Below are 72089 nucleotides of genomic sequence, written 5' to 3'. Positions count from 1 at the left end.
GGGCCGAATGGCCTACTTCTGCTCCTTTGTCTTATGGTCTTATTCCAATGTACATGCTAATTTTATCCTACTTACTAGTTGAGATTCTAGGTTTGGGAGTTGTTGTCAGAGTAGTGTAGCAGGGCAACTGAAGAATATTTTGTCAATGGTATACATTGCACCTATAGTGAAGGAAATAAATGTTTAGAGTGATGAAGATTGCCTTGTTAGATCGACGTTCATCCTATCAGAGTGTTTTCCTTCACCCTCTTGTCTGCTGCCTTGTAGATGGATAATCTTTGTTTTGTCAGGAGGTGAGTCACTCACCACAGGATACACAGCCTCTGACCTGTTCTTGTTTGTATAATTTTATGTGGCTGGTCTAGCTGCTCTGTGATGTTTCTCAGGATGGTGAAGGCGAGGAACCTGGGGATAGAAAGAGCTCTGAATGATAAAGATTGATTGTTTGATCATATCTTACCTGAGATGGCCATTTCCTTGCTTATTTATGGTACATTTGTTCCTTGCCAATTACCAATCCAAACCTGAATGTGTCTGGCTCTTGCAACCGACAGGCATGGGTTGTTTCATTTGCTGAGTAGTCATGAATGGAATTGGGCTTTGTGTGATCCTCTGTGAGCTTATGATGGAAGGAAGGTCATAGATGAGGTAGCTGAATGTAATGAGGCCTTGGAGTTCCCCCCAGAGATTGCCAACCATGATATCGTGTAGCTAGCATAACTGACCTCCAACAATCTGACCACCCTTCTCTGTGAAAAATACATCTCTAACCATGGTGCTTTGATACCCATTGACTTTAACAGTACCAGAGTTCCTTGACATCATATATTACGTGCTATCTTGATGCACAAATCAGTCACTCTCCTCATATTTCTCAAATTTAACTCTTTGACCAATGTTCTTTTATGGTTACTTAGTTTTAGTCTGATAGAGGAGATAGTGTGTGTTTGTTATTGAACAATGTTCATAGAATTCACTGCATCAATGTGTGGATAACATTAATGTTAATATTTTGCAGACTACTGCTTATACTCTGAGCACTTGATCTGAGGTAACAGGATTTTTTTTTTATTCATTTACGGGATTAGATGTTATTAGAGCAAAAACAAAATTGCCAGAAGAAGTCAATGAGTCAAACAGTATCTGTGGAGGTAAAAGGATGGTTGACATTTTGGGTTAAGACTCTACATTATGCTCCAGTTTCCTGCATCAACAGCCTCTTTCGTCTCCATGAAATATCACTGAAAATACTGGCATTTGTTGATGATCGCTAATTGGTCCTGAACTGAAGAGGCATTTATCAAGGACTGGAGTAGAGTCATGTGTGGGCCAAACCATTGTTGTGTTTGCTATTGACAGAGAGAGCAGAGAGCACACCAGCGTGGCTGAAAGCAGTTATTCAACTGTCCTTTATTGATACTCTGCTTGTACAATAAATGAACCCCTCCCATGTGGGAGCAGCTAACTAAATGGCATAGGAATAACCTATTAACGACCACAACATCTTCCCTTCTTGGAAAAAAAAGAAAAGCTAGTTATGTACTTCTTGTCCATAGAATTGCGTTGAAATTTTAATCACTGAAATTGAGCGACTTAGTTCATCTTACCCATAGCATGTAATTGATGCTCCTTAAATAAACATAAAAAGTGCCAAAATTATAACTGTCTTTCTCTTTGTTTTTAATGATCTCCCACTCTCTCTGTATAAAAAAAGAATTGCCAACATTATTGCTGTCTTTCTCTTTGTTCTCCTTTTTTCACCAATTCCTTTTTTTTCAAGAACGGTCTCATGCTCTGCGTCCGAGTTCATGCATGCTCATTGTTTTCTCACACTGTGGTGTCTCAATATTTCTTACTTTGTCTAAGTCCAGTAGGTGAGGTTGGAGAAGGGAAGGAAGAATGGGTAGGCTTGTTCTCATTCTTCAGCCCATTGACAGCTCTGATGGACTGTAGCTATTCGCAAGAGGTGTGGAGCAATAAGCTAGCACTGCTTCGTAGGGGTCTTTTGCCTTCAGTAGGAGAATTTTATTAGTTTGCACTGCTGTTTCCACTTTTCCATTTACCTCTGGGTACTGTAGACTGCTTGTCTGGTGCTTGAATTTATAGTCCCTAGCAAAGGCTCTGAATTCTGAGCAGCTGAATTGAGGACAATTGTCTACAAGTGTCTCTAGTATTCCATAGTGAGTGAATACACCTTTCAGCTGCTGTATAACTACTGCAGAGAGTGTAGAGGACAGCTTGGACACCTCAATATTCATAAGTAGAATCCACAGTGAGAAGATATTTATCTCTTTGCAACTCAAAATATCTGTGCCTGCAATTTGCCGTAGAAAGTCTGGGAAATTCTGTGGGACAAAAAGGTTCAGCATGATTATGGTGCAGGTTTCTGCATGCTTCACAATGGCTTACATAATCTTACGTCCATGTGTTCAGACCAGGCCACCATGCAGAATGCTTTGCTCTTTAGCAACATCTTTTCAATGCCTTGATGTCCTTGGTGGATTTGACTGATGGTTTTGGCATGCATAGAAGCAGGAATGATGAGTCTGGAGCCCTTTAGCAGTGAAACATCAAGGATGATGAATGTGTCTCTTTCAAGCCAATGAGGTCTGACATTGTGAGCTCCTTTTGGAACAAATGTCCATCGATGTTCACAGTATTGCATAACCTTGCTGCAGATTTGATCCTTTTTCAACTCAGCATGAATTCCGTCCAGTTTACTCTGTGATGCAGGAATGTTTCACATACCTGAGCTATGTAGATGTTGGTATCTTCCAAGAGGGAAGATTCAGCATCCATCCACTCACTTTTGCATGGATCCTCAATACAGTATCTGCTGTTGTGCAAGATTTGCGGGGAACATGTTCAGTATTATAACAGTTTCTCATAAGCCTCTGTGTGGGGTCTTTCTTTTTTTGTTAAATTTAAAATGGCTTCTTTGTTATGTTATATTGGGGAATGCTGAGAAAGTCTCTAACTAGACAGTTGCTTGAGTTATTACAGATAGCAGGGTGCCATCAGCCAATGGGTGGTCATGTATCGTTTTGTTTTCGGATACAATACTGTATCATATGACTGTGGACAGGGTTTTGGTGGAGAGTCGGAGGAGAGACGAGGAGGACAGCAGACGTGCGGAGAGGCTCCAGTCAATCACTTCGGGTGGTCCCGAGCCGTGAGTCGACAGGATTCGGGTGGTCGTCAGGAATTGATTGAGCTCCAACGGTTGCGTGCGAAGAACTTGGACTTTAATAAGGGTTGGCGCCTTTTTTTTTCATTACTTTCCTTTCTGTATCAAATTTATATTAATGTCATAGAATTAGTAATATCTATAAAGTGTACTGGTTAAAATTTACTGGGTGTGCTGGCTGATGATTGATGTTTGGGCTTGATTCGGGTGGCAACTGACCCTGTGGGGAGTGTTGAGGCAGGTGTTGTGTGGGATTTCCCCTAGACATACACGAGCCAATATAACTGAACGTTACAAGTGGGGGCTACCGTCCGGATCTGGATTTTCGGTAAAGCTGTATAGTTGTCACGTTAAGTAGTGCGAAGATGGATCAACATAAGATTGTGAGTTGGTGTGAATTAGAGGATGTACCGGTGAATCATGCGTGCGTGCTAAGTGGGGTCAATTTTCGCATTTCGGTAGATGTACTAGTGCGAGGGTTGAGTTTGATTAAAGGTATCGGGCAGGTAGAACCTATAGCTAGAAGGTATGGAAAAGAACTGGAGTCCAGCTGGATGTTGGTGCGGACGAGTGCCGTTGTCATGACGTTGGAACTACCAGTGACAGTCCACGTCCAGGGGAATGTGGGGCCGTGGGGTCTCCTTACCCTCCCGGAGGACGAAAGTGAGGAGTTGCCAGAGGAGGAGCTAGATGAGACCTCAGGGGAGGTGCCAGTAGCCAGGGGTGGAGGTGTGGAGTGGGAAGGCTTGGCCAGGCCCCGTCCCCCAGTTAGGGCTGAGACCTCCGAGTTAGCGGCTGCCATCATCTCAAGGTTTGAGGGGCCCCGCCGGAAGCTAAGGGTTTTCTCGGGAGCCAGTCCCACCTCGGAAGGGGAGGACGAATATGAGACCTGGGTTGAGGATACGTCCCAGTTGTTAGAGGTGTTGCCAGTTTCAGATGAGGAAAAGAGACAGCGATTGGTGGAAAGCTTAAGGGGCAGGGCGGCCTGGGTGGTCCGCGAGTTGAGAGCAGAATGCCCTTCGGCTTCCCTGTCGGAGTGTTTGGACGCTTTGGCGGAAGTGCTTGGACTGTCAGGAGATCCCTGGCAACATTTAGCGGAGTTTCAAGAGATGGGGCAGAGAAGAGGGGAAAAGCTCTCAGAATACATTTTCCGGCTGGAAGGGAAGCTTACGGGGCTGTGGCACTGCGGTTAGTGTGATCCATTGGATCCACCTGTGGGGAGGAAGAAGAAGGGAGACTGAGGGCCTGAGGTAGAAGGATACTTGAACCCAGGGGAGCCTTTTGGATCGAGGTGGGATGCTCAATGAGAGGAGGCGTTCCAATCTCTAAAAGGGGCGTTGACTTAGGCCCCAGTGTTGGCTTTTGCTGATCCCCGGAAGCCGTATGTTCTACACACTGATGTCAGTCACGAGGGTCTGGGGGCTGTCCTGTACCAGGAACAGGGACGGATTGAGGCCAGTGGCATTTGTCAGTCAGAGCTTGTTGCCATCTGAGAGAAACTACCCCACTCACAAGCTGGAGTTCTTGGCGTTGAAATGGGCGGTGATGGACAAATTGAGTGACTACCTATATGGGGACCAGTTTGAGGTGAGAACCGACAACAACCCCCTCACTTATATCCTGACCTCGGCGAAGCTGGACGTTACTGGGCACCGGTGGTTAGCGGCCTTGCCTGCCTATGAGTTCAGCCTGAAGTACCGCCTGGGGAGTGGGAACATCGATGTATATACTCTATCTCGTCGGGCGCACGACGAGTCGGGCACAGCTGAGGAGTGGAAGAGTGTCCCTGCCCAGGGAGTAAGGCCATGTGTCAAGTTGGGAGTGACGGGGAAGTAGGAGCACAGATGGGAACAGATCGGGCAGTAGATCAACTGGGGGCTGACGATGTCGCGCTGCCCACTGTTTACTGTAATGTGACTGCTCTGAGGAACAGGCAGCTGCCGGAGTTGAGTCCCCAGGAAGTAGAGGCGGCTCAGCGTGATGGCCCGAGCATTGGCACTATCTGGTACGCGGTTAGCCGGGGTGATATGGGGCAGGTGGAGAAGGCGAAGCATGCCTCCGTTCCTCTACTACTGAAGGAGTGGCCCCGGTTGAAGCTGAAGAACCACGTCCTGTACCGGGTCACGTCGCCTCCGGACCACCCCCGGCGCTGGCCGCTGGTTATGCCTGAGAAGTATCGGAAGACTGTGCTCCAGGCTCTACATGATGATTCTGGGCACTTAGGGGTAGAGAAGACATATGGATTACTCAAGGACCAGTTTTACTGGCCCCGGATGAGAGGGGAGGTGGAAGACTACTGTAAGACCTGTAGCCGTTGCGTCAGGAGGAAGATCTTGCCTGCGCAGGCAGCCCCGTTATCCCACTTGCAGAGTGCGGGACCCATGGACCTGGTGTGTATGGATTTCCTGTCTATTGAGCCAGACACCAGCAACACCGCGAATGTCTTGGTCCTCACGGATCACTACACTAGATATGCGCAGGCTTTTCCTGCTAAGGATCAGAAAGCGACTACAGTGGCGAAGGTGTTATGGGAGAAGTACTTTGTTCATTATGGCCTTCCCCGGCGGATCCATAGTGATCAGGGATGGGACTTCGAGAGCAGGCTTATCCATGAATTACTGGGTATGCTTGGGGTGGAGAAATCCAGAACCACCCCCTATCACCCGTAGGGTGATCCTCAGCCCGAGAAGTTTAACCGGACCCTGCTGGACATGCTCAGCACCTTGGAGATTGGACAGAAGAGTAGGTGGAGTCAGCACATTGCCCATTTGGTTCACTGTTACAATTGTACTCGCAATGATGCTACGGGGTACTCGCCCTATTATCTGATGTTCGGACGGGAAGCGAGATTGCCCATTGATTTGTGTTTTGGGACTGAAACGGGTGAGATATCTTCGAAGCCATGTCTGAAGTACGTGTCCGATATGAGGAGAGAGTTGAAAAGGGCGTACGAGTTGGCTGAGGCGGCGGCCACCAAGCAGAATCAGTGGAATAAAAGGAGGTATGATCAGAAGGTAAAGTTCGTCCAGCTATTGCCGGGAGACCGAGTCCTTATCCGGAATTTAGGACTACTTGGTAAGCACAAGTCGGCGGACCGTTGGGCAGCCACCCCCTATGTGGTGGAGAATCAGATGCCGAATCTCCCTGTTTACCGGGTGAGACCCGAGGACGGGCAGGGGCCTGTCAAGGTACTCCATCGGAACCACCTGTTCCCTCTGGGTCGAGAGGTGAAGGTAGACCCGGAGCCCGAATGAGAGTTTACGGCTAGTATGAGGAATCTACGAGGGCGCGGGGTGAGGGAAGAGCCCGCTGTGAAGGAGACGGGGCCGATCTCCACCTTGAGAAGGGATATGTCATCGGAAGACGATGATTCGGACGTGTGGTACCTGTTTCCGTTTGCTGATTCCCCGGTGCCGGGAGAAGAGGCTCCTGGCCCTTCCATCACTGAGTTAGGGTATCCGAGGGAAGGTGTTGCAGAGCCACCTGTATTAAGGCCGGAATTTGGGGCGGGGGGAGAGTGTGGAACCAGAACCTGAACCAGAGGGCTCACAGGGGCTGAGGGGTCCCGGTGAGGGGGAGGGTCCGACAGATAGGCCCAGGGGGTTACCTGGGGTGTCTGAACAGGGAGAGTCCGCAAAGGAAGTACAGAGGCCTCAGAGGAGTAAGCATTCCCCGGAGAGACTGACTTATACAGCGCCGGGAGAGCAGGGTGTGATCTCTACTGCCCTGGAAAGTTATGTCACTGCTTTATGCACCTGGGTTGGATTTTGTGTTTTACAAGGAGCACTGGTGAACTCTGTTAACGTCATGAGGGCATGACTTTTATTGGTGGGGGGAGAGTGTACGGGGTCTTTCTTTGTTTGTTAAATTTAAAATGGCTTCTTTGTTATGTTATACTGGGGAATGCTGAGAAAGTCTCTAACTAGACAGTTGCTTGGGTTATTAGAGATAGCAGGGTGCTATTAACCAATGGGTGGTCATGTATCGTTTTGTTTTCGGATACAATACTGTATCATATGACTGTGGATGGGGTTTTTGGCGGGGAGTCGGAGGAGAGACGAGGAGGACGGCGGACGTGCGGGGGTTTTTGACGGGGAGTTGGAGGAGAGATAGAGAGGATGGCGGACGTTCGGAAAGGCTCCGGTCGATCACTTCGGGTGGTCCCGAGCCGTGAGTTGACAGGATCCGGGTGTTCATCCGGAATCGATTGAGCTCCAACGGTTGCGTGCGAAGAACTTAGACTTTGATAAGTGTTGGCGCCTTTTTTTTCATTACTTCCCCTTCTGTATCGAATTTATATTAATGTCATAGAATTAGTAATATCTATAAAGTGTACTTGTTAAAGTTTACTGAGTGTGCTGGCTGATGATTGATGTTTGGGCTTGATTCGGGTGGCAACCAACCCCGTGGGAAGCGTTGAGGCGGGTGCTGGGTGGCATTTCCCCTAGACATACACGAGCCAATATAACTGAACGTTACACCTCATTCTGAATATTTGCAGATGTGGAAGTAAGTCATCCTAGTGCTTTGAGCTGAGGGGGCTGACCAGTGGTTTGTGATCTGTTTCAAGTAAGAATTTAGTGTATACCAGCTGAAACAATCAAGAACCTACACAAGAGCTAATATCTCCTTTTTGATTTGTGCATAATGCTTTTCAGTAGGAGTCAGTGCTCTTGATGCACATGCGATTAGTTTCCATACACCACTGCAGTATTGCATGAGCACTCCCCCAGGCCAAAGGAAGAGTCATCTGCAGAGACCTTGGTTGCTTTGTTTGGGTCAAAGAACACCAATGATGACAGAGGGGTAAGCTCTCCTTTAAGTGGTGAGAACGACTTCTTTTTTGGTGTGTCCCTGGTCTAAGTGTTTCTCTGAGAGTGGAGGTCATGTAATGGATTTGTTTCCTCTGCCAACTAGGAATGAACTTTCCCATCCTGGTTTACCATGCAAAAGAAACTGCGGATCTCTGATACTTTTATAGGTTATTCCATGTTCTGAACTCCTGCCAGTTTGTCTGAATCTGGTTGCACTCCATCTGAGGACGGTTGGTGGCCTGAGAACTTCACCCCCGACTTTGAAAATTCACATTTCCTTCTGTTCAGGGTGATTGCAGCCTGTTTCAGTTTCTCCAAGGCAGCTTCCGCTCTTTTGTCACGTTGCTCATTTGAGCCTCGGAAGATGAGTATAGTGTCCATGCGGCAGACTACTCCTTCCCGACCTTCCAAAATTTGGTTCATCCTCATCTGAAAGAGTTCAACGGTTGATGAGATGCCAAAAGGGAGTATCTTGAAGGCAAAGCATCCATATGGTGAGATAGAAGTTGTGAGCTTCTGTGAGTCAAAAGCCAAACGGATCTGCCAGAACTCTGAGTTTGCATCAAGTTTGGTGAAGAACTTTGCTCCAACCAGCATACCCAATGTATGCCCAACAAGGGGCAGAATAAATTTCTCGTGCCTCACCACATTATTCAATTTCGTTAGGTCAACACAGATCCCTTAATTGCCTTCTGGCTTGGGAACAGAAACAATATTGGCATACCAGCTAGTAGGTCCATTCACTCTAGTTATGATGTCAAGCACCTCCATTCCCTTAAGTTCAGCTTTGACTTTGTTCATCAATGGGACAGGTATATGTCTCACTCTCCTGCCATTGGACATTATTTAGTGAATCCGATCTTGCAAAGAGGTTCAACTTTTTGATGACATGTCATCCCAGAAGTGGTGGGAAGAGATTCTGAACAACATCAACATTCTCTTTTTAACTGTTTCTTTTTTTAATGGATAAAAGTTGTAAATATTCCTTTCACACTGAGATTATTTTTACTTGGCCCTATATGAGTACTTTCTTTGTTGGGTTGCAGGTTTACTGCAATCCTGTTTTCTTCACCAGTTTTGTGAACACATATGTGGGAATGGCTGAGGTATCAGCCTCAGTGTCCATTCTGAGTGTTACTGCTTCATTTTTCAGCTGAACTATAATATACCAGCCTTGTCTATTTGAATCTAGAGGCCCAAGGAATGCTCTTTAATCATTTGAATCATGGTGGTCTTCTGAAGAAAAGATTTTGAGTGACACTGGCTTGTATAATGGCCAACTCTATTGCATTGGTGATATTCACTTTTTTGTTGGACAGCGCTCTTGGACGTGGAATTTAGACTTGCCCCATTGCCTGTAGTTGGACACTTTAGCTGCTTTTTGTTTCACTTGTCTGTTTTGTTTGAGCTGAGCTCTATTGCCACTCTTTCTGTAGTCTTTCTGACTGCACCTTGTCTATATCCTTCTTTTTGTATAGCTTCTAGTTTTACCGCTACATAATTTTCGTGTCTGAGTACTGTCTGTACTGATGAACATTCTCATTCTGACTGATAGTTGTAGCAGCTTTCTCTAGTGAAAATTTGGTGCAACTGAAATCTCTCTGACCATTTAGTGTCTAGTAGGCTGACAACAATCCTGTCTCTAATGAGCTCATCTCTCAGATTTCTATATGCTCAGTTATCTGACAGTGCCTACAATGCTGTAATTAAGTAACTTGCACCTTCATCTGGCTCCTGTTCTTTGGAGTTAAACTTTACCCTCCCATATATCACCTTTGTCTTTCCTGTGAAATAATCTTTGAATGCATCCTGCACTTTTGTATTCCTTTTACTGAGTATATGTCAGTCCTAATCCAACCATTATGTCACCTGCTTTGTCAGCCATGCAGTATATCAGTGTGCTTACTTGATGCTCTTCTGAAGCCTGCATGAGATTGCTTGGAACTCTAAATCTCTCAAAGTGTCTGAGCCATCTCTCAAGGTCCCCTGGTTTAGGGAGTCAGTAGGTCAGTAGATGTAGGTACTGCAGGTTTTTACATCATTTTTCTCTGTTTATTATTCTATTTACTTGGACTACAAAAATCCCTCTCCCTAAGAGTTAGACTGACCTCTCTGCTGTGTCTGCATCTCTGTGCACTTCCTCAGGCTAATGGTCTACAGATTATTATAATATATCCACTTTAGGTGTAGCTTGAAGGCATTGCCTAGCAAGCCTGTCCGGATCTCAGCTCTGCCTCGTAGAGCCTACAATTAGCAACTATCATAGGGAGTCCAGGGTGACAAGTCCCTCGACCCCTCCCACAAAATATATGCAAATAAGAACAGACTCACTGCAAATTCTTTCTTGTGAGGGGTCTCACGTGGTCAACGATGATCAACCACTTCTGATACCATGTTGTGTTCGATATTGAGAGAGACACCTGGAGCCCAGCATGCAGGATATTCAACTGACCTGTTGATACTCGCTTTGTACAATATGTGAACCCCCACCCCCCATGTCAGAGTGGCTAACTGAGTGCCATAGGATCTATTAACTACCACAACAAACGTGAAGGCAGATTTCCCTCTCGAAACACATTAGTGAGTAGATAAGTTTTTAATGACATTCATGTTTACAATAATTAAAATGCACTTTAATTCCAGAATCATTGAGTTAGTCAAATTTAAATTCCTTGGTTACAATGGATAAACTGAAGCTTATGTCGCTGGAACATCACTCCAGAAAGCAGGCAACCTCACCCCTGTGCTAACATATCAATATATCTACCCGTTATCCAACATTACCTCAATTGGCCAATAAATCTATGTTTTTACATTATTAACTTGTGATTAGAAAATAAAATATGACATGATCTTGCTGAGAAGTGCCAATAATTTCATGTCATTTATTCACCCCACCATGTCAATGATAAAAAGTTTCAAAGACCACACCTGTAGACACCAGAGTCTTGAATTTTCTGGACAAGCCCCATCAGACATTTTCCAACTCTTCTCCAACATTTTACATCTCAGGTGAACACTGGGGCAAGAGCCCGTTCTGAAGTTATGTTGAGGATTGCCTGTTGAAGATTCTTCAGGTTAGACACTCTCTCTGGAACAGGCTTAGTCATTTAAGTGAGAGGAATTGTTGTAGATTTGTATAATTTCTCAGCAAATTGCTTCAATGATCTTTAAGCGATTTCATTCTCATTTTAAAATGTGTAATTATTCAGATATCTGAAAAAAAATAATTGATTTGTAGCTACCTTTGAATGTCTCAGTGCCAAGGACCTGCTCTGGAGTTTGCAGTCTCTTCTGGTGTACAGGATATCATCCATTTCCATTGGGATGATACTTAAAGCAAGTCATCCTTCAGGGATTCATGGTTGTACCATTCACGAGCGCTGTTAACCCTCACCTCTTCCCACAGATAGCAAGCATTGGCCCATAATGCTTTTATTCTTATCCATCAGGTCATCAATGAAAGTAAGAAAAACAGATGAATCATGCAGATGAGGGAGAAGGTGCTGAAAAAGCTGAAAACCTAGGACTACATATGAGGGGTGATTGATAAGTTTGTACCCTAAGGTAGAAGGAGTCAATTTTAGAAAACCTAGCACATTTATTTTTCAACATAGTCCCCTCCTACATTTGCACACTTAGTCCAGCGGTTGTGGAGCATATGGATCTTGGACCTCTAGAAAGGTCCACAGCATGGGTGATTGATAAGTTTGTGGCCTAAGGTAGAAGGAGATGAGTTATTAACTTCAACATTTTTGCATTTTCACTCAGAGTTGAACTGCACGTGCATGTAATGAGAGCTGTATAACTCATCTCCTTCTACCTTAGGCCACAAACTTATCAATCACCCTTCATAAGTCCCTGGACCAAATGAACTGCACCCCAAGGTTCTGAATGAGGTAGGGGTAGAGATTGTGGGGGCATTAGTAATGATATTTTAAAAATCTTTGGACTCTGGCATGGTGCCAGAGGACTGGAAAATGTCACTCCATTCTTTAAGAAAGTAAGAAGACAGCAGAAAGGAAATTGAAAACCAGTTAACCTGACCTCAGTGGTTGAGAGAGTGTTGGAGTCTATTGTTAAGGATGAGGTTCTGAAGTACTTAGTGACACAGGACAAGATAGGGCAAAGTCATCTTAGTTTCCTTAAGGAAAAATTTTGCCTGATAAACCTGTTGGAAATCATTGAAGAGATTACAGATAGGATATACAAAGGGAATGTGGTGGATGCTGTATATTTAGACTTTCAGAAGGCCTTTGACAAGGTGCCACATATGAGGCTGCTTACCAAGTTAAGAGCCCATGGCATTATGGGAAAGTTGTTGGCATAGTTAGAGCATTGGCTGATTGGTAGGAGGCAGTGAGTGGGAATAAAAAGGATCCTTTTTGGTTGGCTGCTAGTGACTAGTGATGTTCAACAGGGGTGTGTGTTGAGACCACGTCTTTTTATGCTGTATATCAATGATTTAGATGATGGAATAGATGGATTTGTTACCAAGTTTGCAGATGATATGCAGACTGATGGAGGGGAAGGTAGTGTTGAGGAAACAGGTAGGCTGCAAAATGACTTAGATTAGGAGAATGGGCAAGAAAGTGACAAATGAAAAACAATGTTGGAAAATGCAAGGTCACGCACATTGGTAGTAGAAATAATTGTGCAGACTATTTTCTAAATGGGGAGAAAATCCAAAAATCTGAGATGCAAAGGGACTTGGGAGTCCTTGTGCAGAACACCCTAAATATTAACTTGCAGGTTGAGTCGGTGGTGAGGAAGGCAAATGCCATGTTAGCATTCATTTCAAGAGGTCTAGTATACAAGAGCAAGGATGTGATGCTGAGGCTTTATTAAGGCACCAGTGAGGCATCATGTTGAGCATTGTGAACACTTTTGGGCTGAGCATCTAAGAAAAGAAGTGCTGTCCTTGGAGAGGGTTCAGAGGAGGACAGGAGGATGATTACCAGAATGAGATGATTATCATACGAGGAACGTTTGATGGCTCTGGGTCTGTAATCGCTGGAATTAAGAAGGATGAGGGGAGATCTTATTGAAAGCTTTTGAATGTTGAAAGGCCTAGGCAAAGTAGATGTGGAAAAGATAGTTTCCATGATGGGAGAGTCTAGGACATGAGGGCACTGCCTCAGGATAGAGGGTCATCCATTTAAAACAGATGCAGAGACATTTCTTTAGCCGGAGGGTGGTGAATTTGTGGAATTTGATACAACAGGCAGCTATGGAAGTCAGGTCATTTTCTATATTTAAGGCAGAGCTTGCTAGATTCTTGATTGGACATGGCATCTGAAGAACCTTCAATAACTCCAAACGACTGAGATTTGGTAAAATACTGAAAGGCTTTTATTCACTGTACAATACGACCTCCACGGTGAGGGTCTGCCCCCGGACTGAGGGGGAGTGGCGAGGCGAAACACCTTTATACAGGACTTTGTGGGAGGAGTCACAGGGGCAGTCAGCAGAGGGGCGTGTCCAGACAGGTAACCCAGTTACAACATATATATATGGTTTACCACATTCACTCCTTTTTTAAAAAAATAAGAGACCCGCGGGGTGAAGTGACTGACAATATTTACAACAAGTATATTTACAGGTCAAGCCTATTAGGCGGTCAAGTCCGTCGCTGTGGTCTACGTAGCACCAGTGTTGATTGCATCGGCGACGGTGGTTGTGCTGGCTCCGGCCTGACTTCAGGTGCCAGCATGTTAGGTGTTGGTAATCCCTCGTGCGTGTGTGTCGTGCCCGGTATGGGAGAGTTGTGTGGTGTCTGGGTAGGGCTTGGAGTGCGCGGTGTCTCATGGGTACATACGTCGGTGCGTACAGGGTCAATAGTCACCACGGAGTGTTCAGGGTAGGGGCCCGGTGCTCCTGCAGGCGCCAGGTCGCGGATGGAGATCATGTCCTCCGGCTCATCAGGTAAAACCACGTAGGCATACTGGGGGTTCGCATGAAGTAAGTGAACCCTCTCGACCATCGGGGAGTATTTATTGCTCCTCGCATGTTTCCGGAGCAGCACTGGCCCCGGGGACGTCAGCCAAGTTGGTAGGGTGGTCCCAGTGGTCGACTTTCTGGGAAAAGAACAGAGCTGCTCATGAGGGGTGGCATTGGTGGCTGTGCATAACAGGGAGCGGATGGAGTGGAGTGCCTCGGGAAGGACCTCCTGCCAGCAGGAGACTGACAGTCCCTTTGACCTGAGAGCTAAGAGTGTGGCTTTCCACACTGTGCCATTCTCCTTCTCCACCTGTCCATTCCCCCGGGGATTATAGCTCATGGTCCTACTGGTTGCAATTCCCCTAGCCAGTAGATATTGGCGCAGCTCGTCACTCAAAAACGAGGACCCTTTGTCACTGTGGATATAGCATGGGTATCCGAACAGAGTGAAGAGCTTGCGCAGGGCTTTTATAACTGACGTGGTAGTGGTGTTGGGGCAGGGGATAGCGAAGGGGAACTGTGAGTACTCGTCGATAACGTTAAGAAAGTATACATTAGGCGGTCGAGTCCGTCGCTGTGATCTAGGTAGCACCAGTGGTGATTGCATCGGCGACGGCGGTTATGCTGGCTCCAGCCTGACTTGAGGTGCCAGCACTTTAGGCGTTGTTAATCCCTCGTGCGTGTGCGTCGTGCCCGGTATGGAAGTGTCATGTGGCCCTTAAAGTCAACACTCAGTCGCTCAAAAGGGCGGGTGGCCTTGATGAGTTGTGCCTTTTCAGGTCGGTAGAAGTGCGGTTTGCACTCTGCGCAGTCTTGGCAGTTCCTGATCTCCTCAAGGGAGTAAGGCAGGTTCCGGGCTTTCACAAAGTGGAAAAGCCGGGTGACCCCCAGGTGGCAAAGGTCTACATGTAGGGCATATAGCCGGTCGATCTGCGCGCTGGCGCACGTTCCCTGGGATAGGGCATCGGAGGGCTCATCGAGCTTCCCAGGCCTGTACATGATGTCACAGTTGTAGGCGGAGAGTTTGATTCTCCACCTCAGAATTTTATCATTTTTGATTTTGCTCCGCTGTTGATTATTAAACATGAATGCGACTGAGTGCTGGTCAGTTAGCAGGGTGAACCTTTTGCTGGCAAGATAGTGCCTCCAGTGCCTAATAGCTTCCACTATGGCCTGAGCCCCTTTCTCTACCGCGGAGTGCCGAATTTCAGGGCCTTGAAGGGTACGGGAGAAGAACGCCACTGGTCTTCCCGCCTGGTTGAGGGTAGCAGCCAGCGCAAAGTCGGAGGCGTCACTCTCTACTTGGAAGGGAATGGCCTCATCCACCCCATGCATTGCTGCTTTGGCAATGTCCCCTTTTATGCGGTTGAAGGCCGCACGGGCCTCGGCAGAGAGGGGGAATGTGGTGGACTTGACCAGGGGGCGGGCCTTGTCTGCATAGTTAGAGACCCATTGGGTGTAATATGAAAAGAAGACCAGTCACCTTTTGAGGGCTCTGAGGGTATTGGGAAGAGGGAGTTCCAACAGGGGGCACATATGGTTGGGGTCAGGGCCAATGACTCCATTCTCCACGACACACCCAAGGATAGCAAGTCAGGTGGTCCCAAATACACACTTGTCCTTGTTATAGGTGAGATTGAAAGCTTTGGCTGCTTGGAGAAATTTTTGGAGGTTGTTGTCGTGATCCTGCCGGTTGTGACCGCAGATGGTGATGTTATCCAGATATGGGAATGTGGCCTTCAGTTGGCACTGGTCCACCATCCAGTCCATTGTCCTTTGGAAGACAGATACACCATTCGTGACACCGAAGGGGACGTCCAGGAATTGATAAAGCCTGCCGTCCACCTCGAAGGCGGTGTAAGGGCGGTCCTCCCGGCGGATGGGGAGCTGATGGTAAGTGGATTTTAGGTCTATGGTCGAGTACACCTTGTACTGTGCTATCTGATTGACCATATCCGCGATGCGGGGTAGAGAGTACGCGTCGAGTTGCGTGAACCTATTGATGGTCTGGCTATAGTCCACGACCATCCTATTCTTCTCCCCATTCCGAACAACCACCACCTGCGCCCTCCACGGTCTTGTGCTTGCCTCAGTGACCCCCTCCTTGAGCAGCCGCTGCACCTCCGACTTAATGAAAGCTCTGTCCCCCGCGCTGTACCTCCTGCTTTTAGTTGCCACAGGTTTACAGTCGGGGGTCAGGTTGGCGAACAGCGGTGGGTGAGGGATCCTGAGGGTGGAGAGGCCGCAAGTGGCGTCGGTAGTGCGGCATTTGGCATGGTATTGGGTGGGATGCGCGGGTCGGTGTGTGTGTGTGGTCAGTAGCGGGGGTATGTGACATATCTCTACAAAACTGGGGATTTACGATAATGATTGGTGGGAGGGGCCCATCATACTTCATTGTCACGCTTTTCAGGTGGCTCTGGAAGTCGAGCCCCAATAGCACAGGGGCACACAGTTGAGGCATGACCAGTAACGTAAAGTCTCGATATTCTGTGCCCTGCACCACTAGTGTCGTTACACAACCCCCCCGGATGTCTGTTGTGTGCGACCCAGAAGCCATCGTGACCCTCTGACTTACCGGCCGTATCATGAGTCCACAATGCTGCACCGTGGCCGGGTGGATAAAACTCTCCGTGCTGCCTGTGTCAAACAGGCAGCTTGTCCTGCACCCCTCCATCAGGATGTCCATCATTGACCTTGTGACCTGGTGGGGAGCGTTTTGGTCGATGGTCACGGAAGCCAGGGTGGGGTCGCTGTCGTGGTCCGGCGCTGTGGGGTGCCCCGTGGGCACCCTTTGGTCGTAGGCGGTGGGAGGTGGGGCCGACCAAGATGGCCGCCCCCATGTCTCGCACGGGGTGGCGGTGTGCAGGAAAGATGGTGGCAGGCAAAATGGCGACCCCCACGTCTCGCATGCTGCGCTGCTCGATCCCGCTCGCGGTTTGGACTTATAGACCTTGGCAAAGTGGCCCTTCTTTCCGTAGCTGGAGCAGGTAGCTTGTCGGGCCGGGCAGCGTTTCCGAGGGTGCTCCTCCAGTCCGCAGAAGTAGCACTTCGCGGACTCACGACTTGCAGCAGCGGAGGTCGATTCGCCGGCGGGTTGCGGGGACTTACGACTGGCAGCAGACGAGGTCGATTCGCCGGTGGGTTGCAGGGTCTGTGGCACCCACGAGGCCATCGGGGGATCGCGTGCCTGGAGAGCCTCAGAGTTGTGCAGAGCAGCCTCCAGCGTATCGGCCAGCTCGATTGCCGAACTTAAGGTAAGATCGGCTTTTTCCAACAGCCGCTGGTGCACATACACTGACCTGGTCCCTGTGACGAAGGTGTCTCTCACTAGGAGTTCTGCACGCTGCGCCGCCATTAGCTCCTGCCAATTGCAGGCTCGAACGAGCGTCCGTAGGGCCTGGATGAACTCAGCACTTGATTCCCCGGGGCGTTGTTGCCGAGTCGCTAAGCGGTGTCGAACATAGACACTGATTATTGGCTGCAGTATTGTCCTTTGAAGGCGCTCATCGTGCCGTCGTAGCTCAGCTGGTCTCTGATCAGCGAATAGACCCGTGGACTGTCCCTGGAGAGTAGAACTCTGCACTTCGCTAGGGGGTCAGTCGCTTTAATCTCCTCTAGGTACGCTTCGAAGCAGGCCAGCCAGAGTTCAAAAGTGTTTCCAGCTTCAGGTGTTTGCGGATCGAGGTCTAATTTGTCTGGTCTCAGTACATGTTCCATGCTTTAAAATGTACAGGGAATTAAACTGAAGCACCTTCAATAGCTCCAAAAGACTGAGGTTTGGTAAATTACTGAAAGGCTTTTATTCGCTGTACAATACTACCTCCACGGTGAGTGTCTGCCCCTGGACTGAGGGGGAGGGGCAAGGCGAAACACATTTATACAGGACTCTGTTTGACGAGCCAGAGGGGCAATCAACAGAGGGGTGTGTCCAGACAGTTAACCCAGTTACAACATATATATATATATATATCTGGTTTACCACAGCATCAAAGGTTAGGGAAGAAGGCCAGGCAGTGGGACTCAGGAGGGAAAAAAAGGATCAGCCATGATTGAATGGCAGAGCAGACTCAATGTGCCAAATGTCCTAACTCTGCTCCTGTGTCCTGTGGTCTTATGGTCTTATTGCAGACATGATTCTGTGACGATGCACAACAGCATCAAGCTTGAGGACAAAGTTATTCAAGCCTCTACTGAAAACATCTTTCTCAGCTCCAATGTTGGTTCCTCATCAGGTCTTCCAAGAAGTGTGGCTATCTCATGGTACAGTTAATGAATGCTACACTTTAATTTCATTTTCTAATTATAAATAATTAAGATGATGCATATCTCTACTTTATGTAGATGCTCATTATTCAGGATTTAAAATTAGTATGACAATACAGTATGCTATATTTAAAATGATAGTGTATGAAAAATAATCATAATGTTTGAATGATTATAGTCCTGTTAAAGGACAGAGCTATTAGTTAGATCAAAGATGTTACTGTTTACATTGATTAAGGCACCACCTTCATGGATCATGTTGTAAAAAAAATTGAGATGTTGTACATGTGTGTATATTGCACACATCAAAATACAAACAGAACTAGTCATTTATTACATTTGAAATTGTCATAGACTCTTCAAGATTTTTCATCAGAACTTAGTGGTCACAAACCCGAGTCAGGTAACATCCATCATTTGACCATTACATGATCCAACTTGATTCCCATGGGGCAAACAAAGCATGCCTATATATTCTAGCAGTACAAGTCATTCTTGTAACCCTATAGTGAAGGGAGTTCGAATTGTAGTCCTAATCCCCACTAAAAATACCAGTTAGAACGATCCTTCCTTCACAATAGGTGATACACTGGTCCGTGATTGTACAGATTGTGGTTGAATATAATAAGCAACATGGACTTAACAGTCGTGCTGCCAAACTTGAGTTTGCACTGGTTAAAACCATATGTTTGTCTCCACTGCAGAAACAATTTATAAAGGATACCTAAATAATTTTGATGCAAATGTAAAAATCATTTCAAAGATTTAAAGATTTTAAATTTGTCACATGTACAGTACGTTGAAACATACAGTGTAAATGTCTCATTTGCTTTGATGACCAACATTGTCTGAGGATGTGCTGGGGGCAATCTGCAAGTGCCTCCAGCGGCATCTTGGCATGCCCACAACTTACTAACCCATGGATCTCTGGAATATGCAAGAAAGCCAGAGCACCTGGAGGAATCTACACACAGAGCCAGCCAGAACGTACAAACTCCTTATAGAGAGTTGCAGGAACTGAACCCTAATTTCTAGCCCTGTAGATTGTTAGGCAAACCACTTCACTACCATGCATATGGTACTAAAATAAGTGGTATTGTGGACAATGTAGGATGTAAAAGTTATAGGTGATCTTGATTGGCAAAAGCCTTCCTATTGAGATAAGTGCAAGATATTGCATCTGGGGAGGCCAAATCAAGGTAGGACTTGCACAGTGGAATGGCTGGACCCTGTACAGTGTATTAGAATGGAGAGATCTAGGAGTGCAAGGGCTTAGTTCACTTAAAGTAGTGTTTCAGGTAGATCGGGTGGTGAAGAAGTCATTTGGCACACAGGAATTCATTGGTTGGGGTATTGAATGTGGAGCTAGGAAGGCATTTTGCAGTTATACAAGACATGGGTGAAGTTTAACTTGGAGTATTTTGCAGTTTTCTTCACCCTGCTATAGGAAAGATTTTAGTGAACTAAAATGAGTACAGAAAAGATATACCACGATGTTGCCTAGACTTGGGGGTCTGAGTTACAATGAAAGGCATGTAAACTAGGACTTTTCATTTAAGGAACATAGGAAAATGCTGGGTGACCTGATAGAAATCATTGAGTGATAGAAAAGTACGTTACAGAAATAGGCCCTTCAGCCCATCTACTCTGTGGTGAACCATTTAAACCGCCTACTCCCATCAACCTGCACCAGGACTTTAGGCCACCATACCCTTAACTATCCATGTACCTGTCCAAGGTATATATGATGATGGAGAGGAATAATAGAGTGAAAGCATAGTCCTCTTTCCAAGGGAAGACCTAAGAACAAGACAGCATTAGATTATAGATTATGAGGACACACAGTCCTCTTTTATTGTCATTTAGTAATGCATGCATTAAGAAATGATACAATATTCCTCTGGTGTGATATCACAGAAACACAGGACAGACCAAGACTGAAAATCTAACAAAAAACACATAATTATAACATATAGTCACAACAGTGGAACAATACCATAACTTGATGAAGAACAGGCCATGGCACAGTAAAAAAGTTCAAAGTCTCTCGAATGTCCCACATCTCACACAGACGGAGAAGGAAGAGAAAAAACTCTCCCTGCCATACCCGACCACAGTCCAACTCTGAGTCGTCAGAAAAATTCGAGCCTCCGATCAGCCCTCCAACACCGAGTACCAGCACCATCTCTATCTGAACGCTTCGACCTCAGCCTCGGTCGCCAGCAGCAGGCAAAGCTGGGGATTTTGGGGCCTTCCTTCTGGAAGATTCTCGATTGCACAGGAACAGCAGCAGTGAAAACAGCATTTCAGAAATTTCTCCAGATGTTCCTCTGTGCTTTCACGTCTGTCTCCATCAAATCAGAATTGTCCACGGCCCCTATTTAACAGATACGATATCATTTCACTGGAGAGCTGCACGCGCTGCGTCGCGCTGCCATCTTCTCCTCCCGCATAGGTTTATATCAGAGGTGAGAAACTTTAACAAGGTCCATAATGGCATCATCTTTGTGCAAAGGATGTTATGTATTTGCAATGAGCTATCAGAAATAATGATTGTGTATACATTACCAAGGTAAGTACATGAATAGAAGAGGTTTCAAGGGTCAAAGGTGGGCAGATGGTTTTAGCTTACTGAGGGACAGAATTGGTGTGAATGAGTTTGCCTGATGGACCTGTTTCCATGTTGTATGAAATCATGACTCCAAAACATATACAATGGCAAAAAAATTGCCTCTCCTAGGCTACTAGTTACATTATTTAATGAGGTATTGAACTGCATGGAGTTTAATTGCTCATTGGTTTCCATGGCCTTCTGCTTCAATTCAGCTGGTGTCTGCTTCTTCTAAATGAGCATTCACCATTATTATCCCCTCAAAACTCATCACTGAGCTCCAAGACCTGGACCTTGGTATTCATCTGCACAACTGGATCCTCAATTTTCTTGCTGGCAGACCACAGTTAGTATGGAGCAGCAACAACATCTCCTCCACACTCAGCATCAGCACAGGTGCACCACAAGATTGCATGCTTAGCCTCCTGCTCTACTCCTTTTATACTTATGATTGTGTGGCCAAATATGCCCCATTGCTATATGTCACTTTGCTGATGACACCATTGCTGGCAGCTGAATCAAAGGTGGTAACGAATTGGCATATAGGAGGGAGATTGAAAATCTGGCTGAGTGGTGCATCAACAACAATCTCTCTCTTAACATTGGCAAAGCCAAAGACCTGATTATGAATTACAGAAAGGAAAAGACAGAGTTCCATGAACCAATCCTCCTGAGCCGAATGGAGGTGGAGAGGACCTCTCCTGGAACCAGCACACCTCAATTCACCACTACGCTGACCTGAGGCAATGACCTGTCATTATCGTCGTCATCAGGTGCCGTGCCCAGTTTGAGCTTTGACTGCCATGGCCCACACACTCCTGTTTCGGGTCAAGTGGATCAATTCATTGGTATTCATTTCCAGTTCTCTGACTGCTGTCTCCATCATCATTTGTCTTTGTCTTCCTCTTGCTTTCTTTCGTTCAATCTTTCCCATAATATTCATCCATGATATTCTTTGCATCCTCCTCAAAAACCACATCTCTGCTGCTTCAATTTGTTTCCTCATGTTACTAGATACTGTCCAACATTCTGAGCCGTATAACATAACTGGATAAACGTAACATTTCAGCACTCGGAGGTGGGTTGTCTTGCCTAGTGTAGTATTGGTCAGTATAGTTTTCATTCTCGTGAAGGTGTCTTTAGCCATCCCTATTCTTCTTTTGATGTCCATGTCACACCTACCATCTGATGTCACCCCTACCATCTGATGTCACCCAGCTTCCTAAGTAGTAAAAGTTCTGTAATTGTTTTATATCTTCCCCGTTTATTCTCAGCCTGCAGATAGGATTCTCCTTTACGGATATCACCATAGATTGTCTTTTTGAAATTGATAAACCCATTTTTGCACTTTCTTCAATGACCTATGACTTTAAATGACTCTTTACAACTCGTGTTCTTAGAATTATTTTTTATGTGCATAGTTTCTCTTCTTCACACATCGGTGTTTGTCTTTGTCTGTTAATGAAAAACTTTTCATAAAATTCTATGGTATTTCTTTTCTCTTGTAAATCCCTGCTATAAAATGCATCTCAAGGTAGTATATGGTAACGCTCAGCATATGTACTTCGATAATAACTTCACTTTGAACTTTGACTGTTAGTGGCACAGTAAAGCAGCAGGTAGTGCTACTACCTTACATCTCTAGTGGCCTGAGTTAAACTTTGCCCTCAGTGCTGTCTTTGTGGAGTTTATACATTCTCCTTGTGACTGAGTGTGCTTTCCTCATGAGTGCTCTGGTTTTCTCCCATATCTCAATATCCTACTGGTTGGTTGGCTAATTGGCCATTGTAATTTATCAACCTAGTGTGGGCAAGTGGGAGGAAAATGAAGAAGTTAATGGAATGTGCACTTGAGAAAGAATAGATCACAGGGAGATAAAAAGGGCCAGAGAATTCAAAAGAATAGACTCAATGAGCTAGGTAGCCTCTCTCTTTACCAAATGGAAATATGAGTAATGAAGTTCCTGACAGATATGAAAGCCTACAGAAGTATTATGCCAAGTGATAGATGAGTTACCTTGCCCCTTTGTTGAGGTCCATTGACATTGCTGTATTCACTGCTCTAAACATCTCTTGAAATGGCACAGAGAACTGAATTGGTTAAAGCCTTCCTTCTGTTGTCGTGGAATCACCAGCAGCTGGATGAATTGATCACTAACTTTTAGCTGAAAAATGGCAGAAGTACTACAGCTTTGCTTTTTCTTAATTTACATGTGTTTCATGTTATTTGCGATTATTTGGAGCTAGCTGTGCAGAAAGATTATAGGGATTTGATCTGATCTGCTGGTTGTGGGATTCGTAAATTTTGTCCATGTGTTCTGCTTCTGCTGCTCGGCCTTAGCAGACCGATACCTCATTTTGGCTATACCTTTCCCAACCTGCTTATCTACGCTCATTGCACTGCGGTTCAGCCCCTGGTTTGCTGCAGAGGATAGAATAAGGAATATACTGCCCCATGATGTTACATATTGTGGTTCCATGTTGCTTTACTGCTGATGGCCAGATGTTAAAATTTAAATGAGTTCTGAATCTATGACTCTTATCATAAATAATGGTGGATACTATGTTCAGTACAAAGACTGCCGTCACAGTAATCTATTCTGTATCCATGGTGATCATTTCTGTCACCACAGTCACTAACAGATTCATCTGTGACAGGTATTGGTATTGGTTTATTACTTTTACATGTACCAAGTCACAGTGAAAACCTTATCTTGCATACTGTTTATACAGAACCAAGCAGTTCACAGTGTTTTGAGCTAGAATAAGTTTAATAATGCAGAATAGAGTGTAAAAGCTACCAAAAAAGTGTAGTACAGGTTAATGATCAAGTGTAAGACCATAAGGACGTAGATTATGAGGCCAAGAGTCATCTTATTATCCACGAGGTCCAGAAAGAGTCAGATAACAGTGGGCTAGAAGCTGCTCTTGAACCTGGTGGTATATGCTTTCAGGCTTTTGTATCTTCTGCTCATTGAGGGAAAGGAGAAGACAGAGTGGCTGGGGTGGGTGGTGTGAAAAATGTTCTCCCTCAAATTAGAACAGAAATACTGGTCAAACTGCATCTGAAGTGAGAGGAAAAAAAGTTAATACTTTAGCTATATGAGCATTCATCAGAAAGCAGAAAACAGTAGATTATAGAAAACTGAAATAAAAGTAAGAGTGCATCCAAAATTTGTTGACTCATAGGTTAAGAGCTGCACAGCAGAGAAACAGGTCTTCATCCTATGGCATCTATGGTAATCTTTATGCATTTCCGTACTGATCACACCTGACTACATTCATTTTAAGTCTCTCTATGCCCTGCTCATTCAAGTTCCTGTGCCAATGTTACTTTTCCTGTGTCTAAAACCTTTAAACTTCCTGCTTCTTCCTTAAACCTATGCCTGCTAGTTTTAGATATAAATAGGAAATAGACACTGGCTGTCTATCCTATCTATGCCACACTTAATTTTAAATGTCTCTATCATGTCACTTCTAAGCTATAGAGTGTTTAGTATTTCAGTAGTATTTTATTAATATTATAAATATACTGTTAGATTAAGTATTCTTATTTGAATAATTCATTATGGGTTATATGTAAAAGGACATGAATACTTCTTCACACCACCATGACATACATGCACGATTCACTTGAAATAAAAATGAAACTAAGACATGCATTCCAGACTCTCCACATTTGTCTTGTAATTAATTCAATGTTTTGAAGTTACAAAACATAACAGTGGTAATTAGGAAATTTTAAATGAACCCGAGATGACTACCAATCTGCTGAAATGAAGCAAGATGTTCAAGTTTAAAAAAAAGCTCAGCAAGAAACAATTGAGCCAAAAAACAGCATAGAATGTGTCTCTACGGAAGGGGGAGAGAGAAATGGTGGAGGTTAAGCAAAAAGGCAGATTCATAAATAGTACCAGTTGATAATAATCATAATTTTTTTTATAAGCGCAGAAATGGCTGGCTACATCAGAAAGATAGACACATGCTGCTGCACAAGAAATAACTAGACATTGTACACTGAGTAAATTGAGCAGTATTTTAAAGCAAATGGAATAGCCAGTGAGAAGCAGCTGCCAGTTTTGCTGAGTGCATTGGGTGGAAGAGTATACAGTTTGAGTAGAAGATTGACTGCTTCAATCAAACCATATGAAATGACTTTGCTGATATCATGAAAGTAATACAGGAACATTTAAATCTGAAACCATTGTTTATTGCAGAAAGCTTTAGGTTTCATTAGTGCAATCAAAAGGAAGAGGAGTCTGTTTCAGCTTATACGGCTGAATTGAAGAAATTGTCTGAGCATTGCCAGTTCAGTAATGGGCTTAATGATGCATTGATGAATCATTTAGTTTGTGAAATCTTACAAGAAATAAGTCAAAAACAGCTCATTAAAATTGAAGCATAACTTATATTTAAAAGTGCAGTTAAAATAGATGTATCAATGGAAACTAAAGACAAAGATTCATTTCAGTTGCAATCAGGAATGAAAGCGTGTATGAATAAAATTATAGCATTTAAAAACAGAAACCAAACAAATTGTATTACCATTGTACAGGGATTCACAGACACCAGACCAATGCAGGTTTAAAGGCAGAAATTGCAGAAAATGCCACAAAGTAGGGCACATACAAAGATCATGTTAAGCAGACAAAAATAAATGAACTACACAAAGAAGAGAAAAAGATAAAAAGTCAATTTGTATTTTTTTAAAAAAGCACTAATCTGCATGCTGTTGATGAAAAAACTGACAGATAATGACACAGGACTGAGTAGCCTTGAGATTTACCATTTGTAAATAACCACAAGGCAAGCAATATAGCTTACACCAGCAGTGAACGGCAAATTAATTAAAATAGAATTGGGCACTAGGTCGGCTGCTTCAGTCATTCCACAAAAAGAGTTTTATCAGCATTTTAAATATACTGAATTGAAGCCTGCTGATATCCAACTAAGAACTTAGATTGGTGAAAAGATAACTCCTGTGGGAATGACATTCATAACAGTGAAATACATAACCAACAAATCACATTGGGTTTGTATGTGGTAAAATCAGGAGGGTCATCATTATGGGGTCATGAGGGTCTGAGACAAAAATTCAAAGTAAAATGTATTATCAGAGTACATATATGTCACCACATACAACCCTGAGATTCTTTTCTGCAGGCATACTTAGCAAATCTATAGAACAGTAACTGTAAATATGATCAATAGACAACAAACTAGGTAAATGCAAATATAAATAAATTGCAATAAATAACGAGCATGTAATAACAAGACAAAAGAGTCCTTAAATGAATGTATTTATCTCCTTTGTTCAAGTGCATGATGATTGAGGGGTAGTAACTGTTCTTGAACCTGGTGGTGCGAGTCCTGACACATTTGTACCTTCTGCCTGATGGCAGCTGCAAGAAAAGAGCATAGCTTGGGTAGTGAGGATCTTTGATAATGGATACTGCTTTTCTACAGCAATGCTTCAATGGTTGGGATGAAATTACCTGTGATGCTGTGGACTGTATCCATTAGCTTTTGTAGGATTTCCCGCTCAAAGGCATTAGTGTTCCCATTCCGGCCATAATGCAGCCAGTCAGCCACACATTTACAGAAGTTTTTGATGATGTGCCGAATTTCCACAGACTCCTGAGGAAGTATAGGTGCTGTCGTGCTTTCTTCAAAATTATATTTGTATGATGGGTCTAGGACTGTCCCTCTGAAATAGTGACACCCAGGAATTTAAAGTTCCTGACCATCTCCACCTCAATCATCTGATGATTACTGGCTCATGTACCTCTGGTTTCCCTCTCCTGAAGTCTACAGTCAGTTCCTTCGTCTTGTAGACACTGAGTGAGAGATTGTTGTTATTACACCACTCAGCCAAATTTTCAACCTCCCTCCTGTATGCTGGTTCATCACCACCTTTGATACAGCCCATATCAGTAGTGTCATCGATAAGGTTGTATCTGAACTTGTATCTGGTGTTGGAGCTGTACTGAGCCATGCAGTCATAGGTGTAAAGTGAGTAGAGTAGGGGGCTAAGTACACATCCCTGCAGTGCTCCTGTGGAGGAGGTGTTTTTACCAATCCAAACTGATTAGGGTCTACAAGCGAGGAAATCTAGAATCCAATTACACAAGGGGTAATTGATGCCCAGGTTTTAGCATTTACTGATTAGTTTTGAGGGGATACTGGTGATAAATGCTGAGCTGTAATCAATTAAAGAGCATCTTGATGTCTGCATTTTTACTGTCCAGATGATCCGGGGTTGAGTGAAGTGCCAACAAGGTAGCATCCACTGTAGACCTGTTGCTTCAGCAGGGGAACTGGAGTGGATCCAAGTTACCACAGACAGGAGCTGATGTGCTTCAACACCAGCCTCTCAAAATGCAACTACAACGTGACTGGAGATTCACCCACCATTTGCATGCCACATCCGCTGCAATAGAGTCAACTGAAAGCGAATTAAGAAAGGTGCTGGATAATGCCACAGCAGTGTTCAAGAATGGCACTGAAAAACTCAAAATTATCAAGGATAAAATAGTGTTAAATGGAAGTGGCATAACCAAGTTTCAAAACGTCCATCCGGTTCCCTATGCCAGCTGTGATAACGTAGCCAGTCAGTTAGATTGCATGGAGGCTGAAAGAATTCTTTCCAAGGTTGAGTGGAGTCTAAGGGCAACACCACTGGTCCCAGTAGCCAAGAATGGGTCTGTCATGATCTATAGTAACTTTAAGCTCACCATCAACCCAGTATTAAAAATAGATTAATACCCTCCGTTCAGTGTATTTGCAAACCTTTCTGGAAGGAAACGCTTCAGCAAAGTGGGATTACCTAAGGCCTACCTGTAGGTGGAGATAAATAAGAGACAAAATATTTCTCATCATAAACTCACAATGAATTTTATCACCATAATAGGCGTATTTTTGGAGTAGCATTTGCACCTGCACTCTGGCCAAAAGTTATGGACCAGGTGCCGTGAGGCTGCCCAGGATGTCAATAATGCCTAGATGACATAATTAATACCGGTAAGCATCACAATGAACATCTCCAAAATATCAACACGATAAAAAGATTAGAAAATTAGGGGCTCAGAGCTCAATGCAACAAGTGTAAATTCTTTAAACCATGCATCATTTACTTTGGTCACACCATTAACACACAAGTATGTGCTCAAGTCTGCTGACAAAGTTCAAGAAGTGGTGGATGTCCCATGGCTAAAGAAAATGTCACAGTTGTGATCCTGTTTAGGATTTGTCAATTACTGTAACAGGTTCCTGCCAAACCTGACTACTTTGTTTCACCCCTTGAACTCATTACTGCAGATCAGAAAGAAATGATAATGGTCAAAGTAGTGTGAGGCAGCTTCCCAAAAGGTAAAGGAAATGGTGATGTCAGACACTGTCCTCACATATTATGATCCACATCATCCAGTGAAGGTTGACTGTGATGCCTCTGCTTTTGGTATAGGTGCAGACCTGTCACCTGTTATAAGCCACGGTAGTGAATGACCATAGCCTTTGCATCACATTCCGTTATCGATGCAGAGAAAAGTTACGCACAGATTGACAGAGGGGCCATAAGTCTTGTTTGGAGTGTAAAACTTTTCACCCCATACTTGTATGAGAGAGAATCTGCCCTTATTACTGATCATGAACTACTAGTGTCCATACTCAATCCACAGAAAAGTATTCCACTAAAAGCAGCAGCACAAATGCAGAGAATGACTTTGTTTCTTGGAGGACACAATTACAAGCTCAAATTGAGAAAGATGACTAATCATGGAAATGTTGATGGAATGTCCTATTTACCCTTGGAAGAGAAAATACCTTAATTTACAAAAGATGACACTCCTCTTGATGTATTCTTCCTGAAGCAAATTGAATGTATCGCTGTTATGACAGAGATGATCCAAAGAGAAACCAGAAAAGACCCTGCACTGTCGCAGGTCTACATGGCAGCAGAAACTCCAGTTTACACCTCCTCCCCGCAACCAATTTTACCAGCACTGGATGAACCTGCCCTTAACGAAGGTTGCCTTATGTGGGGATTGCGAATTGTTGTACTAACCTGAGCGATAAAGTGTTGGAGGTGCTACGTGCCAGTCATCTAGGCATGGTCAAAATGAAAGCTCCAGCTCAGAGCTTTTACCAGTGGACTGGATCAAGCGGATTAAGTAGCTTGCCATCCACTGTTTGAGAAGGTAGAACATCCAGAGGAAAGATATTCAAAGCTGTCAGAACCATTTCCTGCACTCCCAGAGTCACCTCCTTCAACGACTATGGAGGCGGCCCCAGAACCTAAGATTGTTTCACAGCCTCAAGTTTTACCTGTCAAGCACAGTGACCTCCCTGGTGTGTGTGTGTATATATATATATACACACACGAGAAAGTTGGACTTTATAGCTAAGCAGGGCAGAGTATTGTGTATTTAATATTTTACTAATATGTATTATAAATATATTGATTATGCATTATTGTTTATTTAAATAATTAATTATGGGTTATATGTAAACATACATGAATGGAATATGTCAACATGGCACCACATCATATGTGTGCACCTTCCTTAAAGTAAAACCAAAACTCAGACACACATTCCAGACTCTATGCATTTTTCTTCCAATTAGTTCGATGTTTTGGAGTTATAAAATAACACCAAGCCTCGTTTGCTCCAGGAAAAGATCCGGCTTATTCAATTTCTTTTTGTAACTTAAACCATCTAATCTTTAAGCTATCTCATCCAGTTTCTTCTCTACTGTTTACCCCTCTCAGTTTTTTCCTTTAGATTTGCAGTGGATACATTAACTTGCTTTTGGAAATTTCTTCTTCATGTTGGTTTTCTCATGCATGCCATTTTTTGCTGCATTTCTCAAAGTTAATGAGGAATCTGCAAAGTTGGTAGGTTTGGTTGTGTCTTTGTTAAATCTGATGCTCAGTTTTATTCTTAAAAGTACTTGTCAGAGTTGTATCCTCATCGTACATTGTTAGTTCAACTGAGTTCTTTTCAGAGGTCATTTATGAGCTGTGGAACTAGAGTTAAATATAAAATGAGCTAAGGCTGCAAAAATGACAACTTTAAAGAGAAATATTCCATCAGATAAGGTTTTTAAGCAATTACTGTCCATTACTGACACTAGTTTATTTCAGAATTTAATTAATTGAATTTAAATTCACCAGATTTCTTACCATGATTTAATCTTACATTTCTGGCCCTGAGTCCAGGCCTCTGAGCTACGATTCCAATAACACAAGCATGATATTTCTACTCCCCAAAATGACACTAATATTGTCAGACCAGTGATGTAAGACATGGGGCTTGATTTCCAAGTGGATGACTTCAATGTGGGCAATTTCTTCAAGAAGAAGCCAACCCTAAGTTTACAAGTATCATCTGCCTGTTGTGCTTCTGGATACTAAGGAAGTCAGAAAGCTCTGATTATCCCAATGCACACAAAGCTAATGCATCCTGTCTGATTAATGAATCTATAATCTTTTAAAACAGTTGTCTAAATGACTTTTCTTAGCCATCCTTCTCCTCTAAACCTGTTGACCAACTGATTAGACTATACAACAGAAAGGATTGATTACATTCCCAAACAGCTTTATTCATTTTATTGTTTTTTTACGGATCCGTACAAGTTTTACAATTATCAAGCTGTAAGTTCTTTCATGGTTGTTTGCAATGCTACAGTATTGCCTGTGATTGATAATTCTACTATTTCAACTACAGTCCATGAAAACGAAGTGCAGTACATTCCACAGCACCAGTATGCAAGCAAGCAGCCAAGAAAATACTTCTAGCCCAAAGTCACTAAAAGAGCATTTAGGAAAGGTAACTAACAAATATAAATGCAATACTTCATTCAATTTAATAATATTTGAACTATGGATCTAAAACATCTGTATTTTCTCTTTTGTTCCCTTAATAATAACAACATTAAGCTGAAGAGATCTCCAAAATGCTGACAGACTATAGTTAAGGATTTGTCTTTAGATACATTTGTTGATTAAGTTGCAAATCATTTTATTTTTTGTCTCTCCCTAGTTGCTGATCAAACTTAATTGCACCTTAGCAAATGTAAAATCTGCTCGGGGACTGCACAGTCAGGCAGTTCCTGATTTTTTTTTAGCATGGTGACAATGCATTTTGATTAATACCGGTGAAAACAGGGTTACCACAATTTTTTTTCCATTCAGACCATGGCTGTTAGCATATTTTCAATTTACAGATGATAACCTTCATCAAACGGAATTAGCAGGAGCTCTAAGTGGTGATGAATTTAATCTGGAAATATTCTTGGTTTTAAGAGTGGAAATTGGAAGCTCCAGGCAATAGATTTTCAAAACCAGCAATTGCATAAGTTTGTTTTAAGGCACAAAAAATGTAAATTGTGCTTAAAATGTTGTAACCTGTTGCATTAGAACATAGAAACATAGAAAACCTACAGCTCAATACAGGCCATTCGGCCCACAAATCTGTGCCAAACATATCCTTACCTTAGAACTAGCTAGGCTTACCCATAGCCCTCTATTTTTCAGGTATCCATGTAGGAGTCTCTTAAGAGACACTATTGTTTCTGCCTCCACCGCCGCCGGCAGCCCAATCCATACACTTGCCACTCTCTGTGTAAAATAAACTTACCCCTGACATCTCACTGTACCTGCTTCCAAGCACCTTAAAACTAAGCTCTCTCGTGCTTGCAATTTCAGCCCTGGGGAACAAGCCTCTGACTATCCACATGATCAGTGCCTCTCATTATCTTGTACACCTCTATCAGGTCACCTCTCATCCTCCGTTGCTCCAAGGAGAAAAGGCTGAGTTCGCTCAACCTATTCTCATAAGGCATGCTCCCCAATTCAGGCAACATCCTTGTAAATCTCCTCTTCACCCTTTCTATGGTTTCCATATCCTTCCTGTAGTGTACTCCAAGTGAGGTCTGACCAGGGTCTTATATAGCTGCAACATTATCTCTCGGCTCTTAAACTCAGTACCACGATTGATGAAGGCCGTATGCCTTCTTAACCACAGAGTCAACCTACATAGCAGGTTTGAGTATCCTATGGACTCAGTCCCCAAGATCCTGCTGATCCTCCACACTGCCAAGAGTCTTGTCTTTAATGCTATATTCTGCCATCATATTTGGCCTACCAAAATGAACCACCTCACACTTATCTGGGTTGAACTCCATCTGCCACTTCTCAGCCCAGTTTTGCATCCTATCAGAGTCCCATTGTAACCTCTAACAGCCCTCCACACTATTCACAACACCGTCAACCTTTGTGTCATCAGCAAATTTACTAACCCATACCTTCACTTCCTCATCCAGGTCATTTATAAAAATCACTAAGAGTAGGGAAAATAGAACAGATCCCTGAGGCACACCACTGGTCACAGGCCTCCATGCAGAATATGACCTGTCTACTACCACATTTTGCCTTCTGTGGTCAAGACAGTTCTGTATCCACAAAGCAATTTCCACTTGGATCGCTTGCCTCCTTACTTTCTCAATAAGCCTTGCATGGGGTACCTCATCAAATGCCTTGCTAAAATCCATATACACTACATCTACGGCTCTACCTTCATCAATGTGTTTAGTCACATCCTGAAAAAATTCAATCAGTCTTGTAAGGCATGTCCAGCCTTTGACAAAACTATGCAGACTATTGGTTATGTTGATTCAGTCACAAAAGGAGAAAATACAGGACAACTTAGCAGAATCATTCCTTTATTGGTAATGATCCACAGAGCTAGAAAGTCATTAAGTAGACACATGGCGGGAGCTATGTACCAAAAAATATTCAATTCATCTTCACTAGGTACTTGTTGATTAACTTCAAATATTTTGTACACAAAAATAGCTAAACACATTCTATTAATGGTGCCTTATGCCATTGCAGGTCATGTTTCACTGGGCCTGTTTGTGCTGTTTGCATTATTCTATTCCCATGTGTAATCTGATAAATATTAATTCTGTAATTTGAATGGACTTCTGTGAGCTGTTGCCCTGGTGTCTTGAACCCCAAGAATTCGTCAGTTAAAGTTTCACCTTCTGTGGCGCAAGAATCTGACCATTTTCCCTGAGGATGAGGCAAATGGAAAGATGCATAGACATTTGATGAACTTATTGGCCTTTCTGATAAGGTTCTTATAAATGGAAAAGTATTATGTTATGCAGCAATAGTACCTTAATCAGTTTATTTTTGGCAACTGATAGAAGACTGGTTTAAAAAAAAGAATAAGAGGGAAAGAACAATAAGGTATTACAAGGAATTCATAAAATGATACTTCTCAAATGTAATGCTGGAACTTGAAGGAATAAGGCTCCGCATTTGTGAATTTTCACTGCCGGAGGGGCAGATTAGGAGCAATTAACATTTACCATCATAGAAACAGAGAAAATGTAAAGTGTAATGGCGAAGGCTAATATTTCTGCAATTTTTAGGTCCGTCCAACTGCTCAAACACAGAAGGTGAATGGAACCTTCACACATACCACAAAATAGTTCGAGTATTTCTGCTTCTGAGACTCTGCATTTCTGTGAATCTGCACCTCAGATTAATTTACAATTCTATCTACATACAATTAATGATAAATTAGTTATTAGCCTCACTGGAATTTTAACAGTAAAAGAACCAGCTGTAGATTCAGAGTGTATTTGCCTTAATTGTACTGTCAGGGTTATGTTTGTGGTACTGGGAATCCAGGTGGCCATGAGTAACATGCAGGAGAGATAGAGAGATGAGGAATAAGCATGAAGTCATTTACTTTGCTTATAAGTCATCTCGCCAGAATACCGATTCACATTGTGTTCAGTATGTAACACACAGGGAAGATGGACAGCAACCTGTAAGGGTCAAAATACACATGAAAACATCACACATCCCTCCCCCCCTTATATTAAATGTTTTCCCCCTTCCCAAATACTCAGACCAGCTACTGATCTATTAACCTTCAATGGAGTAATTATCAAATTTAACCAACCAACAAAAACTTTTTTTGAACTAAGGAAAGACGGTAGACTGCCTCTATTTCCAGATTATTCTGCCCCATGTGCTGAGGGTTTGTCACATTACTAGAGATTCTGTCCGTCTGGAGGCAGCCTGTTCCTCTGAGGGTAACAATGACCTGGAGATGGTGCCAAAATCATATTATCTCTTGGTGTTTTACGTATACATAAATCTTGGCTTGGGAACTGCATTGTCAGTATGGGGCACCTCAGAAAGCACAGGTGATAGGGGAGCATTGGCTGTGTTATTTGATCTTAGAGGAGGTTCTGCAGTCATTGTCTCAGAATCCTGTCCCACTTCTGTAAATGGATCTGGATTGCTCAGTTTGTGTTGGTTTTCAGTAGCCTCGGAAGTGAGCAACGGCTGAACTATATTCCTTCTCTAGATATTGTGGTTGCTAGTTTCCTCTGTGTACGACACAGGGCCAGTTTGTGTAATCATTATCAATTTTGTTCCAGAGATGTAGTTCTGGACAAGTACTCTCTCTCCTGCTTTAAAACTTCTGTACTGCACGTTGGCCGTCTCTTCAATGGTTACGTTCAGTCCTGGCTACCAGAAGTAGCTGTGTGTGATTTCTTTCATGCGTACTAGGCTGCAGCGTCCTGTATGTAGCTCATCAAGCATTTATTTTCTTAATGGTGGAGGAATGACAGCACAGTATCCCCATAGTGAACAGATTGCTTGGACTGTGATCTCCTTCCATTATATGGTTGGTTCTCTTCTCATTCGTGAGTTACCATGTTAACCACTTTAGATAGTGTGATTCCGGATCTGCACACACTGTTATTGGAGGTGTAGGCACTTCCTTGAAGTAAAAGATGGCTTTGGAGCTGTAACAGCTAAGGGAAATCTGGACAGTCCATCAGCATTGAAATTGTGCTTGGACCTCCTGTACTGATACTTATATGCAGATAGTAACAGAGCCCAACATTGCATTCTACCAGCAGCCAGGGAAGAAATGCCTGCATGTGGACTAAAAATTGACATCGAGGAGTGATGATCTGTCCGTTGTGTAAATCTTCGATCAAAACGTCAAAAAAAGTTCAAAAGTAAATTTACTATCAAAGTACATATATGTCACCATGTACAACCCTGAGATTCATTTTCTGGGGGGCATATTCAATAAATTCAATAACCATAACAAAATCGATGAATAGACCAAAGAGGAACTGATGGAATTCTCAAAGACGATTGTGAGTGCTTCCAGCTCAACCAGGGCATAGTAGCTTTCTGCCTTGCTTAATGTCCTTGATGCAAAAACGATTGGATGCTCTTCACGTGATGTCATAATACCCCCGCACCATGGGCCAACTGTATGAGCAATGACGGGTTGAATTGTGTGAGTGACTCAGATTGTGACAAAACTATTTTGCACCTTTAAAAAGCTTCTTCACAGTGATCTGTCCACTGCCTGTGTTCTGATTTAGTTAAAAACTCATAAAGTGCTTTCAGCATTCTAGCCTGGTTAAGAACAAACTTTGCATTGTATGTTAGTAGTCCTAAGAAGGATCTGAATTGACTGACATTCTGTGGTGATGGAGCCTTCACGGTTGCCTTCACCTTTGATGGTGCCGTGTGAAGCCCTGAGTCATTGGACATATGGTCCGAATATTCAATCAGAGACTGAAAGTTGTCCTTCCGGACCCTTAGGCCATATTATTTGACTCTTTGTAGTGTAGCACCCAAGTTTTACAGGTGCTCACACTAATTTTTCCCAGTAACGACAAAGTCAACCAAATAGCATTGTTCCCCTGTCAGCACATTCAGGATCTGGTCCATTATGGGCTGAAAAAATGCAGGACCCAAGGTGATGCCAGTGCTCCCACCAACCAAGTACACTCTGTGTCAGTTGAGATCAAGCTGCTCCAATCATGAGCAGAACAGAAGCAGTGTTCAAAGTTCAAAGTAAAATTTATCATCAGGATACATATGCCACCACGTACAACCCTGAGATTCCTCATCTGCAGGCATAGTTAATAAATCTATAGAAAAATAACTAAAGTGTAAACATCAGGAACTGTTAACTGTAAACAAACTGTGCAAATGCAGATATAATTAAATAGCAATGATTACCTTTAACAATGTCCAGTGGAAGTTTTTTTTATCTGTTCGTTAATCTCCACAGTAACATGTACTATTCCCCCACTGGTACAAACTCACTAGTGTAAGTCTTTAATGTCAACCTTGCCCATTCTAAGGTGCGATGCTGCATTTACTCCTTGTAAACTATCTCCGACACCAGCAATAATGCAGCACCCGCAGCCTCACTGTGGCCCTATCAAACCAAAGGGTCACCCAGTTGCTATCTTTGTATCTTGTAACAGAGAAAACATGCAATGCTTCTTCAAACACAGAGTGAGTGTCACTCAGTCCATCCCCAGTGTGCTCTATCTTGTTCATATGTTTCTTTTTGTTTTTCCAAGTCTTTTTTTTTCTTTGTTGCAGTGTTTTTGGTTGACAGTGTCTTTTTCCTTTGACAGATTCATTAAAGATGTCCCTTTTTGCCACGGCTTTAGCAATCCAAATCCTTATACCAGTGTTCTTTTGCTGAATGCCCAGGCGTGTCTCAATGGTAACACTGATTGCCAACAGGTGACTTATTCTTAAAGTCAGTGGAAATTTCATGAACTTGGGAAGATGCACTTAATAGTTACACTATTTTAACTGCCATCTCCACAAATTTACAAAGTTCAATTGCCTTCTGTAATGTTAGTTTGTGTTCTGTAAGCAAACATTACTGGATTGCCTTACTGCACAAACCACATACAAGTCTATCACGCAGCATTTAGTTCAGCGACTCCCCAAAATCAGTGTTCAGAACAAATGCTTCAACACCGCACAAACTGTGAAATAGATTTGCTTCCTTCTGGAATCCTTTTATGAAATCTGAACTTCTCAGCAATAATCAAAGATTAGGTGTATAGTGGTCCTTTAAGACTTTAGGTATGTCCTCAAGGCTTATTGCTAGGCTTATCAGGTGGCAATAGACTGCGTAATAAATTAAACGTTTTTGCATCCATCACAGTCAGAAAAATTGGAGTATGAATATCATCTGAAATTTAATTTGCCAGTGCATAATATTTAAATTTTTCAGTATATGAACTCCATTGCTCTGTCATTTTGTTATACTGCCGCCATGCTTCCAAATATTGTCGCCATTTTCAAATACAATCTTGTTCCAGAAAATTTAACTAGACTTATCCATCTCTCTCTCCCATTCTTACTTGTTTTATTTATCTGTCCCGTTCTTGTTCTTTCCCCTCAAATTCTTCACTCACCACACTTCCTGTGGCTGCTTTCATTATATAGCAGCACACAGCCAGCATTACACACAAACTTCCCATGCCACAGAGAACAAAACAATAAATACCGCACGAAGACCTGTCACCTCATCGCCACTTGTTACGTTTATGATACTGGGAAGCCAGGTGGCTATGAATAACACACACAAGAGACGGAGAGGCGAGGAACGAACGTGTCATCATTTATTTTGTTTATAAGTCATCTACCCAGAATATCCTTTCACATTTCACAGGCTATCAAAAAGGCAAATGGAATGTTGGCCTTCATTGCTAGAGGGACTGAATTTAAGACCTGGGAGGTCATGCTGCAACTGTACAGCATACTTGTGAGGATGCACCTGGAGTACTGTGTGCAGTTCTGGTCTCCATACTTGAGGAAGGATATACTGGCTTTGGAGGCAGTGCAGGGGAGGTTCACCAGGTTGATTTCAGAGATGAGGGGATTAGACTATGAGGAGAGATTGAGTCACCTGGGACTGTACTCGCTGGAATTCAGAAGAATGAGAGGAGATCTTATAGAAACATAAAATGACAAAAGATCTGTGGAATTCTCTGCCCAATTAAACAGTGGAGGCTACCTCAGTAAATATATTTAAGACAAGGTTGGATAGATTTTTGCATATTAGGGGAATTAAGCGTTATGGGGAAAAGGCAGGTAGGTGGAGATGAGTCCATGGCCAGATCAGCTATGATCTTATTGAATGGTGGGGCAGGCTCGACGAGTCAGATGGCCTACTCCAGCTCCTACTTCTTATGTTCTTATGTATTATGCTCAGTATATAACACACAGGAAGCTTGACAGCCACCCATAAGGGTCAAAATATACATGAAAACATAAGCCAGCAGTAATATTTTCCATGTACAAGAAACACTACTGTATAGAAACCATGGAAAAACTACAGCACAGAAACAGGCCTTTTGGCCCTTCTTGGCTGTGCCAAACCATTTTCTGCCTAGTCCCACTGACCTGCACACGGACCATATCCCTCTATGCACCTCCCATCCATGTATCTACCCAATTTATTCTTAAATATTAAAAAAGAACCCACATTTACCACCTCGTCTGGCAGCTCATTCCATACTCCCACCACTCTCTGTGTGAAGAAGCCCCCGCTAATGTTCCCTTTAAACTTTTCCCCCCTCACCCTTAACCCATGTCCTCTGGTTTTTTTCTCCCCTTGCCTCAGTGGAAAAAGCCTGCTTGCATTCACTCTATCTATACCCATCATAATTTTATATACCTCTATCAAATCTCCCCTCATTCTTCTACGCTCCAGGGAATAAAGTCCTAACCTATTCAACCTTTCTCTGTAACTGAGTTTCTCAAGTTCCGGCAACATCCTTGTAAACCTTCTCTGCACTCTTTCAACCTTATTTATATCCTTCCTGTAATTTGCTGACCAAAACTAAACACAATACTCCAGATTCGGCCTCACCAATGCCTTATACAACCTCATCATAACATTCCAGCTCTCATACTCAATATTTCGATTAATAAAGGCCAATGTACCAAAAGCTCTCTTTACGACCCTATCTACCTGCGATGCCACTTTTAGGGAATTTTGTATCTGTATTCCCAGATCCCTCTGTTCTACTGCACTCCTCAGTGCCTTACCATTAACCCTGTATGTTCTACCTTAGTTTGCCCTTCCAACGTGCAATACCTCACACTTGTCTGTATTAATCTCCATCTGCCATTTTTCAGCCCATTTTTCCAGATGGTCCAAGTCCCTCTGCAGGCTCTGAAAACCTTCCTCACTGTCTACTACACCTCCAATCTTTGTATCATCAGCAAATTTGCTGATCCAATTTACCACATTATCATCCAGATCATTGATATAGATGACAAATAACAATGGACCCAGCACTGATCCCTGTGGCAAACCACTAGTCACAGGCCTCCACTCGGAGAAGCAATTCTCTACTACCACTCTTTGGCTTCTTCCATTGAGCCAATATCTAATCCAATTTACCACCTCTCCATGTATACCTATCGAGTGAATTTTCCTAACTAACCTCCCATGGGGGACCTTGTCAAAGGCCTTACTGAAGTCCATGTAGACAATATCCTCTGCCTTCCCTTCATCCACTTTCCTGGTAACCTCCTCGAAAAACTCCAATAGATTGGTCAAACATGACCTACCATGCACAAAGCCATGTTGACTCTCCCTAATAAGTCCCTGTCTATCCAAATGCTTGTAGATTCTGTCTCTCAGTACTCCCTCCAATAACTTACCTACTATCGACGTTAAACTTACTAACCTATAATTTCCCGGATTACTTTTTGATCCTTTTTTAAACAACGGAACAACATGAGCCACCCTCCAATCCTCTGGCACCTCACCTGTAGACAGCAACATTTTAAATATTTCAGCCAGGGCCCCTGCAATTTCAACACTAGTCTCCTTCAAGGTCCAAGTGAACACCCTGTCAGGTCCCGGGGATTTATCCACTTAAATTTTCCTCAAGACAGCAAGCACCTCCTCCTTTTCAATCTGTACAGTTTCCATGATCTCACTACTTGTTTCCCTTAATTCCATAGACTTCATGCCAGTTTCCTTAGTAAATAAAAACGCAAAAAACCTATTTAAGATCTCCCCCATTTCTTTTGGTTCCACACATAGCCCACCACTCTGATCTTCAAGAGGACCAATTTTATCCCTTACAATCCTTTTGCTCTTAATATACCTGTAAAAGCTCTTTGGATTATCCTTCACTTTGACTGCCAAGGCAACCTCATGTCTTCTTTTAGCCCTCCTGATTTCTTTCTTAAGTATTTTCTTGCACTTCTTATACTCCTCAAGCACCTTATTTACTCCGTTTCCTATACATGTCATACAACTCCCTCGTCTTCTTTATTAGAGTTGCAATATCCCTTGAGAACCAAGGTTCCTTATCCCTATTCACTTTGCCTTTAATCCTGACAGGAACATACAAACTCTGCACTCTCAAAATTTCTCCTTTGAAGGCTTCCCACCTACCGATCACATCCTTGCCAGAGAACAACCTGTCCCAATCCATGCTTTTTAGATTCTTTCTCATTTCTTCAAATTTGGCCTTCTTCCAGTTCAGAACCTCAACCCTAGGACCAGATCTATCCTTGTCAATGATCAAGTTCAAACTAATGGTGTTATGATCACTGGAACAAAAGTGTTCCCCTACCCACACTTCCGTCACTTGTCCTAACTCGTTTCCTAACAGGAGATCCAATATTGCATCCCCTTTAGTTGGTCCCTCTATATATTGATTTAGGAAACTTTCCTGAACACATTTTATAAACTCTAAACCATCTAGACCCCTAACAGTATGGGAGTCCCAATCAATATATGGAAAATTAAAATCCCCCATCACCACAACTTTATGTTTCCTGTGGTTGCCTGCTATCTCTCTGCAGATTTGCTCTTCCAATTCTCGTTGACTATTATGTGGTCTGTAATACAACCCCACTAATGTGGCCATACCTTTCCTGTTTCTCAGCTCCACCCATTAGGACTCAGTAGACAAGCCCTCTAATCTGTCCTGCCTGAGCACTGCTGTAATATTTTCCCTAACAAGCAATGCTACTCCCCCACCTTTCATTCCTCTGCCTCTATCACATCTGAAACATCGGAACCCTGGAATATTAAGCTGCCAGTCCTGCCCCTCCTGTAGCCAAGTTTCACTAATTGCTATAACATCATAATTCCACATGTCAATCCACACCCTCAACTCAGCCGCCTTCCCCGCAATACTCCTAGCATTGAAATATATACACCTCAGAAGATTTTTACCACCACTCACAACCCTTCCATTAGTGGATTTGCTTGAACTTTTAACATCATATATTTTCAACCCAGCCACACTGTCAGCTCTGGCACTCTGGTTCCCATCCCCCTGCAAATCTAGTTTAAAGCCTCCCCAATAGCACTAACAAACCTCCCTGAAAGAATATTGGTCCCCCTGTAGTTCAAGTGTAACCCATCTCTCTTGTACAGGTCCCACCTGCCCCAAAAGAGGTTGCAATGATCCTGAAATCTGAAACCCTGCCCCCTACACCAGTTCCTCAGCCACTTATTCATCCTCCAGAGCATTCTATTCTTACCCTCACTGGCACGTAGCACAGGTAGCAATCTTGAGATTACCACTCTTGAGGTCCTGCTTTTCAACTTCCTACCAAGCTCTCTATACTTACTCTCCAGGATCTCCTCACTCTTCCTTGCTATGTCATTGGTACTGATGTGCACCACGACATCTGGCTGATCACCCTCCCACTTCAGAATATCATGCAAGCAATCAGAGACATCCTTGACCCTGGCACCCGGGAGGCAACAAACCATCCTGGATTCTCTGTCACAACCACAGAACCTCCTGTCTGCACCTCTAACTATCGAGTCCCCTATCACTACCGCTCTCCTCTTTTTCCACCCTCCCTTCTGCACTGCAGAGCCAGACTCAGTGCCAGAGATTCGGCTACTGCAGCTAGTCCCAGGTAAGTCATCCCCCCCCAACAGTATCCAATGCTGTATACTTGTTGTTGAGGTGAATGGCCACAGGGGAACCCTGCTCTGCCTGCCCTTTCCTCTTCCCTCACCTGACAGTGACCCAATTTCCTGTCCTCTGCTCCTTTGGTGTAACTACCTCCCTGTAGCTACTATCTATAATCTCCTCATTCTCCCAAATGATCCGCAGTTCATCCAGCTCCTGCTCCAGTTCCCTAACACGGTTTGTTAGGAGCTGCAGCTGGATGCGCTTCTTGCAGGTGTCGTTGTCAGGGACTCCGGAGGGCTCCCTGACTTCCCACATCCTACAAGAGGAGCATTCCAACATTCTGCCTGGCATTCTCTCTACTCTAAACAAACTGGATAAAAAAACTTACCGGAACCTACGCTGGCCTCTGTCTGTTCTCGCCGAAGCCTGTTGAGCCAAAGCCGTCCCACTCTGATTCTGTCCACTCCGACTATGGCCGCTGTATGTCTTCGGAGTTGTTCAGAAATGCCCATATGGCTCAGGGGTAACAGTACCTTTTCCCATTTGACCGGAAAGTGACAGTATCAGGTGCTTTTATACTGCTTTTACTAATTTTATTCTCCACAATGATGCATAATAAAGAATTTGATGCTGCAGGTTTCCTGCCTCTTGCATTAGGTTAAAATGTCCATTACAAATCTATCCGCAGTGAACTGAAAAGGCACTTCAATCTATTTTCATCATTTTAGTGCTCCAAGCACTGCATCAAGGCTAAAAATACTTACCCTTACTGACATTACAGGACAACACTTCCAAAATAAATCATTGCCTATGAAGCCTTAGGACATCCAGAGGATTTGTAAAGATCTATATATGAAACTTCTGCCTTTTTAATATAACATTTGGTCATGAAATGTACAGCATTTTCTATTTTGTTCAATATAAGAAGTTTCTGTTTGTTGATCCGAGAAGAATGTTTAGTACTTACTAGGCTAATGGTAAGTGGAAAGGAAGATTTAAACAAAAAACGGGAACAGATGAATGAAATAAATATCAAAATTGTATTCTTGCAATTCAAATTTCTCTCAGGGGCTCTTAGAGAGACAGCACTCAGGCGTATGCTGCAGAATACTATGTGAGTGATAAGTAAAAATAAAGAATGCATTCAATGTTGAATTGAATGCCTGCTTACCATTAAATACAGCTGCTGGTGTTCCTTCTTTGTAATTACATCAATATGTTGGGCCCAGGATAGATCTTCAGAGATGTTGACACCCTGGAACTTAAAACTTCTCACCCTTTCCACTGCTGATTCTTCAAAGAGAACTGAGGTGTTTTCTCTCAACTTCCTTTTCTTGAAGTCCACAGTCATTTCCTTGGTCTTACTGATGTTGAGTACAAGATTGTTGTTGTTACACCACTCAACCAACTGAACTATCTCACTCCTGTTGCCTTCTCATTGGCCTCTGAGATTCTTCCAATAATAGCCATGTCATCAGTTAATTTATAGATGGATTTTGAGCTCTGCCTAGCCACACTGTCATGAGTGTTGCAAGCATCTAGAGATGTGCCCATCTTGATTGTCGGTGAGGAGGAAATGTTATTTCTGATCTACACAGACTTGAGGAAGTCAAGGGAACAAATTTCAGAGGGAGGTACAGAGGCCCAGGATTTGATGCTTGTTGATTCGTACTGAGAGGATGATGGTGTTGAATGCTGAGTTTCAATCTATAAACTGCAGTCTGATGTAGATATTGCTGGTGTCCAGGGGGTCCACGGCCGAGTGGAGAGGCAGTGAGATTACGTCCCCTATTGACCTATTGTGGTGATAGGCAAATTGCAGCTGGCCCAGGTCCTGCTTAGGCAGGTGTTAATTCTAGTCTTGACCAACTTCTCAATGCGCTTCATCACAGGAAATATGAGTGCAACTGTACCATAGTCATTGAGCCTGTTCACCCTGTTCTTCTTAGGCACTGGTATGATTGATGCCTTTTTGAAACAGGGTGGAATTTCTGACTGCAGAATTGGGAAACTCAATATGTCCTTGAACACTCCAGTCAGTTGGTTAGCATAAGTTTTCAGTATACTACCTGATACAGCACTGAAGTCTGATGTTTTGCGAGGGTTCACCCTCTTGAAAGACGTTCTGATGTTGGCCTCTGTGACAGATATCACAGGGTTGTCAGATACTGCATGTGAAGTTTGAAGAGGGCAAGATGCTCATCACTCTTGAAGATATTGCCTTTTCAATGATATGTAGAGTTAAGTCCCCTTTTATAGATGTATTTTGAAGAAGATTATAGATGACTAATCTAGTCCTCAGTTGGCATCACTAAATCAGACTACCTACCTGTTATAACATTACTTTATCTTCCTCAAAGTCACAGAGTCATTGAATAACCCAGAACCGAAAAACGTCCCTTGGTCCAACTTGTCCATGCTGATAAAAGTGCCCATTGGTCCACATTCGATCCACGTGCCCCTGAACATTTCTTACCCGTGGAACTGTCCATATGTCTTTAAAATACTGTTATCGAACCTGCCTCAATCACAATCTCTGGCAGCTTGTTCCACTTACACACCATCCTCTGTGTTGAAGGCATTGTTCCTCCGGTTCCTTTTAAATCTTTCCCTTTTCACTTTAAACCTATGACCTCAGTTTTTTTTAATTCTATTTTCCTGGAAAAATACTGAGTGCATTCACCCTATCTTTGCCCCTTATGAGTTTATACACCTCTATGAGGACATTACTTAGTCTCCCACCCTCCAATAAGAAAAATCCTAATCTGTCAAACTTCTCCCTAAAGCCCTTGAGTCCTTACAATATTCTCACAGATCTTCTTTGGTTCTTCCTAGCTTGATGACAGCTTTTCTAATACATGGTAATAAAAATTGTGCAAAGTACTTCAGGTTCAGCCTCACAAACATCCTGTACAATTGCAATTCTTATACTCAATATTCCAACTAATGAAAACTGGTTTGCTAAAAGCCTTCTTTTCCATTGATGTCTTTTTCAGGGAGCATGCACTTACTGTATGCTACAACACTCCCCAGGGCCCTACCATTTATTATGAAGACCTACCTTGATTTGACCCCTGAAGCTGCAGCACATGTGACTAAGATGGTTTGAACATTACTTCACATTGCTCAGTCCACTTACCTAGATAATCAAGATGCTACTGTAACTTTTATAACCTTCTTCGCTCTCTACTATACCATCTATTTTAGTGTCATCTGCAATCTTACTAACCATAGCAATGCACACAAAATGCTGAGAAACTCAGGAGGTTAGGCAACATCTAAAGAAATGAATGAACAGTCAACATTTTGAGTCAAGACCATTCTTCAGGATGGAAAAGGAAGTGGGAAGAATAAGAATCTGGAGCGAGGGGAAGGAGGATAGCTAGAAGGTGATAGATGAAGCGAGGTGGGTTGGAAAGATACAGAAGAAAGAATCTGATAGGAAAGGAAAGTGGACCATAGGAGAAAGGGAAGGAATTACTAACCTTGGGAAAAATGGAAGTACTTACTAACCACGTCTTGTACATTATTATCCAAACACTTTATAGAAACGACACACAACGATTGGTTGAGCACTAATCCCACTGGCACATCACTGGTCACAGGCCTCCAGTTTGAAAAACAACCTTCCGCCATCACCCTCTGCTTCCTGCCATCAGGCCACTTATGAATCTACTTAGCTCGCTCCATCTGGATTCCATGAGTTCCAACCTTCCAGGCTAGTTTTCGTTATGGGACCTTGTCAAAGATCCTGCTAAAATACATAAAGAAAACATCCGTTGCTTGCTTTCATCAATCCTCTTGGTTACCCCTTCAAATATCTATTACAGATATTAATAAATTTTAGAATTTGGAATGAATTATATGTATTTGGACTTAGTTTTGGTGTGCTGGTCAGGGTGCAGCATGCAACAAAAACAATTACATTTAACAACTATAAAGAAAAAGGATTATAGTTAGAGGTCAAAGGACAGATATTAAGTAAAATGTGCATAAATACGTGCTTATAAATACCAACATGTATTTACAATGTAAACAAAATCAGAAAAAGTGATTTGAAATGTCTCCAGTGAAGTGCAGAAACAGGGTTGATAAATAGATGGAGATGGGGTGTCATTAGTAAAATTGATCAGATTAACTGCCTGGGGAAGAAACTTTTAATGAGTGGATGGAGAGGAGATGCATTTCTCCTGAAGTTGATTTGCATCTCCATGGTTTTGAAGGCATTCAGGACATTTGCAATATACATTTTCCCATGGACAAACCACACTGACTGTTTATAATTAATCCTTGTTCTCCTCAATGTTGGTTGATCCTGTTTCTCAGAATCCCCTTGAACAGCTTCCCCATCATTAACACCAGGCTTACCGCCCTATAGTTCTTGCTTGTCTTTGATGCCCTTCTTAAATAGTAGTACAATATTTGTCACCCTCCAGTCTTCCAGAATTTCACCCATGGCTATAAATGATGTGATTATCTCTGCAATGGTCTCCATAATTTCTTCCTTAGCTTCCCACAAAGTCCAAAGATGCTCCCTGAATGCTGTCTTTCCTATATTATCAGGGTACAATACAAAACGTATGACGCTTTGGAACATCCTGACAGAGATGCGGCAAATGCTGCCTGAATGGAAGTTTTCCTTTTGTTATAAGAATCCCTGCAGCCAATAGTGATAGGTAAATTCTAATTCTTATCTGTGATTGGGTCACTGCAGTCCAGCAGGCCCAAGTTTGTAAATAATGCATTGTTCTGTAAGGCAAATATCTCTTGCTAATGGAGAGCATAGTAGGAGAAAGAGGAGAAGTGGGAGAGGGCACAGTCCAATTAAATGGTATCATAGTGCTAAAGCCTTGAAGCAAGGCTCCTCACTTGGGGAAGAGACTGTTAAATTTAGTTCTGCATCTTGTTCAGTCCACACAGCAAGTTGAAGTGCTCCTGAAAACTATTGTTTCACTGACATAAGTGCATGAAGGAGCAGCTTCAGTAATAACATCTCCTGCATACTGATGTGGAAAAATGACAGCACAACTCTGCCATTAAAAAAAAAGACTATGAATATTAGAGAAATAAAGATGAAAAATGCCAAAAGAACAGACTGTAGATGGCAAGCAATAGACTGATGCTTTTGGGACTAATCTTTTTACCAGCTGGAAATAAAATGTAAATACACCTTTGATTAATATTGAACACAGAAAAGAAAGATTGTAATCATAGCAAGTAAGTAGGTAGAATATCTTGCTGACTGCTTCCTTCAAGAGTGGAAAACTGACAGAAGGCATAAAAGGATATCTCAACAAGGCAATCAATACACATAAAGGATACTAATAGCTGAAATTTACACAGTAGATTCAACAGGGTTGTTTCCTCTAGTAGTAGAGTATGAAACTCTGTGACATTGTCTCATGCAAATGGCCACGCCATTTATTTCTAAGGTTGAGAGAAGCAGCTTTAATCAGAGGACTCTGGCTCTTTGCAGTTCCTTGTCCCAGAAGAATGTGAATATTTCAGTATATTCAAGGCTGAAATTGATGGCTAATAGACACTAAAGGAATCAATGGGTAAAATGTTCAGACAGGCAAATAGACAAATGACAGGGCTCCACCGTAGTGCAGCCATTGGCACGATGCTATTACAACTGTGGGGGCGGAGGGAGGTTGGAGTTTGGAGTTCAGTTGTGGAGCCTCAGAGTAGGTTTGTAATGTTTCCTCACATTTGCACCTGGGTTTCCTCCAGATGCTCTGATTTCCTCCCACAGTCCAATACTGTACCGGTTCTCAACTCCAAGTGATTCAAAAAACAGCTAGTCTTTCCTCATAATCAAAACATTCTATCCCTGATTATATGCTGGTAGACCTCCTTCACACCCTCTCTGGTGTGATCACATCCATCCGATAAAGTGGCGACCAGAACTACATGCAATACTCCAGCAGTGACCTAATCAAAGTTATATGAAATTGCATCATGACTTCCATGCTGATACATTCAAAAGGAGGTCAGCTTCCATTTATATTCCTCATTATCTTATCTACATAAATAGCTACCTTTGTTCTCCCTTTGTTTCTCAATACTCCCTAGGACCGCATTGTTCATTGTGTACGTTCTACCTTTATTTGACCTCTCAAACTACAATACCTTGTACTTACCAAGATTAAATTTCGTCATTGCTTTACTAAATTTATTAGCTAAGCAATATTTTTTCTGTAACTTAAGACTACTTTCCTCACTGCCATCAACATTTGTGTTATTTGCAGAGCTTTAATGACACTTCCTGCCTTCATATCCAAATTATTAATTTACATGACAAACAGTTATGCTTCTACCAAGAAGCTCTGTGGTACACTACTGATTATGGGTTTCCAATATCAAAAACAGCCATCCCCCATTACCATCTCCTATTATAACAATAACTTTGGATGTAGTTGGCCATTTTATAATGGATCCCATTGTCTCTGATACTTTGCATCAGCCTTTCACATGAAACCTTGTCCAAGACATTGCTAAATCCCTGTAGACTATATGAAGTTGTTCAAAATTAGATATAAAAACATAAATGCTGCACGTATATGAAGGCTATTCTGACAAACGTACCCACTTCCCCAAGTTTATCTCAAAGAAGAATGTACAAAAGTGCAGAAAATGCAAAACTTAGAATTCAAATTAATTTTTTAAAGAAATTATTTTCTATACTTGTGTAATTCAATAATTCTGCACTGTGGTCGACTTGCAAATTTGACAATAGTAACTGATAGTTTGGAGAAGCAATTTCAACCTTCCTGATACTTCCAGAAAAACAAATTCAACAGGATTACACTTGATTAGGAGGTTTATTAGAGAGATTGGAGCATACGGAGAACTGTTTCTGATTGGTCCGATGCATCCCTGTTTCTGATTGGGATTCTCCAGGAATTCAAACAGGGAGTTCAATATTTTATTGCAATCATTACTGACCTGGACTGAATAGAGTGCTGTACATACAGATTTGTAGGTGACACCAGATTAGGAGGCCCATTAGTTTGAGTAGAAGTGGCCATAGGCAGTTAAAGTCAGTGGATAAGTAATGGAAATTGGAATTCAATGTGGAAAAATCATGCTCATTCATTTAGTTACATGACTCCATAAAATGTTGAATCACCTGAGTAGCCCTCGTCTCACTCTTGCAGAGATATTCCCTTGGTCCATTACAATTCATCACTACTTTCTCTGTAACCCTAAACTAACTTTTTCTCTTTCCCAGTCCAGATAAGGGTTTCCATCCAATCAGTAACTCTATTTCTTTTTCAGGATAAGCGACTTGACCTGCCAACTGCTTCCAGCATTTTGTATTTTTCTATCAGACTTCCTGATCTGGTCATTCCTTGATGTTTAATGAGTTCATTCACCTCAGATATACAAAATTATTGATAAAATATATTCTTAGTATGTGAGACCAGCAACTAAAAATACTTACACATCTATGTAGAGTTACTCAGAAGAGCTGTTACACAATCTGCAACTCATCCTTATTTTAATAATTTTATTTAGAGATACAATATGGCATCACCCAATTGCACCCATGTGACTATCGACTAGATCTACTAACCCATACGTCTCTGGTATCTGGAAGGAAACCAGGATACCTGAAGGAAACCCATGTAACAAACAAGACAAGGTCAGACAGTGTTCGCTTGTACTAGTCAGCAAGACAAGTAAAGAAAAGTAACATAACTTGAACACATGCTGTAAACTGGTCTGAATGAATGTGATAAGAAACAAGTTAACAGATATTCACCAAATCACTCATCAGCTTTGCAAAAAAATTATGGAAGAATGGAACCAAATATACTACAAGTTACCAAAAGCTGATTATTCAAGCTGATTATACACTGAGGCTGTCTACAAGAAGGGTCAGAGCTGTCTCTATTTCCTGAGGAGACTGAGGTCCTTTAACATCTGCCAGACAATGCCGAGGACGTTCTACAAGTCTGTGGTGGCCAGTGCTATCATGTTTGCTGTTGTGTGCTGGGGCAGCAGGCTGAGGGTGGTAGACACCAACAGAATCAACAAACTCATTCGTAAGGCCAGTGATGTTGTGGGGATGGAACTGGACTCTCTCACGGTGGTGTCTGAAAAGAGGATGCTGTCTAAGTTGCATGTCATCTTGGTCAATGTCTCCCATCCACTACATAATGTACTGGGTGGGCTCAGGAGTGCATTCAGCCGGAGACTCATTCCTCCGAGATGCAACACAGAGCATCATAGGAAGTCATTCCTGCCTGTGGCCATCAAACTTTACAACTCCTCCCTTGGAGGGTCAGACACCCTGAGCCAATAGGCTGGTCCTGGACTTATTTCATAACTTACTGGCATAATTTACATATTACTATTTAACTATTTATGGTTTTATTACTATTTATTATTTATGGAGCAACTGTAACGTAAACCAATTTCCCCCGAGATCAATAAAGTATGACTACTACTACTACCACTACTACATAAACGCAAGTGTAAAGGAAGCTAAAACTACAAGTGAAAACACAATAAAAACAACAATCTGGATCCCGACACCAATATTTCAATCATATTCAGCACCATTCAATTTTTCTATATTTATCACAACTCTCATTCTTCACTTCAGTTGTGTCTAACTCTGTGATTCCATCATGAATGCATAATAAAGAACAATGGAGATTTTCCAGTTGAAGGGTTTGCTATGTATGTGGAGTAGGCATGTATGACAAATCATGGTTAATTTCTCTGAACATGGTGATTGTTTTATTTCTCAAATCAATTGCTGAGTCATAGAGTCATAGCACGCTACAGCACAGACATTATGATAGAAATTTGCTTGTCCAGCTATGTTTGGTCAATTTAATTAGTAGTGTTAGCACTTTTTTTAATCGTAATGCCATTGTCACTCATGTGGTTCCCTGTAAGGAAACACATCTTCATAGTTTGAAAGGCTTCCCTAACAGACTAAGATCCTCGATGAACAGTAGTGGGTCCCAGACTCTGCGCTCCTTGCCACAGAGTCTTTGCATTAGCTGCGCTGAGCTCTGGTGCATCCCTCAGCATGTGCTCCTGCAAGCTGGAATGTGACAGTCAGTAGCATTCCTCCACAGACATCTCACTCTCTCTTGTGACCCCACTCTGCAGTCAGTCTTAGCCGATAAGAAAGACAACATCACAGTTACTTTCCAAATTTACTTTTCTGAGCAAATACTTAGGTTGGCAAAATAACTGCAAGTTTATGGAAACACAATGAATAATTTCTGATGAGATGATATTTTGATCTCAAACAAGTTAACAGATGTATTCCCAGCAACAGCTCTTAATAGTTCAGCAAAGCTGTTCAGTTCTTAACATTATAGATATTTTAAATTATCATTGACATAGCTTTCATTGTTTTGTCTTTTTGTATAAAGAAATATTGTCACTCCTATTTCAGTAACTTAAAATTCATCATTATCTTCTACTTTTCATATTTCAAAATCAGTTTGTTCGAAATATCCAATATTTCAATTTTCAAAAGACTTATTTCCAAAATACCTCTATTTGTAAAGCTTAATTAAATGGTTGGCTATCTGGAGCATTTAAAGCACAATAAAATTACTCAAATATAGTCTATAACATCACGTACATCATTAAAATGGTAACATGGTGATCTTTCCAAGTTTGTACTTGGTGATAATCATGCGTTAAGCACTGAAGTGCTGAGTTATTTTTCCAATAATATTCAAGTACTGGAAATTCTTTTTGTCAAATAGCGTGAAGAAGAAATATTAGTTGAATAGTTCTGGAATATTGTTAGAGTTTTTGGTTTAGAACTATCATGCAAGCTGGAATGCATCTTTGAGATTAAAATTTGAGTTCTATCCAGAGGAGTAGGTTCAATGTTTTATTTCATTTTTCACAAATTAGCGCTACTGCTGGTGGGCAATGGTACAGTATACAGTACTGTGCTAAAATCTTAAGCATATGCATAGAGCTAGGGTGCCTAAGACTTTTGTATAGTACTCTATTTGTCAATGTGGAGTGGAGAGCATGAGAGCAAAAGGTGCCGGGAGTGGTGAGGGTGGAGTGCTATGGAAGATGTGTGGGACAGGGTGGCAGAGAAGGAGTGACAAGGGTGGAGTTGGTGTGGATGTAGACACACTCAGCCCCGAGACACAGGAAGGGTCATTTGATTCCAAACAATTGGTTTATTAATCATTACAAAATGTCTCTTTGGTCCTTCCCACTCCCTTGCCTCTCCCTTCCCAGCAATGATTCCACTCTCCCTGTCCTCTGACTATTCTCAGTCCACAATAGAGACCCGTATCAGATTCAGGTTTCTTATCGCTCTCATATGACATAAAATTTGTGTTTTTTTGCAGCAGTACTGTGTAAAACATAAAATTACTACAGAACCCTGCAAAAGTCTTAGGCACCTTAACGATATACTGTATATATGCCTGAAACTTTTGCACTTTACAGCAGTTCTGGAATTCAGGTACAAGGATTACTGGCAGGAGTTACGATGTTCAGTCTATATCCTAATAAAGGGCCTTGGCCCAATATATCAACTACTTAGTCCTCTCCTTAGATTCTGTTTAACAGGCTGAACTGCTCCAGCATTTTGTGTGTGCTCCTCAAGAATTCCAGCATCTGATGAATCACTTGTGTTTACAATATACATCTATGTTGTTCTTTCTACCTGAAATACTCATATACATCCTCAAATTGAATGAAAAAATATATACATAAGTTCTTGATGGCTTATTATGGGGTAGCTTTGCAGTTCAAAACTTGACGGCTTCATTAAAACGAGTTGATATGGTGAATACAAAGTATCAAGGAAAACCTAGAAAATGTAGTTAAATGGCAGAGGAAGGTAGAATAGATGAAGATATTAGGTCACATGGGTGAAAAGTTATCTTTCTATTTCTCAGTACTGGCATCCTTCATTTTGATAAATTGGAATTCACCAAGAATATTTCACAAAACAAATTTGCTTCATGAAAATGTCCCATTGAAAATTAATGCATTGTGATAAATTAAAGAGTTCTATAGCTGGACTCCACAATTTACAACCAGTGGAGGATGTGTATGAAATTGCATGATCTCTTCCCCTTCTGTAAATGAGTTTAATAAATAAAAAGACTGGATAACAATGGTGGCCTCTAATTTATCATTTGTGGAGCTATGTGCTGCCTAGCTAGGTCATTTTTTCTCTAAGCTTTGTTTGTTTGTAGGTAATTAAATATACAGAACAGAAGATTAAACATCTAACAATATTTTAAAAATAAATGAAAAAAAATCTCAGCTTCCCCTTTCCAGATTGAAACTGAAAACTTGTGCACATTCTTTATCCTTTTTTGTGTAGAACTAACCATGAGAAACTCAGTTAAACTGTAATAGTCTCAAACAATAATTCCAGACATGAACAAGTCTGGAATGTGAGAAAAACTGAAATACTGGCTGTATCAGAATAGTAGATGGATGAGTTATGAAAGGGACAGACTCAAGAGTATTAGTTCAGAGATTTTTCAGCAGGATTCTCTTCTACCTATTAGCTAGTGAAAGTAGCCAATTCATGATTTTTTCAATCTAAGTTCACTGACCTGGATTTTATGGTTTAATTAGGCTGAAATTTATGGGTGTTTGCAGAATGGGTGAAGTGGTACTTTTGAGACTTCTGTGCATGTAAAGGTTAACACAGAAATTCCAAAGTTGCAATTAATGATTTAGCTTTCCTCTGCAGGTTGTATTGATTGAAGCCTTCTTCAGGTTTGCTGTCTGGGAGAATTATTAATGTAATTGGCTGCTTGACCACATTGATGTCACAGCTCTTTGGGCTGGTGGCTGACAACAGCTAATGCTGAAAAGGAAGCAGTTCACTCTTCTGAAGTTACTGAAACTTTGTGGAGAGCTTTCTTCGAGATTGGCAGTGAAAAAAATTGCTCATCATTAATTCTGTGCTTTTGACTCAGTCTTCTTTTTGTTTCAAGTTCCCCATTACATCTCAATGGGGCAAGATTTGAAGTCGACAATGAGTTTCCTGCCCTTCGTTACCTGATTTTTCCATTGGGAAACAATGGGAGATAGCTAACTGATCTCGATATCTTCAACAGTAATAGTCTTCTGTACCATAATGGAGTTATGTAATAGTATCCAGAAGAAGGTCCACCGTGAAAGCCTTGTTTCACAGCTAAGCAGTACACAATACTTCATCAAATATGGCAAAGATTATTCCACAAATTCTGAACAGTACAATAACTGAAGGCAACTTAGGGATCTCCATTCAATTGCATAAGTCACCAACTATTTTGCAGTGTATTTTCAAGAATGAGGTCCAAACTGGGCTCTTCATGAGACACAAATATGGCGATCTCGCTATCATTTAAAATTCAGAATCTACTCACACACTTATGCTCATGTTTATCTGGCATGGTGATTTCAGTCAAGGAAAAAAAACAGTGTGGGATTCAGGATAACATTATTGCTACTATGTGGTTATAATTTTCCAAATGTATTTAAATTCTTTTAATTATTTTGGATTTTTTTTGTTTCTATCTACTTTAACTAAAAAAAGTTAATTATCTCTAAATGTCTTTAATTGAATTGCATTAAGAACATTAAACATTATTTACAACAGTTTTCATTCCCTGGATTTGTTTTAAAGTAGTCTACATGGTTAACAAAGACTTTTCCAGTTATTTAGTGGGCGCTCCCCACTGCACCCCCAAATTCCACCTTCTTTAACCTCACATGCTCTGTATGTTGCGGAATTCCGTTGCTGTCCATGGCTTCACCAGTGTTAACAGAAATTTAATTTCGGTGTCCATTGCTAGCTATAAGTTCCATGCTAATACTTTAGATGCTGAGAATCCTCCAGGAGCCATCTATGGCTATTAAAAACCATTTAAATTTAAGTCTAAAACTCTATACAATCTTTAAAAAATCTTATAAATTCTTTATAATATATTTTTAGAAAACTAAAACAGTTGGGAATACTTTTTTATTGAAAAATCCAAACTCTCATTTTAAAATTCTATAATAGTTCTTACTTAAAATAGTCTCTCACAGCCATTTCCCATCATTGAAATAAATGAGAAACATTCCCTATACTGGAACCAACCTGAGCCAGAGCCTCTGTGCAGATTCCTCTTTGCAAACGCTGGGAAGCTCTGCATCCCACCTTTGCCATAATGATCACTGACGAGTGCAGTATTAGAGGGCTGCTGGCTTAGCAGCAGGAAATCACTGGCAACAAACTTCAAAGTTTATACATTTACACAAATATCTGCATAAATCCTGGAATTCTTGGTAGTTATGAGAGAAAACATTGATGACTTTTTTACCCAAATTTCTCTTGCTAAAGATGGACCAATAATTCTTATGAGGAGCCTCACCTGAAACATATTTTATGCTTGTCTAGTTATTGACCTCAAGACAGAGGGTTCTTTTTATATATGTGTCCCACAGGTATACATGTTTATGCAACTCTGATGAAGTTGAGAAGTGACTGACTCCACATTCAAGTTTGAAAGGTATTCCTTCATTGCACTTAATGAAACAAGCAGCTTTTCTGTGTCATATATCTGCATGTAACTGTATAATTTCTACAATAAAACAGATATGCAGAGATACCAAAGAGACTACACGTAACCTCTGAAGCTTTGCATGCCAAATGTACATGTCAGGAATACAATGTTAGTAGATCCTGCAGGATTTCTTCCCATTAATTTTAATGGAGAGAATATACTGTGCAGATCACTGATCTACAGTACTTCCTCAGATTTATAATATGAGATGTTGGCATGAACACTCTTTGTCAATAATGCAAAATCATAAATGCAAAATTCCTCATGGTCCACAGGGGCACTTACCTTGAATCACACATATGCCAAGAAACAGACCAAAATAGGACCAAAATGTCTGAGGAAATAGGAGATGAATAGAAAAATCAAATACTGAATCAAAAATAAAAAGGCATTCAACATCTGTGGAGAAAGGATGAGGAACTGATGCAGAATTTGCTTTTCATTGCTGGTTATGCTGAATGGAACACTTAGGATTTAACAGTTTCTCTGGCAGGAAATTCAAGACAGCCACACTCATGTTGTCAGATGTGGAAGTTACAAAATTACTAAATGAAACATGTTAAGGTTAAGACTGTCCATTAACACTCTCCTCATGGGCTTCAGTAGTGGTGGTCAGACTTACCCCAGTTCCTCAGCTGAGGCATCTGCTCTCAGATCCTGCTCCAGGTTCGATCTGACAAGATGATTTAACTCAAGATTATTGACATATGCACAAGTGCTGTGAAGTGCTGGTACAGTGAAAAACTTGCTTACAGCAACATCACAGGCATGTGGATTCAGATACCAACACATAGAACATAAAATACACATAAATTATACAAGAAAGTGAAGAAGAAAAATACTCTATTGATTTTGTGAGGATTTGTAAGCAAGTAGAAGCGAAAAAATATGATCGGGTGAGTCCTTTCTAAAATTGATTTGTTACCATTTAATAATTACATTTTTAGCTCAATTAATTCTTTGTTAAATAATATCAGCTTTCTTTTATTCTGTTATTTTTCTACAGCTGTGTTTAAATGCTTCTGAACAGCTTGGAAAGGCATTAAAGCTGGTTGAGGGACGCTTCTGGCTTTTAAAGCTTAAAGAGAGGTTCCCAGAGCAGAAGTTCTCCAATGTGTTATTAGAATAGATGATACTTAGGAGATGCAAACCAGGGTCACTGAACTCAGACTGAGTAAACAGAGGTGCATAGTGCTATGCTGCCAAGGTTTGGCCTATGTTTCAGATCACTGAGCTTTCATCAAAGTTACAAAGCATTAAACATCAAATGCATTTGAAGATGGACTGAATTAAGATGGCTATATACTCTCAGTAGCCACTTTATTTCTTGTCTCCTGACATTAAAGGAGTGGCCACTGAGTGTATGCTCGTGGTCTTCTGCTGCTACTGTCCCTCCACTACAAGGTTTGACGTGTTGTGCATTCAGAGATGCTCTTCTGCACACCACCATTGTAATGTGTAGTTATTTGTGTTATTATCCCCTTCCTATCAGCTTGAACCAGACTGGTCATTCTCCTCTGACCACTCTCATTAACAAGGCGTTTTTGCCCACAGAGCCTCCACTCACTGTGTCTTTTTTTTTGTTTTTCACACCATTCTCTGTAAACTCTAGAGACTGTTGTATGTGAAATTCCCAGATCGGCAGTTTCTGAGATACTCAAACAACCTTATCTGGCACCAACAATAATTCCATGGTCAAAATCACTTAGATCATATTACTTCCCATTCTAATGTTTGATGTGAACAACAACTGAGCTTCTTAACCGAGGTGTGCATGCTTGTATGTATTGAGTTGCTGCACATGATTGCCTGATTTTATATTTGCATTAATGAGCAGATGTACATTTGTACCTAATAAAATGGCCCGTGAGTGTATAACACAACTCAGGCTGTTCCAAGTTACTTTGCATAGAATGAAATGCAGTTAATGTCTTATCACTGTGACAATGTAGGAAGCTGAACACACAATTAAACACATTAGCTCCTGCAAACAGCAATGTGAAGATCACTGATGTTTTAGTGCTGTTAACTTGGGATCTGTTTTGGCCTGAGCACAGGTCAGCTCACTTTCTCCTTGCCTTGGAGCCCTGCTGAAGCACCTTCAATTACTCCAAAAGACTGAGGTTTGGTAAAATACTGAAAGGCTTTTATTCACTGTACAATACGACCTCCACAGTGAGTGTTTGCCCCCGGACTGAGGGAGAGGGGCAAGGCGAACATCTTTATACAGAACTCTGTGGGAGGAGCCACAGGGGCAGTCAGCAGAGGTGTGTGTCCAGACAGGTAACCGAGTTACAACATATATACATGGTTTACCACATTCACCCCTCCTTTTTTTTTTAAAAAGAGTCCTGCGGGGTGAAGTGACTGACAATAGTTACAAGAAGTATATTTACAGGTTAAGTCTATCAGGCGGTCGAGTCCGTCGCTGTGATCTACGTAGCACCAGCGATGGCGGTTGTGCTGGCTCCGGCCTGACTTCAGGTGCCAGCACGTTAGGCGTCAGTAATCCCTCGTGCGTGTGCGTCGCGCCCGGTATGGGAGTGTCGTGTGGTGTCTGTATAGGGTTTGGGGTGCACGGTGTCTTGTAGGTACATACATTGGTGGGTACGGCGTCAATAGTCACCACAGAGTGTTCAGGGTAGGGGCCCAGAGCTCCTGCGGGCGCCAGGTCGCGGATGGAGACCGTGTCCTCCCGCCCATCAGGTAAAACCACGTAGGCATACTGGGGGTTCGCATGAAGTAAGTGAACCCTCTCGACCATCGGGGACTATTTATTGCTCCTCGCATGTTTCCAAAGCAGCACTGGCCCCGGGGACGTCAGCCAAGTTGGTAGGGTGGTTCCAGTGGTCAATTTTCTGGGAAAAGAAAAGAGACGCTCATGGGAGGTGGCATTGGTGGCTGTGCATAACAGGGAGCGGATGGAGTGGAGTGCCTCGGGAAGGACCTCCTGCCAGCGGGAGATCGGCAGTCCCTTTGACCTGAGGGCTAAGAGTGTGGCTTTCCACACTGTGCCATTCTCCTTCTCTACCTGTCCATTCCTCCGGGGATTATAGCTCATGGTCCTACTGGTTGCAATTCCCCTAGCCAGTAGATATTGGTGCAGCTCATCACTCATAAACGAGGGCCCTCTGTCACTGTGGATATAGCGTGGGTATCCGAACAGAGTGAAGAGCTTGCGCAGGGCTTTTATGACTGACGTGGTAGTGGTGTCGGGGCAGGGGATGGCGAAGGGGAACCGCGAGTACTCGTCAATTACGTTAAGAAAGTACGCATTGCGGTCGGTGGAGGGAAGGGGGCCCTTAAAGTCAACACTCATTCGCTCAAAGGGGTGGGTGGCCTTGATGAGTGGTGCCTTTTCAGGTCGGTAGAAGTGCGGTTTGCACTCTGCGCAGACTTGGCAGTCCCTGGTCATCATCCTGATCTCCTCAAGGGAGTAAGGCAGGTTCCGGGCTTTCATGAAGTGGAAAAGCCAGGTGACTTCTGGGTGACAAAGGTCTACATGTAGGGCGTATAGCCGGTCGATCTGCGCGCTGGCACATGTTCCCCGGGATAGGGCATCGGAGGGCTCGTTGAGCTTCCCAGGCCTGTACATGATGTCATAGTTGTAGGTGGAGAGTTCGATTCTCCACCTCAGAATTTTATCATTTTTGATTTTGCTCCGCTGCTGATTATTAAACATGAACGCGACTGAGCGCTGGTCAGTTAGCAGGGTGAACTTTTTGCCGGCAAGATAGTGCCTCCAGTGCCTTATAGCTTCCACTATGGCCTGGGCCTCTTTCTCTACCGAAGAGTGCCGAATTTCAGGGCCCTGAAGGGTACGGGAGAAGAACGCAACTGGTCTTCCTGCCTGGTTCAGGGTAGCAGCCAGCGCAAAGTCGGAGGCGTCACTCTCTACTTGAAAGGGATTGGCCTCATCCACCACATACATTGCTGCTTTGGCAATGTCCCCTTTTATGCGGTTGAAGGCCGTGTGGGCCTCGGCAGAGAGGGGGAATGTGGTGGACTTGACCAGGGGGCGGGCCTTGTCTGCGTAGTTAGAGACCCATTGGGCGTAACATGAAAAGAAGCCCAGGCACCTTTTGAGGGCTCTGAGGGTGTTGGGAAGAGGGAGTTCCAACAGGGGACGCATACGGTCGGGGTCAGGGCCAGTGACTCCATTCTCCACAACACACCCAAGGATAGCAAGACGGGTGGTCCCAAATACACACTTGTCCTTGTTATAGGTGAGGTTGAAAGACTTGGCCATTTGGAGAAATTTTTGGAGGTTGTTGTAGTGATCCTGCTGGTCGTGACCGCAGATGGTGATGTTATTCAGATATGGGAACGTGGCCTTCAGTTGGCACTGGTCCACCATCCAGTCCATCGTCCTCTGGAAGACAGATACACCATTCGTGACACCAAAGGGGACGCGCAGGAATTGATAAAGCCTGCCGTCCGCCTCGAAGGCGGTGTAAGGGCGGTCCTCCCGGCAGATGGGGAGCTGATGGTAAGCGGATTTTAGGTCTATGGTCGAGTACACCTTGTGCTGTGCTATCTGATTGACCATATCCACGATGCGGGGTAAAGGGTACACGTTGAGTTGCGTGAACCTATTGATGGTCTGGCTATAGTCCACGACCATCCTATTCTTCTCCCCGTTCCGAACAGTGACCACCTGCGCCCTCCAAGGACTTGTGCTTGCCTCAATGACCCCCTTCCTGAGCAGCCGCTGCACCTCCGACTTAATGAAAGCTCTGTCCCCGCGCTGTACCTCCTGCTTTTAGTTGCCACGGGTTCACAGTCGGGGGTCAGGTTGGCGAACAGTGGTGGGGGAGGGATCCTGAGGGTGGAGAGGCCGCAAGTGGTGTCAGTAGTGTGGCAGTTGGCATGATGTTGGGTGGGATACGTGGGTCGGTGTGTGTGTGTGGTCAGTAGCGGAGTACGTGACATATCTCTACAAAACAGGGGATTTATGATAGTAATTGGCGGGAGGGGCCCATCATACTTCATTGTCACGCTTTTCAGGTGGCTCTGGAAGTCCAACCCCAACAGCACAGGGGCACACAGTTGAGGCAAGACCAGTAACTTAAAGTCCCGATATTCTGTGCCCTGCACCACTAGCGTCGCTACACAAACCCCCGGATGTGTGCTGTATGCGACCCGGAGGCCATGGTGACCCTCTGACTTACCGGCCGTATCATGAGTCCACAATGCTGCACCATGGCCGGGTGGATAAAACTCTCCGTGCTGCCTGTGTCAAACAGGCAGCTTGTCCTGTGCCCCTCCACCAGGATGTCCATCATTGACCTTGCGAGCTGGTGGGGAGCGCTTTGGTCGAGGGTCACGGAAGCCAGGGTAGGTCGCTGTCTTGGTCCGGCGCGGTGGGGTGCCCCGTGAGCACCCGTTGGTCGTAGGCGGGGGAGGTGGCGCTGACCAAGATGGCCGCCCCTATGTCTCGCACGTGGTGGCGGCGTGCAGGGAAGATGGCAGCCCCCATGTCTCGCACGTGGTGGCAGTGTGCAGGGAAGATGGCGACCCCCACGTCTCGCACACGGCGCTGCTCAATCCCGCTCACGGTTTTGACTTACAGACCTTGGCGAAGTGGCCCTTCTTTCCGCAGCTGGAACAGGTAGCTTGTCGGGCCATGCAGCGTTTCCAGGGGTGCTTCTCCAGTCCACAGAAGTAGCACTTCGCAGACTCACGACTGGCTGCAGCCGAGGTCGATTTGCCGGCGGGTTGCGGGGTCTGCGGCGCCCACGAGGCCATCGGGGGATCGCGTGCCTGGAGAGCCTCGGAGTTATGCAGAGCGGCCTCCAGCGTATCAGCCAGCTCGATCGCCGAACTTAAAGTAAGATCGGCTTTTTCCAGCAGCCGCTGGCGCACGTACACTGGCCTGGTCCCCGTAACGAAGGCATCTCTCACTAGGAGTTCTGCATGCTGCGCCGTCATCAGCTCCTGGCAATTGCAGGCCCGCACGAGTGTCTGTAGGGCCCAGACAAACTCAGCACTCGATTCCCCGGACCGTTGTTGCCATGTCGCTAAGCAATGCCGAGCATAGACGCTGTTTATCGGCCGCAGGTATTGTCTTGAGTGCGTTCATCGCGCCGTCGTAGTTCAGCTGGTCTCTGATCAGCGAATAAACCCGTGGACTGACCCTGGAGAGTAGAACTCTGCGCTTCGCTACGGGGTTGGTCGCTTTAATCTCCTCTAGATACGCTTTGAAGCAGGCCAGCCAGAGTTCGAAAGCATTTCCAGCATCAGGCATTTGTGGATCGAGGTCTAATTTGTCTGGTCTCAGATCCTGTTCCATGTTTTAAAATGTACAGTGAATAAAATTGAAGCACCTTCAATTACTCCAAAAGACTGAGGTTTGGTAAAATACTGAAAGGCTTTTATTCGCTGTACAATACGACCTCCACGGTGAGTGTCTGCCCCCGGACTGAGGGGGAGGGGCAAGGTGAACACCTTTATACAGGACTCTGTGGGAGGAGCCACAGGGGCAGTCAGCAGAGGTGTGTGTCCAGACAGGTAACCGAGTTACAACATATATACATGGTTTACCACACCTGCAACATTTTAATTCTATGTGAGAGAGTAGATAGTGCTTCAACTTACTGTCCTAACTGAAAGACAACAGCTCCAACAATACAACATTTCAGCACTGCTTCACTTCAGTACCAGTCTACTGCGGACTCTCTGTAGACTGAGACGTAAACCCTAGATTCCTGATTTAAAAGTAGACTAGAACTAGGGGACATAACCTCAAGATTTGGGGGAGTAGATTTATGACAGAGATGAGGAGGAACTGCTTTTCCCAGAGCGTAGTGAATCTGTTGAGTTCTCTGCCCAACAAAACAGTGGTTGTCTTTCATTGATTCTGTTTTGGTTATTGGATTTACTGCCCAATGAAGCAGTGGAGGCTACCTCAGTAAATATATTTAAGACAAGGTTGGATAGATTTTTGCATAGTAGGGAAATTAAGGGTTATGGGGAAAAGTCAGGTAAGTGGAGATGAATCGATGGCCAGATCAGCCATGATCTTATTGAATGGCGGGGCAGGCTCGATGGACCAGATGGCCGACTCCTGCTCCTATTTCTTATGTTCTTAAATTTTCCACCAACTGGGCCATGCTTAACTCCGTAAACTCAACAACCAACATCTTATCTTTCAACTATTTTTCAACCAACAATGAATTCAAACCATTTTGGGTTTTGTTTTTACTATTCTCATTTTCAGTTCCTCAGAAGCTATTCAATTACTACCACACCATTTTGCACTTACATCAAAAATATTTCCCTTTCATCCTGTCAAAGAAGCATTGTTTTATTTTTGTTTGCTCTCCTTGCTCCCTCTGCATTAAAAATGAAGTTTACAATTTCATGAGATCCTCTCCCGGTTCACTTGCCTATGGATGGATATGATTACAAAGGACTCCATTAGGCCCATAGCAGATGGCATAAGTTCTGCATATTGGGCTAACTTTCTACCACTTTCACCTCAGATAATTTGGATTATAAAATTTTACTACTTCACAAGTCTCAATTCATTGAAATTACAGTCTTATAATATGGAAATAGGCCCTTCAATCCTATGACTATGCCAAACATCAAACATCAATCAACAAAACTTCTACAACAATTCCATTTTAATCTCCCATCTGATCCCTCCATATTATACTACTCACTGACACATTAGAGACAACTTGGAGTGGCCAATGAACCTACCAAAGTTGACATCATTGGAATATGGGAGGAAACTAGAACACCCTTTGAAACCCATAGGGTCACAAGGAGAATGTCCAGACTTAAAGTCAGGTCATTGAGTTGCAAAACAGATTTCTGATCAGTCTTATAAATAATATTCCCACGCCTCTCAGTTTACAAATGATGGGTGTTTATTGGTCATGATTTATTATCATAACTGATTTAACTATTTTGAGAAATAACAGAGGTGGAATAAATTGTCTAATTACTATTTGAGGAGAAATTATAAGCACTTCAATACGTGAGTGTCACAAGCTATCCTTATTAATACTTCAGTGACATGGATGATTATTAAAATTAAAAAAGGAACTGAACAACCATAAAATAAAGAAAAAATATGCAATTTATTTTCCATATTCCGGACTCAGAGTTCTGTCAGCAATACATGCACTAATCACTGACATTCTCTTCTTGACTTGCATGTCAATTATTATAGTTCACCTTTCACTCTCCTCAGAGTTGACAACCTCCTGCTCCTTTACCCATTTTTAATTACCCTTCTCTTCAAAGTCCAATCCCCAATACCTGAAAGTCTGTGAGCTATCACCTCATCTCCAAACTTCCTTCCTCTTTGAACGTCCTGAAGTCTCCAGTCAAGGAGTGCACCAGAAATATTCCTTAATTGTTAATATGTTCACAGCCCATCAATGATCCATATCAAATCTGCTTTATTATGCCATCTGCTTTTCTCATTTAAAAAGGAACATGAATATTCCATCTCCAAGGACAAGTCTACGAAATATGTATTCATTGTCATTGTCTGTTATTCGACATATTCAGTGTTCATGAGCAATTGAAAATAAGATTAATATGTTTGCCAAACAACTTGACAGGAAGTAGTAGCCTATCGTGTCTTTTGACAGAATAATGCTCACAATCTACTACTGTAATAAAAATAACCTAACAAAATGGCTACAGAGTGGAGCTCAGATAATTTATAAATAAAATTTGAGTCAAAGACAAAATCAGTAGCACATAAGGACATACACGCTGACTATGGTTCTTTGTGAGAATGGGACCCACTCTCGGGGTGTCACATCTGGCCGTTATTCGGCATGCCAAGGACTCGGCCTAAGAGCTCAGCTTGCCTTTGGAAGGCCGAGATCTCATGGCTGTCGGGACAGGCAAATTGAAGGTTGGTGACCAGGCAGCAGATTGGTCTGTTGTGGGAGGTGGAAGATCTAAAGCTGTGTGCCCAGAGACCCAAGATTTTTGGGTATAGAGCTCAAAAAAAGTGACACAATGGACTTTTAACATCGTAAACCATTTCCCTCCCCCCCCCCCTGCATTCCGCAGGGATCGCTCCCTACACAACTCCCTTGTCCATTCGTCCCCCCCATCCCTCCCCACTGATCTCCCTCCTGGCACTTATCTGTGTAAGCGGAACAAGTGCTACACATGCCCTTACACTTCCTCCCTTACCACCATTCAGGGCCCCAAACAGTCCTTCCAGGTGAGGCATCACTTCACCTGTGAGTCGACTGGGGTGATATACTGCGTCCGGTGCTCCCGATGTGGCCTTTTATATATTGGTGAGACCCGACGCAGACTGGGAGACCGCTTTGCTGAACATCTACGCTCTGTCCGCCAGAGAAAGCAGGATCTCCCAGTGGCCACAGATTTTAATTCCACATCCCATTCCCATTCTGATATGTCTATCCACGGCCTCCTCTACTGTAAAGATGAAGCCACACTCAGGTTGGAGGAACAACACCTTATATTCCGTCTGGGTAGCCTCCAACCTGATGGCATGAACATCGACTTCTCTAACTTCCACTAGGCCCCACCTCCCCCTCGTACCCCATCTGTTACTCATTTTTATGCACACATTCTTTCTCTCACTCTCCTTTTTCTCCCTCTGTCCCTCTGAATATACCTCTTGCCCATCCTCTGGGTCACCCCCCCCCCGTCTTTCTTCCCGGACCTCCTGTCCTATGATCCTCTCGTATCCCCTTTTGCCTATCACCTGTCCAGCTCTCGGCTCCATCCCTCCCCCTCCTGTCTTCTCCTATCATTTTGCATCTCCCCCTCCCCCTCCAGCTTTCAAATCCCTTACTCACTCTTCCTTCAGTTAGTCCTGACGAAGGGTCTCGGCCTGAAACGTCGACTGCGCCTCTTCCTATAGATGCTGCTTGGCCTGCTGCGTTCACCAGCAACTTTGATGTATGTTGCTTGAATTTCCAGCATCTGCAGAATTCCTGTTGTTTAAGTTGTTTGTTATGTCTCCTCTTTTGCTGTGAAACAGAGACACATCTTTCTCCCTTGTTAGGGAAAGAGAGAACCTGTGGCATGTCGAATACTAGGTGAACAAGTTGTCTTAGGAGTACTGCAGGTCTATGTCTTTGCTGTTGCGTTGCTCACACTTGAGTGCTTGGTAGCGGGTACCGATGCTTTTTTTTCTGCTGGTGGGGGAAGGGGAAATTGTTGCTTGCTGCTGCTTATGCGCGGGGGGAGGAGAGCTGGGGAGGTACTTTGGTGTTCTGACATTTAACTGTCACACATTCTTTGGGGGGCACTCCTCTGTTTTCGTGGATGGTTGCCAAGAAAAAGCATTTCAGGATGTATATTGTATACATTTCTCTGACATTAAATGTACCTTTGAAACCTTTATAATATAGAACAGGACAGTACAGTACTGGCCCTTTGGCCCATAATGTCGTGCTGACCTTTTAACCTTCTCTAAGATCAAAATAGCTCTTCCCTCTCACATAGCACTCCATTTTTCTTTCATTCATGTGCCTAAATGTCCCTAATGTATCTGCCTCTACAACCACCTCCGGCAGTGTGTTCCACACACCTACCTCTCTCTGTGTAACCTACCTCTGACGGTCCCTGCTATTCATTCCTCTTAACACGTTATGCCCCATCATATTAGCTATTTACATCCTGGGAAAAAGCAGCTGGTTGGTTATCAAGTCATCTTTTATCCTACTTTTTAAAGAGAAAAACCCTAGCTTACTCAACCCATCCTCGTAAGACACATTCTCTAATTCAGGTAGCATCCTGGTAAATCCCCTCTGCACCCTCTCTAAAGCTTCCACATTCCTCCTATAAAGAAGTGACCAGAACTGAATACAATATTCCTAGTGTGGTTTAACCAATGTTTTATTGATCTGCAACATTACCTCATGGTTCTTGAACTCAATCACCCAAATAATTAAGGCCAACACATCATACACCTTTCTAATTACCCTCTTAACTTGTACTGCAACTCTGTGGAAAATATGGATGTGGATACCAAAATCCTTCAGTTCCTCTACAGTACTAAGAATCCTGTCATTAACCCTGTATTCAGTCTTCAAGCTCAACCTTCCAAAGTGAATAACTTCACACTTTTCCTGATCAAGCTCCACCTGCCACTTCTCAGCCCAGCTCTGCATCATATCAATGTCCTGTTGTTATCTACAACAGCCTTCTACACTATCCACAACAACAACCTTTGTGTCACCTGTAAAATTACTAATCCATGTTTCCATTTCCTCAGCTAAGTCATTTATATATATAAAAAATCACAAACAGCAGGGGTCCCAGAACATATTCCTGAGGAACACCCTGGTCACCAAACTCCAGGCAGAATATACTCCATCTACAACTACTGTCTGCCTTCTGTGGGTGAGCCAACTCCGAACCCATAAACCCATGTTTCCATGGACTCCATGCCTCCCAACTTTCTGACTTTCTGAATGAGCCTACCAATGGAGAACCTTGACAAATGCCTACTGAAATCCATACACTGTACCCTCTGCTCTGCCTCCATCAATTTGTTTTGACACTTTCTCAAATAATTCAGTCAAGCTCATGAGGCAAAACTTGCCCCAAACAAAGTCATGTTGACTATCCCTAATCAGACTATGCTTCTCCAAGTATTTGTAAATCCTGTCTCTGAGAATCCTTGCCATCAATTTGCCCACTGGTCTATAATTCCTAGTTATCCCTGTTACCTTCCATTGTTCAATCATCCAATCATTTTGCCATCATCCAATCTTCTCGTACCACTCCTGTGGCCAAAGATCATTGCCAAAGTAGCAGCAATCTCTTCCCTCATTTCCTGTGATAACCTAGGGCATAACCCTTCTTGCCCAAAGACCATCTATCCAAATATTTTTTAAAACTTCCAGCATATTATCTTTCTTAACATCAACATGTCCCAGCAATCAGTCTGTTCTATGCTGACATCACATTCGTCTAGGTCCCTTTCACTAATGAGACCTGAAACAAAGTATTCATTAATATCTTCCCCTATCTCCTCTGACTCCAGACATGTGGTTCTCTTTTATCCTTGATCATTCCTACCCTCACTTGAGTTATCCTCCTGTTCTTCACGTGTGTGTAGAATGCCTTGGGCTTTCCTTAATCCGACTCACCAAGACCTTCTCATGCTCCCTTCTAGTTTTCCTAAATTCATTCTTCAGCTCCCTACTGGCTACCTTGTAACTCTCTGGAGCTGTATCTGATCCTTGCTTCCTAAACTTTAAATTTGCTTCTTTGTTCCTTCTTGTCTAGAAATTCTACATCTCTTGTCAACCATAGAACCTTTTCACCCTACAATCCTTTCCCTGTCTCAATGGGAAAAACCTGTTGAGAATCCCATGCAAGTCATTTTGTTGGGCATTTTGCTGAATATATCCATTCCTAATTTACACTCTGAAGTTTTTGCCTAATGGCATCACTCCTCCCCCAATTAAATACTTTCCCAAACTGTCTGTTTCTGCTCTTGTCCCTGTCCAATGGTATGATAAAGATCAAGGAGTTGTAGTCACTGATTCCCAAATGCTCATGCACCAAGAGATCTGTCACTTGACCTGGTTCATTGCCTAGTAGAAGATCCAGTATGATCTTTCCTCCAGCTGGCCTGTATACATACTGTGTCAGGAATGCTTCCTAGAAACACCTAACAAATTCATCTGTTTGGTCGAACCCTAAATCATACCGACTCTAGACATATACGTTTATGAAAGGTGGCCTCCTCACTGCTGGGTCATATAGCTGTTAGAAGAGTCAGCTAACAAGCTGAGTTGGTATAGAGCCCAGTGAGAGGGTTACATTTGTGGGGACCATCGTCTGGTATTTCAGATGCTGTGTGACTACTGTTTTAGAGTTAATTAAGTGGTTTGTGTCTTTAAGCATGTGTTTAAAGTAGTGTTGGGGAAAATGCCAAAAGTACTTTATTATGGATGCCACAGGGATTAAAGTTTGGTGTGATTCAAAGAGGTTATACACAAATAATGATTGTGTTCTGAGCAGGGTGGATATATGAAGTCCCAGTGAGCTGTTATTTAGGATGCTGAGTTCTGTAAAGGTGCTGGGGAAAGTTACACTGATTGAATGGTATTTTCACCAATTAGCTGGTAAGGATGTTGTGTTAGTTCAGAATAGCAATGATGTAACTCAATTTCTGCTGCCTGATAGATTGGGAGACCCTGGAGAGGCAGGGCCATAGACAGTCCATATTTTTAGAGAAGTGGGGAAGGTTCCTGTTGACAAAGACTTTAAAGACAAGTTGCTCTCATTTCTGCAAAGAGTTGTCTGATAAGAAAGGTCTATTGGGAGCTTTAGTGGTTGACAGGAACCCTGAGCTGGTATTGGCTAATACAGTGCCTGTAAAAATTATTCACCCTCCCTTGGAGGTTTTCAGGTTTTATTGTTCTACAATGCTGAATCTGAGTGGATTTAATTTGATTTTTTTTACACTGATCAACAGAAAAAGACCCTATTGTGTCAAAGTGAAAATAAATCTCTACAAAGTGATCTAAATTAATTACAAATATAAAACACAAAATAATTGATTGCCTAAGTATTTGCTCCCTTTAATATGACACACCAAATCTTCACTGGTGCAGCCAGTTGGTTTTATGAAATTGCATAATGATTTAAATAGAGATCTGTTTTTGGAGACCTGTGTGCCGTCAAGGTGCTTCAATAGCTTGTAGTAAAAATACACTTGTATCTGAAAGGTACAACTGCTGGTGAGTCAGTATTCTGGCAAAAACTACACCATGGAGACAAAAGAATGATCCAAGCAACTCTGCGGAAAGGTTATTAAAAAGAACAAGTCAGGAGATGGATACAAGAAAATTTCCAAGTCACTGAATATCCCTTAGAGTATAATTAGTCAATCATCAAGAAATTGAAAGAATATGTCACAGCTGTAAATCTGCCTAGAGCAGACCATCCTCAAAAACTGAGTGATCGTGCAAGAAGGGTGCTAGTGAGTAAGGCCACCAGGAGACCTATGACAGCTCTGGAGGAATTACAATCTTCAGTGGCTGAGATGGGAGAGACTACACATACAACTGTTGCTCGAGTGCTTTACCAGTTGCAGCTTTATGGGAGAACGGTAAAGAGAAGGCCACTATTGAAAAGAGTTTACATGAAATTTCAGCTAGAGTTTGCCAGAGGCATGTGGGAGACTCTGAAGTCAGCTGGAAGAAGGTTCTATGGTCTATTAAAACCAAGCTTGGGCTTTTTGGCCATCTGACTAAGCAATATGTTTGGCATAAGCCGAACACGGCACATCATCAAAAACACACCATTCTCTACCGTGAAGCATGGCGGTGGCTGCATCATGCTGTGGGGATGCTTCACTGCTTCACTGCAGCAGGCTCTGGAAGGCTTTTGAAGGTAGAGGGTAAAACGAATGCAGCAAAATACAGGGAAATCATGGAGATAAATCTGATGCACTCTGCAAGAGAAGTGCGACTCTGTAGAAAATTTGTTTTTCAGCAAGGCAATGACCCAACCATAAAGCTAAAGCTACACAGGAGTGGCTTAAAAACAACAAATTTAATGCCAGGTCAGAGTCCAGACCTCAATCCAATTGAGAATCTGTGGACTTGAAAAGTGCTGATTGAAAAGAAGAATGAGGGAAAATTGCAGTGCCCAGACTTGCAAAGCTGATAGAGACCAATCCACACAGACTCAAGGCTGTAATTACTGCCAAAGGTACATCTACTAACTACTGAATTGAAGGGGATGAATACTTATGCAATCAATTATTTTGTGTTTTATCTTGGTAATTAATTTAGATCACTTTGTAGAGATCTGTTTTCACTTCAACACAAAAGAGTCTTTTTCTGTTGATCAATGTCACATTAAATCCACTGTGATTCAATGTTGTAAAACAATAAAACATGAAAACTTCTAAGGAGTGTGAATACTTTTTATAGTTATCTGTTATTTCTCGCGAACCCATGATTGTGTATGGGCAGTACTTACACGTCATTCGCTCAAATCAAGGTTTCTTTAATTGGAACATGATGACATTCCTGTTTGGTTGAACCCTAAATTATGCTGATCCTAGACATACATGTTTATGAAAGGTGGCCTTCTCACAGCTGAGTCACGTGGCTGTTTGCAGAGTCAGCGAACAAGCCAAGTTTGTATACGAGCACAATGTGAGGGTTGTATATATGTATATATTTAAATCAAAGGACCGAGACTTTTTATTTCTCCAATATGTAGACAAATAGAATTTCTTATAACAAGCATATACTCATAAAATGAATGCCTTCATACATGAAGACAACCCAATTGTTGAGAAACTGCAGCTAGAAGTATATATTGAACATTTGAGTGCACACACCCGTGATCTTCATAAAAAGCAATGGAAGTATCAAACTATTAAAAAAGAAGCAAACTTTTCAAAAGTAAAGTTTTCCATGTAGTTGAGCACGGTCAAATAAAATTAAGCTTTGCCTGACTTTAGTTTATCCCATAATTTGTAATTTATTGTTCCTGAAGCTTCCTTTAGCTTGCATGACACTTTCAGGATTTGATCATTTCTGACAAGGCCAACATTTATTTTGTTTCCCTGCTTACTCTGTGCAGGTAGTAGGAGACCATGTTTGTGGATCACTGCTTATTTTAATAGAGCTGGGTGCCTCTTTTGGCCAATTTCGAGAAAAAAATTAAGAATCAACCATGTTGTCGTGGGTGTAGATACAAGTATGTCAAGCCAGGGAATTCATCCTTGAAAAACATTGGTAAATCATTTACCATTTTATCACAATGTGGCAATTTTAATGATGCTTTTATTTAGATTTAAAAAACAAAATTGAATTCAAGTCATTATACTGCCACAGTGGAATTTGAACTCTCATGACACGGATTATTTTTCCAACTGTTGTCCAATCACAATCACTACAATACTTCCCTACCTAATCCCTTGAGCACAGAGTTGCCAATCACTAAAATAGAATAACTTATTTTTCCATCAATCTAGAGATAACCTTTACTTCTCAACATCTAATTAAATAACAATGTGACCTCTGGGGTCATCGGGGCACACAGTGACACCATTTACTGAATGCTGAAAATATTACACATTTCACCATATACAGTGGCATGCAAAAGTCTGGGCACCCCGGTCAAAATTTCTGTTACTGTAATAGTTAAACGAGTAAAAAATGAACTGATTTCCAAAAGGCATTAAGTTAAAGATGACACATTTCTTTAATATTTTAAGGAAGTAAACTTTTTTTTATTTCCATCTTTTACAGTTTCAAAATAACAAAAAAGGAAAAGGGCCAGGAGCAAAAGTTTGGACACCCTGCATGGCAGTACTTAGTAACACCCCCTTTGGCAAGTATCACAGCTTGTAAATGCTTTTTTGTAGCTAGCTAAGAGTCTTTCAATTCTTGTTTGGGGGATTTTGCCCATTCTTCTTGCAAAAGGCAAGAAGTTCTGTGAGATTTTTGGGCCGTCTTTCATGCACTGCTCTTTTGAGGTCTGTCCACAGATTTTCGCTGATCTTTAGGTCGGGGGACTGTGAGGGCCATGGCAAAACCTTCAGCTTGCGCCTCTTGAGGTAGTCCATTGTGGATTTTGAGGTGTGCTTAGGATCATTATCCTGTTGTAGAAGCCATCCTCTTTTCATCTTCGGCTTTCTTACAGATGGTGTGATGTTTGCTTCCAGAATTTGCCGGTATTTAATTGAATTCATTCTTCCCTATACCAGTAAATTTTCCCTGTGCCACTGGCTGCAACAGAAGCCCAAAGCATGATTGATCCACCCCCATGCTTAACAGTTGGAGAGGTGTTCTTTTCATGAAATTCTGCGCCCTTTTTTCTCCAAACATACCTTTGCTCATTGTGGCCAAAAAGTTCAAAGGAACATCTAAACAAGCCTGATGCGTTTTGGAACCAAGTCCTGTGGACTGATGAAGTTAACTTTTGACCACGCTGAGCAAAGGT

The sequence above is a fragment of the Mobula hypostoma genome, chromosome 3 (assembly GCF_963921235.1).
Source record: "Mobula hypostoma chromosome 3, sMobHyp1.1, whole genome shotgun sequence".
NCBI lineage: Eukaryota > Metazoa > Chordata > Chondrichthyes > Myliobatiformes > Myliobatidae > Mobula > Mobula hypostoma.
This window is presented reverse-complemented; position numbering follows the sequence as displayed.